Below are 72,089 nucleotides of genomic sequence, written 5' to 3'. Positions count from 1 at the left end.
GTGTTCATACAACCTCACACACAAGACCTTCGCATGACCAAGGAGCTCATGTGAGACAGCAGTTGAACTTACCAACAGAAAGTATTCAGTTTCTGTTGGCAAAGTCCCATCTTTCCTTATGAGGCACACATTACGGCACTCTCTAAAACAGAAAAGAATTGCTGTCCTATCTTGCAATCAACCCACAAAGATTTTGGAAAAAATTTCCTACCTTTCATATTTCAAGCACACACACATATCCATCCATATCCTCCCAGGCTCCTTCCACTACTACCTCTGCCTGCTTACCCTGTCTTTTTATACATATAAATACCCTACCTGAGCAAGAGTTTTAATAACACTAACCTGACAGGATTGGAGTATTTGCTGACCCTTCTCACAGACAAGCACCTGACATGGATACCCTTCTCTCAAAGTCTCTGCTACCTGGACATTATTGAATTATATTGGCTTATGTCTGCTTTGCAGACAGTTACAAATTCTGGAAGGTATTAGAAGGAATTCAGCATTACACAAGATGGATGAAATAGTGCCATGTTTAATAAATACAATGATTTTTTTTCCTGACAGCTAATTATTATGTGACAACTGTATTCACCAGAGAACAAAACTTTATTCCCTTGATAACAGGACTGAAAAAATAAGAAGGCAATACAAGTTATTTGTCTTCGTGGACTCTTATAACTGAAAGCTGTCATTCAAGACTGCATCTGTTCTGCAAGTAGACTGAAAATAAAAGTGCACTGGTGCGGTCCATTTAATAATATACCTATGTCCTCAAAGTATTAATGTTAGGAGGTACCTATAGTAACACACACTTATTACACAAAAAGCAATTTAAGAGAAGTACACTAACTCTCCTACCAATGAAAACAGTGCTTCTTGTAATACAGTTTACACTAAAATTAAGGCTTGAAGATTCTTCTTAAGCATTGTAGGACATACTGCGTAAATTCTTTCACTTTTGAGTGGAATTTGAGGGGAGCTAACACACACAAAAATACTGACGTTCCTTCCTTTCCCCATCTCTTCTATTACCTATTTCAGACAGTGTGTGTTATGTGTTCTTTTTTTTCTCCCCATCAGACTGGAAATACATATTATCCTCCTCATTATAAGTTTTGTTTCCACTACTCTGAAGCTCACCTTTTGCTTCAATGACAACATATTTTCTGGGCTGCTTCCTCCAACTTGTCTCTGAAATAAATCAATTGTGCAAGTAAAGAACACACTGCATGCTCATTAAAGGCAGTAGCACACACATACTCAACATGGCCATGCAAACACAGGTTAATCTGAACTAAGTTATGGAGTGCAGAGGTGTTAAATAGGTAGCGACTCAGTGAGTAAAACTGACTTTTTTTCATGTTTGTAGTTTCACCAAGAAGCATGAGAACTTGCCCAACACTTCTGAAAAAAATACGTTTACAGCATCCCAAAGCTGTCATCTTAATCTAGGTTGTCTCCTGCACAGACTAAAAATAAAGAACAGTTAATCTCTGGGCTCATCCCTGATGGGTCAGTGTACAAGCAAGATGTACCAGTTTTGCCCTGACTATCCTCCAAGCTTTTTCCATACGGCCTTTTTATGCTGCATAGCAAGAGTGCTTCTTATGTACAGCAATTGCCACATCTGCAAAAACCATATGAGTAAGAAGGTGATGGAAGAAAAGGTTTAAACTATCTTCAGTATGTGCCACTTGTTTTAGTCCCAGTTCCAGGGCACAGTGATTCCATCAAGCATTGGCATTGTGTACAGAATTAACTAGATTGGAAGCAAGAATTATACTTAATGAGGGCTTTTAAATTCCAGAATAAATGAGTAAATATATATTTTCCCTCCCACTACTGCATATCACAGAATCACAGAATTGTAGGGGTTGGAAGGGACCTCCAGGGATCATCGAGTCCAACCCCCCTGCCAAAGCAGGTTCCTTACACCAGGTCGCACAGGTAGGTATCCAGGCAGGTCTTGAACATCTCCGGAGAAGGAGACTCCACCACCTCCCTGGGCAGCCTGTTCCAGTGCTCCGTCACCCTCACTGTAAAGAAGTTCTTGCGCACATTTGTGCAGAACTTCCTATGCTGCAGTTTCCAGCCGTTTCCCCTTGTCCTGTCTCCACTCACCACTGAAAAGAGTCCGGCCTCGCCATTCTGCCCCCCACACCTTAGATATTTATAGACCTGGATCAGGTCCCCTCTCAGTCTTCTTTTCTCAAGGCTGAGCAGACCCAGTTCACTCAGCCTTTCCTCATAGGAGAGATGCTCCAGGCCCTTCACCATCTTCGTGGCCCTCCGCTGGACTCTTTCCAAGAGACCCCTGTCTTTTTCGTACTGGGGAGCCCAGAACTGGACACAGTACTCCAGATGAGGCCTCACCAGGGCAGAGTAGAGGGGGAGGATCACCTCCCTCGACCTGCTGGCCACGCTCTTTTTAATGCACCCCAGGATGCCATTGGCCCTCTTGGCCACAAGGGCACACTGCTGGCTCATGGCCAACCTGTCGTCCACCAGGACACCCAGGTCCCTCTCCGCAGAGCTCCCCTCCAGCAGGTCATCCCCCAACCTGCAAGATATTCCTCCCCAGATGCAAGACTCTACACTTGCTTTCGTTAAACCTCACCCAGTTTTTTTCAATATATATTTCTATATTTCATATAGACATGTTAACTGTCTTCAAGTAAAAAAATGATAATGGGAGAACTGAAAATCATTCCAGTAATCACTGAAAGGGTAACAATAAAATTTGGAAAGGAATTTTCATATTAGCAAATCACATCACGGATTAAAAAGGCCAAGTGTAAGCAAAACTAATAAATACCATGGCATCGACTGTACTTAATTTTCTGCAACTCTCAATATACTGCAACCATTTAAAGTATATGCATCAACCAAGTATGAGTGTTTGTAGTGGTGCGAAAGTATCTTATGAATCAGTCATTCAAAATACTACTCCCACTTAGGTTGTTTCCATGTTTCTCCCCTTTACAGTTCCTAAATATTGCTAACTGTCATGTTCCCCTAGTCCCTAGAAAAAGGAACTCAGTGCTACATAATGAGCTTTCATAGTAAGTCCTGACACAGAAGCAGTGTTGACAAACAGATTACTAACAGTGTAGAAGACTAACGTGGAATGAACTAAGCCTCGTACTTGTTTTGTGTGGATTATGCTGCAGAGATACATCAAATTAAGGATTAGGATATTAGTAAACAATAGCAAAACCTTAGCTCCTGATTCAGTGAACATTTTTGTTAGTAAAAACAGACATGGAAAAAATGGGTACTAATTTATTTCAAAGAGAAAATCAATCAGTAAAAGGGAAAAAAAAGCTATTGATCTTTCTATCACTTTTCTCTGTACTGACATTCTCAAGATAAATCATAAAAAATTCAGTACTTTTGACCAAAAGCAGAAAATAAAACTAAGCAAAACTTGTAAAAAAAAAAAAATTATATGCTCAATTTATTCTACATCATTTGAAGAGTGAAAAACATCAGGATTTCAGATTTATTTTCCCATAAAATCACAATTGCTTAGTAATAACAAAGTGAGACAGCTAAATCTGCTGTCCTTTCAAGTGATATTATGCCTACTTTCTTTATTAGACAGATAGCTGTTCACCAGAGACTATCTAAGGTGGATTCAGTGCACAAACAAATTCTTGGTCAGTGGGGATATAGAACAAAATCTCTCTATAGAAGAATTAAGAAGTAGTAATAACTCCACCATTCAGATATGCTAGCTGTAACCCTGAATTACACCCTTAAAGATGAAGGGACAAGCTACTTTATGCCTCTATTACTTTCTTATCATGTCAGCAGAATTTGTTACAAAATCCTAATAAAAAGGGCTTTTTTTTCTTCAAACACTGCTTTGTTCCATTAACTAGATGAGAAGCACTAATTTATTGCATACAAAATGCTGAACATTGAATAGTTATCAATGGCTCAGATTGAATAAGCATAAGCAAAATGAGCCTTTTTAAGGGATGATATGTGGATACAATGCCATAGCTACTGCAGTTTATAATAAGCTCCTGTGTTTAATACCACAGAGATGTCATTATGTATTTTCCCCACTTCTTTGATGTTGCTTTATTCAAATATATATAATGTAACTTTGGAAATGCCATTCCTTGCTAATTGCTCTATATAGTTTCCTCATCTCTTACAGAAATAATACATATAACTTGAAATGATTAGTATTGACTTCTTACAATGTTATACTGTAGTTCAGTTGCTCAGGTATAAATAGGAGGATGCCATAGGAATCAGAGTCAAATGTTGGCTCTCCACTTGCATTAATGAAATTGCAAGTTTGTTCAAAAAATAAACACAAAGAATCTGTGAAGCCAAGAAATGACAGTTAAATATTGCTAAATGCTGCTATGAAATTGAACACAAAAGTTTTGTCAGTACTAGTTCAGGTAAGTTCCATAAGTTCAGCGTATGTCATGTGAGCTATCCACAGTGTCTAGTCAATGTCTTAGACTACACGAAAAGTGTAAGACAATTTTATATGATGGTTTATTGTCCTTACGTATGCAAATAAAACTAAAAGCAATACGTCTGTTCATAAACATAATCAAGGTTGTATGGGAAATTGCACAAATCATATCCATGGAGTAGAATCTCAACTTTAGAGAACAATGTATCTTCAGTGGACCTTGTAGCAAATCACCACTAAAATTAATCAATTACGTCAGCCATAGATATAATCAACATAATTGAAATTGACAGTGATAGAAATTGCTACCTATTATGATCCAGCACAGATGTCTTATGAATAAAAGCCCTTAATTTTCACATTTAGGTTATTGCTGGATATGTTGTCATAACTGAAAGTCAGAAAATCAAAACTTAGGTATGATGAAATGGATATTACAATGCTGGCAAAATGCTTAATTCAAATATTGCTAGTAAAAACTCTTACAGTAGTCTTAAGTTTTTAAGCTATAGCAGTTTCCTTGAGATAGATGATGATTACTAACAATAAGTCAGTCTTATTTATAAGTTTTTTTAGTGGTCATATAAAAAGATAGATATTACAATTAGATTACTTCTAATGAAGTTTTTAATGCACATCATGGTTGCTGAGACAGGAAGTGGGATGTATTAGCTACCTTTTTTTGGTGGTTTTATAGACTTGGGAAACCTGCCTACCAAGACAGAACTCAGCTTTGAATAATTTAGACTAATGAGCAAAGCAGGCATATATTCTTATCATCAGCTAACCAACTGGTTCTAAGTCTTAACAAAATGAGCTAGAAATAACGACGGGATGGAAAACTTAAATGACCTGTCAGTAATCACTTCAAACTGCTCTCCATGTAAATGAGAAGATAGTGTTGGTAATGATGCTAGTAAGGAAAATTTCTGATTAACTCACTCTCAACATGTGATAATAGAAGCAGAAAAAAAGACCAGAAAATACTGTCTTTTTCCTTTAAGTAGGAATTGCCATGCAGTGAACAAGGGGATTTGCCACAAATATATGTTAATTTCTGCCCTTTGAAATGTCATAGAAGCTGAATTCATAGCTCCATCTTGTCCACGCATGCTAAAGTACATATGCTAAGTAAGTTAACGGTTGCAAAAGGGGAATTACTGAAAAGGAAAATAAATTAGAAATAGGGTTAGAGTTAGCAAGAGAGCTTTATTGGCAGATCCTTACTGCTATTTCCATTGGAGTTGCAAAGGGTTAACTGAGAATCTGCATCTGTAACAAATCCTGCTAAGGCAGTTACGGATTCATTTGTCAAAACAGGCTTGCCAAGAAGCTTGCCCTAAAAATGAAGCTTCTATGGGACTGACTCATATTCTGGGTGTAAGAAATCCAGATGAATTTGCTGATAAATGTCTCCTTGTACAAGATTAAAGTGCAGGACTTTTCCCTTTAGTGGTCATATAATTGTACTACAGGTTTCACTCTTGCCATTATCTTCTTAAATAATTTGAATGTATTAGTTTTGCTTTTCCCCTCTTCAGAACAATGAACAGGATTAATCCTTCTGTATCAGGTTAAATTCTAATAAAAGATAATGTGGCAGCAATACAAATTCCTTTTACAAAACAAACAACTCAGAAATCATGATAACTTTCTCTGACTGCATAGCTTAGCAGCCTGTCCCAATACTGCTGTATTGTGATAATATTAAAACAAACAAACAAACAAACAAACAAAAAAAAAAAAAACCCTCATTTCATACATCAGGAACAAGAGCTAAAATCTGATTCTAGTATAAATTGATATCCATAGACTGATTATATTCTCCTTAAGGACTTTAACTTTCAAAGGTACTTGGCATTCTAATTACATAGTGAACATGCAAATTAATTATGTAAAAGAATTATTGTGTCCAGCTCTGTTATCTTAAAAATTACTCATTCCAATTAAAAAGAAGTTCAAACATGTAAAGTTCATCTATTGTTAGCTTCAAACAGACAAAAAATTCTAGCTTCAAATTAGCTTGCAACAGATGTCATTTTTTCTAGCTTCTTACTAAACAGATCAGCACTCAATAGAACAAACATACCCAGAATGTTCTAAGAGGTGTATTTTTTAAGTGTTGACATATGAAGTAGTTGGCACCTTCTGTCCGTTATGAGATTACAAGCAGAAGAAAAAAATACAGCTTTTCACAGTTTGTGATCCATATCAGCTAAGCATTCATGATGAGTTTTCATTATTTCACCCCAGATGCATGTGCAAGGTGCACATTCAAGCCCATAGCAAGCTCCAGTCTGGGATATGATCAGTTCAGCAGTTTGAGAGAAAAAGATGTTAGAAGTCACTCAGCACATTTGAAAAGCAGCTATCTAGAGCAATAACATAAACACAATGAGATATGTAGGATTGATTTTTGGAGACTAAAATGAAACTGTGAATGTGGCCAGCTATTGCTCATATAATGAACTTGCACTCAACAGGACTTACAGCACCTGCTAACCTGCACAATCTAGGCCCTTGAAGAGCTGGTGTTTTGGCAGCCAGTACAGCCAGTACACACTTTAGCCTCTTTTAGTACATCTTTATGATGCTGTAAGTAATGCTAATTGAGCTGTGCCTGCATTTGTTAATACTAAACCTTCATTTGTTGATTAGCTATTCTAAGCACACTGTTCTATTTTCCAGATGCATCTCTTCTCTTTTTTTGCCTTGCTCAGTATACATCAGTAATCTAAAATTAAAATACTTCTTAAACTTTTACTGCTAGGCAGGTGCACAGCATCTAAGTATAATATTAAAAAATTGTTAAGAAACCATACAGGTACTCTTGAGATGAAACAGACTCCCCTTAGAAACATGAGTAAAATACACCAAATAGTTGAGCTTCCAGTAGTGCCAGCTGTGATCACCTATGATTGTTCTCGCTGCAAGCTAAAACCAATTCTCTGAACAAAATAAGTAGTTTATCTTTACTTTGGGTCTCTATATTTTTGACCTGATTATTATTCTTTTCATTCTTACTTTGTGTTCTCAGAGAAAGCACAGTCTTGCTCTACAAGGAGTAAGATCAAATGAGAAATCAGTCCAAGAAACTATGCCTCACAGAGCATAGATGTGTTCTGCTCAATCACAAAGAAGCAAAATTACTTCTGGCAGATTCTTAGCAATACCAGGCTAAGTATTCACAGGTACACCAATAGTCACATACAAAAAGAAAAGCTGAATCCACCCAACTGGTGAAGAGGCTTTCTAGCTGTACAGCACTCCTCCCTAAAAAACAACCTAGGTTCAAGAGACATTTCCCCTTCTGTTGAAGGTAGGTTGTATTTCTTCAGTATAACAATGGAATAACTGAAAACCAAAGCATTTTCTGGTTTGGTCTTCTTTGTATCAAATATGAAGTTCTATAAATGAGAGTATAATTATTTCAATTTTACAGAAGGAGGACTAATCTATACAGAGATCAAGTGACATAGTGTTAGGCTAAAATATGACCTAAGTTTTTTTCTGTCCTTAGTATAAAGCTGTAGCCTCTTTGATACCAGCATATTCAAACACATATCAAGCACCAATATGAGATATGTTGAACTTAGCAGTTTGCCAAAATTAAATACTAGTTACAGACCGTTAGTACATTTGAGAAACAGGTCTTGAGAGCAATACAGCAAACCAAATGGGATATGTAAGACTAAGAGTATGGAGGGGGAGTTTTAAAAGGATATTCTTAGAAAAAAAAAATTATGCAATCATACATGACATCTCTCCCACATCTTGCTTCTTTTACCAGTTTCAATTAAAAAGACTTTCTTTGGGTTTTAAGCAACATAAAAATTAGCAAGACAACAGAAATAGAGGTAAACAACTTGACTGTAACATATCTGGTTTTACTGCAGTTTTATGTGTAACTTCCAGTTAGCCACAGCAATCCATTTGAAATGTCATGGAGTACAGATGATGAGAATGGCTTACTAGAAAGTCTCAGAAATCTGTGCAAAACCAAGCTTCATTAGTTTTGATGCTCATGCAATAGCTTGAATTGCATTCAATATTATTTCTGAATAGCATCTGCATTTAAATTCAAACAAAATTTTGTTTTCGATAATCTTCACAGCTATAGGGACAGTTGAGTATTGTAATCAGTGCCCTGTGGATACTATATGTAAGGCATCCATCCGTAGGTGGACAAATAAATGGGAGAATAAGTCAGAAATCAGTTAGGTTGGTTCTATCACAGAATAATTAAATACCTTAGATAATTTCATAGTGATTCTTCTAAGCCAGTTCTCTTCAATGAAAAAAAGAACTTTCCATTATAAAATTATGAGCTTTATGCACAATTATTTCCATGAAAACAACCACAACTTTGATGGAATTATTTTCACTGAGTTGTTTTTATTCAAGACTACTTCTGTGACTCCACAATCAATGACAAGGGACTACTTGTCAAGAGGACTTCTACTTCTAAAATAATTTCCATTCAATACTTCTCTTGCAACAGAGCAAAATGTTCTCCATTTATCCTTTTCTCTTTCTTCAGATGTTACAAAAAAAAATAAATCTAATTGTAGCATTGTTTTTCTTTTTATATTTAGATAGCCCTAAGTTTGTATCTTTTCCTTGAACTAATTTTCTCTCAGTCCTTCCCATAAGCCTGTTTATTCTCCTCAATGACATAATGAGTAGCCAGAATCTACTGTAATCCTGCATAATTTACATGTTGGTTGTGTATTATTCACACTTCATTTGATCTGCTGTCATTCTTTCTTAAAATGGCATAAAACCAAGTTTCCCCTCTTCTTCAAGAAACTAAAAGTATTTGAAAATATCATAATTAAAAACAATAACTGAAAACTAATTACTATTCATTTGTAGTAATTGCTATTGGTAAAAACTGATAACTATATATAATAGAATGCCAAATAAGCAAAAATTAGCAAAGATTAATTTTAAAAAGTGCCGCCACACAAAATGGGCTTACTACTACTTAGCTAAATCAGTCAAGTCACAATTAATCAAGCAAATGCTCAATCCTGGAAGAATACTAGATTTGAAGAAAAATGCCAAGCATTAAACAAAAAGCAGACATTAATTGCCAGATTTGGGTTTTGGTTTAATTATTAATTCCCACATTGCCATTCTTAATGATGTTAACTTCCCACTGGCATTGTTTCCACCTCCTTGGTTTGTGAAAGTGACAAAGACCTGGAATTTTCACATTACAAAATGCAGATAAGCTCTTGTTCTCTATCTACTATTTGTGGCACAATATGCCCATTGTCCCTCTGAAATCAGTGGCTTCAGAAGGAACACAATCAGCCTGGAACTGGAACTTGAGAGTTAAGAAGCTTGCTGCTTTGTTCATTATTCGCTCCAACAAAATCTAAAAAGATCCAGTAGGATGCTGAATGCAAATCAGTGCAAAACTTGATCCTTTGGGCACTAAAAACCTTGAGAAAACAGGATGATTTCTGCTTCACTCACTTCAGTAAGTTGTCTTGGGGCTGCTTCCAGTTGTTTATCGGAGTGTACAAGTGAGAGTGGCTTTCTGGGTGTGTCATCTTTTATTTATGACTATAATAACCTCAAAAAAAAATAAGCATATATCTCTTTCTAGAAAGAAAAAAAGATGTCTTATAATCCTAGGCTGAAGCTTCAGGATTGGAACTGAAATGAGCTACTGGGAATGCAGAAATTACATTGAGATTGATTCAAAAGAGGAGACGATTTCTGTGAGTAAGCACGAAGAACAAAAGTGGAAAAGCTGGAAAAGCTATTTTTCCAAATTCAATAAAATATGGAGTGAAAAGCTTTGAAAAATGGTGATGTTACAAAGAAAATGAAGTTAAGCAATTTTTTTTCTCTACAGCTACAAGTAATGGCAAGAAAGTTATGGCAATAAAAGTTATAGAAAGAAAAATGTAATGAGTCTGGTAACAAGTACTGTAGTGTAAACATTAGAATCCCAGTTTATGACACCATACTTATTATTTGCATACCCTGAACACTCAAGAGGGATTAAAAAAAAAAAAAAAAAAAGTGTGCTGTGAATTGCATAAAGATTTTGTGAGCTTATTCTGAATGTTTCTTTTCCATTATAATATTATGCAGCAAAGTAACGGCATGAGCAGAGTGAAACTCCTAAATTTGAGAAAACCTCACGTATTGTTTTCAGGTTCAAAAAGTTCAGTATGTTCTGTGGAGGCTAAAGACAACTAATAAAATATCAATTAACAATTTGGTAACACTTATCCCCTAAACAAGTAATTCCTTAAGTTTCTGTACAACTTAGTTTCAATAGCTCTGATGTAATTCCCTGGCAGTAAAACAAATCATGCTATTTCATCCGATTATTAAGTTTTGTATCACAGATTGAGCTATAAATACTACAAATTCTTATATGAAATAGAACCTTTTACAGGATTTTAGTCTGGAAACACTGTGCATATAATTACACTCATGTGAACTGTCTTTAACATTTTTCTGAGTACAGACTCAATGCGTAACTTCCAGATTTTCAGATTACTGTCTTTCATTACCATACACGCTGTCTTTGTAGGGCACTTTTACTTTGCAAATTATCTTTTGTTTGTTTTAGAATGCAAAACAGTTTCAAAGGAACCAGAAATATTTTTAAAACATGAATTACTGATGTCACACTTCTAAGCCAATACATTAAAATGGTATCCCCTTAGCAACTGTGTGTACTGAGTGATGTTTATTGTTGGATTAATTAGCAGGACTTTTTGTTTTGTTTTCCATTTATTTGTTTTATCATTTATCTTCATCTTTTCTGTACAGATGTTAGAGGTTTCTTTTTTTTACAGAAGATAGTAGTAACTACCATGAATCAGCATCCTCTCAAGAAGCAGAGATCACATGTCAATAAATACCTCTGTCTTATCATACCAGGCTGAGGCTTCAGGAATGGAAGTGAAATGAACTACAGGGAATGCAGAAATTACATTGAGACTGGTTCAAAAGTGGAGAGGATTTCTCTGGGTAAGCATGAAGAACAGAACAAAGCTGGACAAACAAACTGGATTTCTCTGCAAGAAGAGAGGGATGTGTGGAGAAAGAGAACATCAATCCTAAATAAAGCTGCAAGATGTTACCTGTTAGATAAGCAGTCACCCATGCATACATCTTGCCATGAGGATGTATAAGCTGGCAGATCAAATGAACACAATCAACCCTGAATAGGATGAATGAGCAGGCACAAGATGTAGATAATGTTAGCTGAATTTTGGAGCAGGCAAGACCGAGTTTAGCAGTCCTGCTCACCACTGACTTCAGTAATGTCTCATGATCTTCCATCACCTCTCCAGCATTTTTCTCAAAACACAAATTAAGTGAAACAAGTCCCTTTTTACATGTCCAGAATAATATTAACTACAATATAGATGTCATCACACTGGATATCTTCACTGGCAGTTTCAGAAAAGATTTCAGGCTCCATTTGTGAAGGCAGAATTGCTCTCTCACACATCATTGTCCCTGAAGTACACAGGTACATAGAGGCAGAGTAGTATTTCTCTTCCTTGCATGTATTGCATTTTTTCCAAATACAAGAGAAAATTTCAGAACAATTACTTGTCTCTTTGAAAAGCGCTGTGTTTGCTTGAAAAAGTAGTTGACTAATGAGCAATACTAAAGGTGTTGAATCTTTCCTGAAGGACCTCTGATTAATCTGTTTAGTTATCTGATAAAACCATCACATTTGTTGTCTTTGATATCACCTATCAGTCTGTGTCACTTTTGCTGATCTTGTGGTTTCCTCTGGCTAGGTTTTGTACTCACACTTGTCTCCTAACTTGCTAAGGATTGCTAATACTGACAAGGATGTAGTCTGATGGAACATATTGGTAGGAAATTTCTTATTTCCCACAATTATGAGTATATTCCCAGAATAATATTTCTAGTTATGCCAGAAATTTTCATGGAACCTCTTTTTGTGAAAGAAACACCAAGTTTCCAAACATACATTTTCCCCTGTTGGTGCTTGTGTCATCCTTAGCTTCTGCAGGGTTTTCTTGTGGGACCTTCTTAATTCCCTTTTCAGAGATCATTAAGGTTGGAAAAGACCAGGAAGGTCATTTAATTCAATTATCAGTCCATCCCCACCAAACCATATCCTCAGTGCCACATTTACATGTTTCTGGAAAACCACTAGGGGTGGTGACTGCAGCCTGTTCCAGTACTTCACCACTCTTCCTGAGAAGAAACTTCCTAACATCCAACCTGAAACTCCCCTAGCAGAACTTGAGGATATTATCTCTCACTCTATTGTTACCTGAGAGAAGAGGCTGATTCCCACCTCACTACAATCTCCTTTCATGTAGCTGTAGAGGTGCAGCCTTCCCTCAGCACTACTTTCACCAGCAAAAGCGGACTTTGTGGCCAGTGTGTACTCTTGTCACAAGCCAAAGAGGAGGTGAGGTTCTGAACCCTTCTGAGTCTAAATTGCAAATATGTGACTGAACATCCCAGCAGTGAGAAAAATGTCAGCAGCCCCCTCATGGTGCAGATGCCCTTTCTTTGCATCTAAACTCTGGGCTGATCCTCATCTCCACTCTGCCTTCTGATTAAAAATATCTGACCTTGTGAAACTTCACATGTCTTTCTGGGCTGCCCCTCCCTGTCCAGTGAAACACCCGTGGAGGTCTGCTGAGGACCAGGCAGCTGTCTGTTTCCACGTGTCCGACCTGGATCTGATGGCCCCCTGCTGCCAGCTCTCCCTAATTTTAATCTTCTCCCACAGCTTGATAACCTATTTTCATGCACCTACAAGGACACAGAGTTGTTTTCTTTCGATGTACCAACATCTGTAAAGGGGTGGGGGGCCAATGTATGCTCAATCCCCAGCCCAGAGGCTGCAGTGCCGCGGCACCTATGACAATCTTCCCTCTACTTCGAGCTTTGCTCTGCAGAGAGCAACCGGAGGGACTGTCTGTGGTGCCCGTGCATCTCTCTGCGTCTTTCGTTCACTAAGGGTGAGGGGATGTCGAAATCGAGCAAACCAGCGCTCCTCGCGAGAACAAACAGCCTTCTGCAGAAGCTGCAGAGCTCCGGGCTCTGCAGGAAGGGGCAGCCCTTGGGGAAGTGCTGCCACTGCAGCCTCGGAGGTACGAGTTGCCGACAGTGCTATTTTTATCGAGGTCTCCTGAGCAGGGCCGATAAGTGAAAAACCCGCAATAAATGTTTTTAAATGCTCCTGACGATGGCTTCAATTATTCATCACCACGGACTGCCGTTGTAGCTATAACATTTCCACCACCGAACGGTTTATGGCAGGTCTGATCTAGCTGCGGAGGCAGAGCCCTATGGAGCCCCGAGGTTTCGGATATCCCTCCCGCCACAGCCTGATAAAAAGCTGAGGGTGGGGGAACTAGGGGGGAGGGGGGAAATGCCCGGTGTTCTCCCGCACATCAGTGCTTTGTGAAGCGCGGCGCGGAGCCAGTTCCTTTCTCAGCCCCTGCTGCCTTCAGTGGGAGAGTTTCTCCGCCTGATATGCTCAGAATACTGTAAGCCTCAGAATCCTTGTTTACAGTCTGCCCATTTTCTTCTGCAGCGCGCACTCAACGAGGAGCACAAAGTGACTCCCCATTTCCTCTGCGCTGCTTTTAGGGAGTGGCGATCACAGCCCACGCGAGCTCTCCCTGCGCTGCGGGTTGGGGGGGAAAGGGGGGGAAGGGCGGGAAAGGGGGGGGAAAGGGGGGGGGGGAGGGTGGGAAAGGGGGGGGGGAGGGGGGACGCGGGGGCTGCAGGCAGCGTCGTCGTCCCCGTGCAGCGGAACACGTGCCGTCCCCGGCCCGCCTGCAGCGAGGAGCTTTTTATAGCAACGGGAGCAGCTCTGAGACCTCGCCTCACTCGCGCTACTCTGCTAGTGCAGTGTTAACTACATATGGGGGAGAAGGGGAGGAGAATTCAGCCCGCACCTAATTAGGAGATGCGTTAACCACGAGAACTAAAAAAATCCCAAGTGCTATACAGCACGAACAGCGAACCCATCGATCCCTCTCCCCGCCGCTGAATGAAACAGCCGACACTGAATGGGCGGCGGGGCCGGATGAATGAATGGGGAGCGGGGTGCGCATGAATGGGGGAGCCCAGCGCGATGAATGAACGGGGAGCGGCGGGGACGGATGGGACCGCGGGAGGTCGCTGTGGCGCCGCCGCCGCCGCCCGGCAGCTGGAATCCCCCGGCCGCGCACGTGTTGGCGCGGGGGCGGCTCGGTGTCACCTGGCGGCAGCGGTGGCGGCGGGCGGGGCGGGGGAGACTATAAAAGTGTCCCGCCGCTCTGCGTGCACACTTCGGGAAAACTTCTTAGGCGGAGCAGAATGGCTGGCTCCGTGCCGTTCTAGGGCGGGCAGCCCTGCGGCGGAGGGTGGCGGCCCCTGTCCCGGCACCGACAGACAGGAGGGAGCACGGCTGGCTCTCTCCCGCCCGGGGAAGCGGCGGCGGGATGCGAGCGAACGGCAGCGAGTTGAACGGCACCGTTCTTCCGCGGGACCCGCCGGCCGAGGGCTCCCCGCGCCGACAGCCCTGGGTCACCTCCACGCTAGCCACCATCCTCATCTTCACCATCGTAGTGGATTTGCTGGGTAACTTGCTGGTCATCCTCTCGGTGTACCGCAACAAGAAACTGCGGAACGCGGGTAAGGGTCGCCGGGGGTTGGGATGGGAGGGAGCGGGGGCCGCTTTGTTCGGTGGGAATAACTTTGCCCCGACTCACAGGACGGAGCCGGGCTTTCCTCGGGCTCCTCCCGAGCCCCAGCGGTGCCGGGTGCTGGGACGGCGCGCCTTGCTCCCTGGCTGCTGCAGCTATTTTTAGCGCCAGCCACCGAATCGCGGTGCTATTTTTAGCTGTTGGCGGCTCCCACCTCGCAAGCAGAAGGGAAAGGCATGGAAGCCTCTAAGAACGAAACTGAGCACGGTGCTGGGGATGCTGCTCTGACACTCGCTGTTAGTCTTCATGCTATTCTGATTGCGTTGCTTCGAGTTAGAGAAAGTGTCCGCTTGCAGTAGTAAGGTTGTTGCTTCAAGCCGAATGTTGAATTACAGACGCTGCAGGATTCAGAAGAAAAACAGACACGTGTTTCAGGTTCTTTGGTCACCTCCTACTTGCTATGATAGCAAGTCTTTTTGGAATCGGAGACGTCTGACAGAAAACAGGTTTAAGCATGTTCTGAAAAAAAAACTGTAGTTTTGACAGGATAGATTCTATGATGTGTACTGCTTAAATCCCTCTTAGTTTGTGGATTATTGGTCTGACAGGCAGAAACTTCCTCAGATTCATTCTGCTTTATCACGTCAGGCCAGCTGCTGTGCACGTGTACCAGCTCTGTGCACTCAAAACCCCACGTATCTTTCACTGAAAGAATATGGGAGTGCATGAAGGGAGCTGTGCTGTTAATGAAGGCGGGATTTCACTCCATGACAACTGAGATACTGGTTTTACTTTTTTCTAGTCATGACTGGCTGCCAAGTTATTTGGTAGCCGGTGGTTTAAAATTCATCTGAGGGGGAACTTGATGCCTGGCTTAGCTACAAGCTGTGACAATGAAGCTGGCACGCAACTTTCTATGGCTAAGCCTGGTAATTCAAGTAGATTGTACTCTTCTTTCATTCAGCTGAAAAACAGGAGCACTAAAATACAATATCAGAATGAAGGCAAGCTGAGTTCCCCCCCCGTGGTTGCCATTGATCTACATTCCAAAAGCTGTATCTTCTTGCTTTCATTGACAGAAACTGCTCTCACTGAAGCTGATAGGGCTATGAGATGAGAATCAGACTCAAGCAGGTCAAGTCAGCATTTGACAACCTTTGTTTCTTGAGATTTTCTGATGAAGAGAGAAAGGGTAGAGTTACCCACATCACTGGGGTTATTCCAGGGGAAAAAAAAAGTGTTATTCTACTCCCCCTTAATAAGTATGAACTTCTCCACTTTTGTGGGGAGTTTATGGCAGACATTTCTGGTAACAAGTCTGAAATAAATGTGGTGCCTGTTCTCTGGAAACATAACTGAATCATGGGGTCTTCTGTGTGTGCATATTCACTACCGTAGTTTTTGTATAATCCCTCTTGAATCTTGACACATGCTCACTTGCTGATTCTTACTGCATCTCTCATTCTTGCCTTTTCTGTCACAGTGGCTGTCATGAACTGCAGCAAACTGGAAACAGTTTTCTCCTACAGCTAGGAGAAGAGCATTCTTCTGAATACAAATTATTTTAGACTGGAATATGAACTAGATACTTTTCTATGCTCTGAAATAAACAATTATACTAAGTATTTATTTGTTTTCAATATGATGGGAAATTTGTCTGTGTTAGAGTGGGGAAAAAAACAAACAAACAAACAACAACAACAACAAAAACAGTAAAAGTAACTTTGAAGTACCTGATCAGGTAGGTTACAAGTCCTTTTCCTCGAGGGAAAGATTCTTAATATGTGGATTAACTGACACTTTGCAAAGACAATAATAAGCCTCAATAATATGTGCAAACTATTTTTGTCTAATCTGGCAAAAATCTGTTACCTGCAACTTCATTTATGTGAATGCTGCTGTTAATCTTGGCATTGAATTCATAAGTGTTTACTCAGGTGAGTCAATCTAAACACAACACTTTAGAGAACCCTGTGAGTAGGAAGGAGTGTCCTGATTTTAATAACACTAATTCAGGTTATTCAAGAAGAGATAACATTGAAAAAATATAATCTAATTTACATATACAATTAATTTTTAACTTGCAAATTATAAAGACAGATACAACTTTTTACAGAGCTATAACAATAAAGAAACTTTTGACTTTACGAACTTTATAACATCCTGTGTTAATAAGTCTTGCTGGCACATTTATTGAGGATAAAGGACTCAGGATGAAAATTCCACTGGAGAAAGGTCAGGGAGGAACAGAAGATACCTCCTGAAGAAAATATCTCATTGAAGACACTCTTCTTTTTTTGCAAGAAAGGACTAACAGAAATGAGGATTATTTAATACTTTGGCAAAAAGATTGGATTTGGTGGGGGATTCATCTTTGCGTATAAAAATATATTTGGAAGATTTCTGCAAATTGAACCTGTGGATGTATGTTTAAAAAAAATGCACTGGGAAGTAGTAGACTAGAAAAAACCTTCTCAACAAGTGGTATAACCTTCTTGTCAGTCAGAAGGTTAGTAAAAGACACTGATCAAAGCAGAGGAGTCAGTATCTCAAAGAAGTTTGTCTCAGCAAGCGAGGAGTTTCTGATACTACAAACTCCTTCATAGTCACAAGCATGGCTTCAGTAGATGCTCTTCTAGACAAAGAAGCTGATGATGCAACTGGTAGGATTCTCTTTTATTTAATGTATTTGACTTGTAATAAGTTTCATAATTCTGGTCTGGTTTTTTTTTTTTAATGGTGGCTTTCTAATCTTAACAGGCACCTGACACCAATTCAGTTCTTAAGGGAACACCTGCAATTTAATGCTGGTCTACAAAGACTGAATTTGGTTTATGATGTCTGATCTTTCAGCTTTGAAAGAAATTTTGAGGGGAACATTCAAGGCATAAGGATTCTAATACCCACGTTTTGACAGTATGTCCATGCCGCTTGAACTTCAAATTGATGTGCTTTCTTTAATTCATTTCAAGAAGAATGAGAATAGCTCATCTTAAAAGGAAATTTGCTGTAAATTATCTTAATATGTTTCATTTCCCATTGCTAACATTCATAAATCTGGAATAGGGTCATTCAGCAGAAGTTCCACCCTGAAATATGAAATAAGTGGATTTAGGAGAAGGTAGATCAGAGAAATACTAGTAGTTTTTCCTGTCAGTGACTGCTAGTATCCTTATGCCTTTGCTGTTACCCGCATCAAGAAAAACAATGCATCAAGAACAAAGTGAGGGAGCAGCTGTAGGTCTTTAACTATGAAGTTTAGTTTAAAGCTCAGTGCATTAAAATATCAGTTAATGCACACCTACAATTTTGGTGATGGAGGGGCTGGATACTCAATGATTGTAGGAGTGGACTATTAAGGCCAATGAATAAAGCTCTCTTAAGAGCTGTTGTCCCTCTTGTTCTTTTCCTTTTGACGCTGTTTTATTGTCCAGTGGTTTGCCACTTCTGGATATTTTTTGTACTGATGTCTAAATGTGCCCTGATTATCCCTCCAGAAAACTTCTGTGACAGCTGGCAAGATAATAGCTCCACTAGCCTCATTCTGGCTCTTTTGTTTCTTGTCTCAGTAGCAACAGGGGGCTAGTGGCCAAGCTTGTAAACAACTCTTAATGCATCAGGGCAGAAAGATGCATTCATACCCTTCTCTCCCAGCTCTCTTCTGTACCAGATGTATCTACCTTCTCCTGGTTTCCCATGTCCTTGGCCTAAATGTTTTGATAATAGATCTGTAGCTTTTAGTTCTACTGAAGAAGGTGAAGAGGAAATCTGAAATTTGTCAGGCCACACAGTCCTAGAGAAGCAAGATGTATTTAATTCTGTTCATGCTTAAAGTTAAGTGTATGTTAACTACTTTTCCAGATGAGATGGAAATGAAAAAGGAGAAACTTGAATGTGAAGTCTGCTATATCCACATTATGTCCAAACAGTTCAGTAAAGAAAGTGCACAAAAGAATGAGTTGGAGAATAATCCCCAATCAAAATTTGTTAAGATCAGTGAAGTCTGCAAGAACTAAGGAACATAGCTGCCTAATACTATACTATCTTAAATCTGGTATTTGTTAAATAGCATGATCACTGCAAAATTAGGGGTATTAACTGTTAGAAATAAACTTGGAAGGTTTCCAAATTGTCCTTGTCTTCTACAAAATCATATACTCTGAGCAGTGTAAGAACACGCTTGAAGAATGTTCCTCTCAGTGTGTTTTGCAGAGTATGAATTTTCTATTTAATCTGGGAACCAGCTTTTGATAATCAGATGGGAGATCTCACTAGCCTTATCAGAATATGATTGTTCTTGATGATGTTTTCTTAGTTTTTAAGATAATTTTTAATAGCATATCTAATGCTGTCATTTAATCTAATAAATGAAACTCCTGTTGTGAACTCAAACTAATGGAATTATTGGTTTTGTTTCAGGTGATCCTTGGACTTATTTTTGTGTCCTGAGAGAAAATGGGTAGCCTGACAAGTATTTGACTCAAGAGATAACTTACAGAAGATCAAGTTGTAGCACAAATTCAGGGTTCTGATGAAAACTGAGGTGCTGATGGCATTATTTCAGACATGAATAACTTCAGGTATTAAAAATGGTAAGCTGACTGGGAGGGGAGAAAATGTCTAGAGGAGACACCAAACCCTGGCAACTGTTAAACAGAATAAAGTATAAAAATGCAGTTTAAATAAAGCTGTTTCTCACAGTGGTTTTGATGAATGATTTACTGAATCAAGGGTTTTCCAGAAAACTGCTTAAATGGCACCATCCTGTCAGTGACCAAAGATAGAGATGAATATTTCAAATAATTAATATTCCATTCTTACTAAAATATCTGTCAAAGTCAGCCATGTATGCCTTCTGCAAGTTTCTGCATTTGTAAGTTTTTCACGGTAGTGCTTCTTCTGGTTTGCTGCTGCCAGTGCTTACTTACATACTATACTGTTTTCTGGCCATTTTTAGTTGTTTTTGAAAGGGTTCTCCTTCTTCTTAATTAAGATGGTTTTACATCTTTAATCTCTTAATTATCCGTTTTGTATCTGCTTCTATTATTCCTTTTTTATTTGTTGCTTTCCTATCCTGTTACTGATATTTCAAGTGTTTCTAGCCAAAGTCGTAAGCAGCAGGTCTAGTTTGTTGATAGTAGTGCTACTGATGGTGGGCTTCCAATGCTAATAGGACAGTGTCCAGCCTGTTTGTATGATAAGGTTGGTAGGATGATAACAATTGCTGTAGTAGTGTTATGCATTACAGTCTAATTCTGCAGCCTGAGTAAAAATGTTGGCAGCCTTGCTGTTGATAGTTTTTCTTCTAATAATGGTGAGCTGCCTCAAATTCCACATTAACTTTGCACTCCTGAATAATAATTCTCAATTTCTGTTTCAGGAAGGTGAATGTTACTAAGAATTCTTCAGGATAACAGAACACAACTTTAATATTTACTTTATTAAAAAAAAAAAAAAAAAAAAAAAACCCACAAACATATATTTAACGTATAGCTAAAAATGCTTGACATAATAATACAAATATTGCTACTTGAAGCTCTCTTTCAAAATCTTCTGAAGTCACAAAGGCAGCATTACAGCTGAGTAGGACGAGTAGGGTTCTTTCCTTACTATAATTCTTATTATTCTCTTTCCTCCATTAGTTTTAAAGATGGATATGACATACCAAACCAATGTGTGCCTTAAAACCTTCAATTCATGTGGTAAACGAGCTGCACACTTCAACCTATTCTACAAGTAGATCCGAAACTGAGATGTAAACAGCAAGTCTGTTTATAGCTTTGTTAAATAGTGACTTCTGTTGTTTCTAAATGGTTTTGTAGCAATAAATGACCAATAAATGTACGAAGCTTCATGTCCTATAGATTTTTATTTTTAACATTCATTACCCTTAAAGAGAAGGCAGACTTTCCTTGAAGAAACACCTTGCACCAGAAATAAAATATTCCAAACTCATTCTTTTTTTTTTTTTTTTTTTTTTTTTTTTCAAATAAATGACCTAGCAAGGTACAAGGTCATGCAGTATGCTAATTATAGAAGAATAGTTATTAAGTTATTGACTTTGTTCTAGTTGGACAGGATATGTAACTTTTCCATTTAGTTTAATGGATATGCCATTCTACGTGAGCTACTTCCATTTCAGCAAAAACATAGGAGCGAAATAGAAGCTCTAGTTATCAGAATGACTTTGTTTTCTGAGGCGCAGATGCAAGGTTAAGAAAACCAACTGCTTCTCAGTTAGCCCTTGAGCTGACAAAGGTAATCTCCTCTTGTTGCTTGGTAATGTATGAGATCAGTAACATTGCTTTTGCTAGTAGCCCACTCCTACTGAATTTGAGTATCAGTTTCATGTTACAGTGCAGCAGTAAGTACTATCACATAATCTAGATGAGACAGCAGTAGCCACTGGCCAAAGTAATGAATGGGTATGAATACAAGAACCAGTTTTGAAAACTGATATACAGTTACATGATGAAGTTTCATTAGCTGTGTCTTGTATGCTTTTGGGAGGGAAAAGTCATGGATGTTCTTCCAACAGCACCTCCACCTCCTTCCAATGGTAGTAGCTATGGATTTCATTTGATGTATACCTCTTCTTTAGCTTAAGCAATGAGAATTTTTTTAACTTCTTAGTCTTACCTGATGCTTAAGGACATGTTCCTCTCCTTGTCTGTGTTGGGAAGCAAAGAAGGGTTTTCATTCTCAGCTGTGAGAGAGTATTCATAGCCTAATAGAGCTATAGTATGGACAACTTCATTTTAGAAATACTGAAAGAGAGATAACATTTGGTGTGAGTTTCCCCTCTCTGTTTGCCACTTCTGTCAAGTATGAGCCATTTGTGAAATGAAGAACGCCCGAGTTCTTGAGTAACAAATCCACATACTTATTTTCAAAGATGATTTTACTGAAAATTTTGGAGCTATGTATTATGGAATATTGATGTCTGCATAAATGTGAATGAAGTGGTAACTTGTATTTTTATTTTATTTTGGATGAAGAATTAATTACCTATAAATAAAAAAAAAATCCTGTTTTTATTAACAGCTTATGTGTATTTTGCATTCATATGTGCTATCTTAATTTTACTGTAAATAATGACTAATAAGTATTTCTCCAGATCATCTCTGGATACATAATTCTAGTGTCTGCCTTCTAAAGAGAACTTATTTAATTTTCAGGTTCACATCATTTTAATTTATTTTATGAAACTGGAGTTCTTTTCCATTATGGGATATTAAATCTTCCAACCTTTCCTGAGTCTGGGTTACTGAATCAGTTCCCACTTGCAGTAAAGGATTGAAAGGGACCTTCTGGATGGAGTCCAATTTCCAGGGGTACTAAACATTCACACAAATCCTTTCAGAATCAGTCTTCGCCTTAAGTTACAGTTATTTCATAATTATATTGTATGGCTTCTGATTATCTAAATGTATTTTTTTATTTTGTATAACTGTCTTACTAAATATATTATGTATAACATTGCTTAGCATCTCTCTATTCTTGTAATAAAGAGGGAGAATTAAAAATGTACTATCTTGGCTCTTGTTTGGGCTTTCTAACCCAAGTAAAATATCAAATTCTTAGTCCTTTGGCAAAATAACATTTTCTGTGACTGGACTGCCTGAGGAGTGTGCCTCGTCTTTAGAATATACCTTTCCTAAGAGCAAAATCCTGGTTTACTGTTATCAGTTAGCAAATTACCTCTTACCAAGGTCAGCGCTAGTCTCCTTTCTCTTGTTTAGATGCAACACTAGCCCAAGGGTAATTAGGCTGCTATACTGTTAACACTCTTAAACCTGAAGAGCAGTAAGCACTTTAACGTAAGAGTTGTCATTAACTTTCCTTTCTGTAGCTAACTTCAGGCCAAAATCCAAAGATGTAGGCTATGTTTACTTCTGTCTTTCTTTGAAGCTGAATAAGTTTTAAAATTCTACCTGTTACTCTGGATGTTGCCTTTAGCCAAGGTCTCTAGTGAAGTCTTTTATACAGAGAAATTCATTAAATGTTTCAAACACTATGGAGTCAGAATAGGATTGCTGGATCACCAAATTCCTTGAAATAAAGTTTATTACTGATCCGGGTCATTGTATCATAAGTGCCTGAACAACATTTTCATGTCTTTCCTTCACCGAGATAGAGGTATAAAGTAGAACAGCTTCAACGTTTTTGTAATTTATGCTCACTGAAATGATTCCCACAGCATTTTTGTATTGGTGAGTGTCATCTGAACGCAGCTTTCACTGACAAGCTCATTCTGTCTATTCCTCATTAAGGCGTTAAAGACTATCTGGTAGTGGTTTCTGGCGAGTACTCTAGCTTTTCATCTCCTCTGTATACAGGTAAGTACTGAGAAGACAGCAGAATCAACTTTCTTTCTGAAATACAAATGTGTTTTAATTTTTGTTAAATAAGTAGATTCAAAATGCAGTGAGATTTTCTTCCTCCTTGCAGGAATGGTTTTCAAACATTGTTTTTAGCAAATAACTGGGTGTTTATTTTTGCAGTTTCTCTTAGAAATCTGTCATTATCTTATCCCTGTTTTTTTGGGTTTTTTTTTTTTTTTTCAGATCTTTTCCCGATTTTTTTTTTTTTTCCTCTTTCCTATTCAGCATACCCCACTACTTGAAATTTCTATGGTGCCTGATATGTTTGTCAGCTATGAAAATTTTGTTGATTGCTGGAAACTTGCCTCAATTCTCATAGCTTTTATGGCATAGTACTTGTCTTGTACGCCAACACTCTCTTCCAGCAGCATTTTGTGTCTGCCTAGCATACATACTTTTGTCCAACTATTTTGGATGCTCCAAGGAATTTGTGCTCTTTTTGTTCATCCTATATTTACACTTAAGAATACTGGCATTTCAAAAGTGAGTGCTGCTTTTGAAATTACTCCTTGTAATCCAGGAAAAATTAGACAGTCAAGTTGCACATTCATCCTGTTAATATTGTTTGCAATTATCAATATCTACCCTATGCCCTGAAAATACAGCTAAATCTGTCATGCATAAATGCAGGGATGTGAGTGCAAAAAAAAAAAAAAAAAAAAAAAAAAAGCAAATAAATTATGTCTAATTATCCCAGTAGATACAGAATTTGAAGTCTATTGTTGGTGTTTGTTTTGTACAGGGGTATTCTGTTTGTCATAAAAAAAAAAAAAAAAAGTTTTTCTAGTTGGTTTTCCCTTTTACTTTTCTCAATCAATAGTGACAGGACTTTGTTACCAGAATGCTGACTGGCGTTAGTGTACTTGAGCACATGCTTCTTGTGTACAGATAATGTCGTAGACTGCCATCAAAACAGTGAATTGATTCTAAGATCTGCTTATATTCGGAGTTTCATAGTAACTTCTGCACTCGTGTTTATTTGGACAGCTTTCTTAATCAGATTCAGACTTCACAAAATTGGTCTTACCTGTTTCTGTATTTTGTATTGCTTGTGACTAATCCTTGTGACAGCTGGACAGAATGTTATTTTTGCTCAAAAACATAAAATTTGCTTGCCTTGCAAACAGATTTCCAGATAATGAATTTTCTCATGTCATTTTTTTTGTCTATTTTCTTAAAAAGGTTTTCTAATAAAATAAATTGAATTTTCAATAGTAACACTGGGTGGCAGCTCCACCATATGTTTAATTTAAGCTTAAGCCCACTCTGAAGATGTATTTGTTAAAGTTATAAATTAAGCATTTATTCTGTGGTAGCAGTTCTGCATATTCATATGACAAGTACAAATATTGTATGTGACCAATTATTTATTGTGAAAACACAAAAAAATTAAAAACTACAGCATGCTGTAATGTTGCTGGAAGTAAAGAACTATCTAATGATAGCTTTCTAATAATCACCTGTAAATTAAGAGAGTATTATACTTTCTGTAATCAGAAACTCTGAGGTGCTACCAAGGTAGGAAAATCCAGATGATGCAACAAATAAAGTACACGATATGACTGGAAAAATTAGATTAATTCCTCTGACACCAGTGACTTATATAGCCACCTACAGTCTGGATCTAAACTGTCTTCTTGCCTGACACACTGTAAATTCTTTTGAGTAATAATAGTTCTGAAATTTGTATATTTTAAAGGAGGATATGAATCATTACAAAGGTAATTACAAAAGTAATGATTCGTTAGTATGATTCCAAAATTATGCTTTGGAATGCCCCTAGACCTTTAAAGAATTTCAGACACTGCACAGTTTTTTTTTCACTGATAGATGCATTTGTGTAGAGCATGCTTAGTTCAGTATATTTGGGCATAGTATAAAGGAAACTTTTCAGCTTCACTGAATTTGTAGAACTGGGCAAGGAAGAGTCTTAAGAATTTTCCTTACTCTAGATTGTTGCTTCCACTAAGGACATATCACCTCACGTTTTTTGTTGGTTTTTTTTTTTCCTTTTTTTTTTTTTTTTTTTTTGTTTGTTTTTAATTTATTCACATTTTATGAAATATTCACATATATATGATTCCTTCCCATATTATATAATATTCACAATGTTAGAGTACCTGATATGAGGGAGACCTGCTATTTCTGTTAAATGACCATCTAAAATAATGCAGTTCCATCCCTTTATATATTGATAAATATATTCCCTAACTAGAGTTTAGAATACTAAGTTTCTTTGAACTCCAGCCATTACACGTGATTTCTTTTATTCTGTAGTGTTCTAGAGTTGAGGCAGAAATTTGTGAATTTATCTTCTGAGCACATCATCTTTTCTGAATGTGGCAAATTGTGATTCTGTTTTTCATGTTTGTAGCCCATGTGTCTATATAGACTTGGTTGTCTTGATTGTTATATATATTTTATAATATAATTTTATAATATAATTATAATTGCATATTTTCATTTCTTACTTTCTAGTTTGATACTCTCCCTGCTTTTTTGTGAATGGTCTGTGAGCCTGTCAATACACAACTCAGTTTTGATCTTCCTACATATTTTTTAAATTATTTTTGTTTAGCTTATGAAATTCTTATGAAAATGTAGCTTGCATGTTGCAAGAATAATTCAAATACGTGATTTTTCTCCAAAATAGCCTTTCTTATAAAGTGACATTTTTTTCAGAATAGTTATTCAGATAATGTGTCCAATATTCCTTGGAAGAGCTTGAAAGAGTTTGAAATAAAATGAACTGTGTAATTAGATTTTGTCTCATGATCATGTACAGAGGTAATTTCCCTCTTAAGTTTGCACAGCTGTTTTTGAATGAGGTAGTATATTGAAGATAAACATTAGAAAATGTTAGGTTTATTTTTTTCTGGAATTGTTCCGAAACATATCAATTTGAGAAGCATCAACAAGATGGCAAAGCCAATAGAGTTCATAAGACTGTGACTTACCTTATTTGCTGGCTTCCACAGAGCAGTTCTTTCAGTGAAAATGTAACTAACAATTTGTTATTGGATTACAAGTCTCTGAGCTTACTTAAATTTACTTATGTCATCTGCCTTGAAAAATACTGCCACTTCTAATTTTCACATTTTGAAGAAAGTTACTGACAAAATTTGAGAAAAGTAATGGTAAAATAACTCAGGGGACCTTTCAGTTCTTTATAGGTCTTATCACCACTTGCTAATCTTTTAATCTAGGTACACCATGGAGATCATCAAATTTAACAGAACAGATTATCACTAAAGAAGCAAAATTCAAAATTTCATGTGAATTCTTTTAGCTCTACCAGCCCTTTTAACCAAGCCCTTTACTTGACTTTTTTGCCTGTTATTTTCTAGCATCACTGAAAATAGACTTCTTGCATGTTTCCACTGTTTATGTCAAATGTTAGTTGAAATAATGTCTAATAAGCCCCATAATGCATCTTCTCTCATTTCTTGCTCCAGTGTCTGAAGTTTATGAGGTTATTTGCAGAATAAGCCCAAAACTCTCCATTTTACTAGTGAAAGAAATGTTGTCATCTCTTCCACAATGTTTCAATAGCTTTCCATACAGCTGAAATCAGAAACTTCTCTGAAGATGCTGGCTTCTGATGAAAGCAGAAGATGGGCTTGAGTTGCATTTTTCTCTTTGCTACAAGACATCAAGGAACTTAACATTATTTTGAAGTATTTAAAAATCAATGATTAAGCCCCTCAACTTGGTGAAAGAACATGTTGCTGTACTTGATGGTGGGAAAGCCTAGAGTTCCTTCTATTTACAGACTTCTTTGTCTGTTTTGTTGTGTGACCAGCATGTCTGATGATCATGTTCAGAAGACTGGCAGGTTTTATGTGAATATTTTGTGTACATACGTGAGTATAAATGTGTATCATGTATTACCCTATATTACTCCTATATTACCCAGAGCAGCACTCCTTAGAGTAATAACTTCATTTTTTATGAATGCCTGCAGATGTTTAGATTTTCTTGCATCTCAGTATTTGAGATACATCTCTAGATACCAGATTTGAAGACAAATATTTCACATAGACTAAGTTTCTCAGTCTGTTTTTCCATTTCAGTGTCATAGTTTATTTATTGGATGAAAATCCAGAGCTATCTGCCCCACTGAATTCAGCTATGCTGAACTTTTACACTGAATTAATGATTTGAATAGTAATGGCATTGCCCGCTTCTGTTGTTGAGAGTGGGGTGTCTAGGCTACTGCCAAATTTGGTGGTTTCCTCCTTAATTTGTTTTAAATTAAATAAACAGACCTTTAGCTAATGTAAATGTTCTGTTTCTACAGCTGTGACAGTCAGCTGTAGCTGATGTTACACCCTCCCATGTAATCTTTGCCTGTTTTAAAGTGAAGGCAAAAGAAGTTATGGTATTTTCTTAAACAGTCAAGATATTTGCCTACTTAAGCCAAAATGAAATTGATTTGATACTATCAGGTAGATTAAATTGCCTCCCTTTAAAAATCTTTATTCCAAGCATTTGCATATCATGTCATTTAAATCTCTTCACATGCTCTCAGTATGCTTTGCATCATTGCAGAAGCTTCAGAGAAAACAGTGGATTTGGCCAGAAGCTCTCTAGGCATCTTTGTTTAGAGCTGCAAACTCTAAAAAAGAAGACATTTATGTACCAGGAGCTGGAGCTTTGCAGTGTGTTATCCACATGCACACTCTGCATTTCCCTGTGTCCAAGTCCTTGACACATTATGTCCAAGTCTTTGACACATTAGAATCTGCAGTTCAAAAAATCTGAGATGGAAAGCAAGTACCAGCCTCTCTACCCTAACTGCAGAGTAGAGAGAACAGCAAGACAGTTGAACTTTACAGGAATATTCTTGTATTAAACTTTCCAGCTGAAGGGTGTGAAGAGCATGTACTTCTTGCACTGTTATGTGTGTGTACATAGGGGTTCTAAAGACCTCTAATTGATTATTGTTTTCTTCTCCTCTCCATGATATGGAAGGATTTTTGTGTGTTCTGGGCACTCCTGATTGGGAAACAGCTCATTCTGCCTGGTCCAGGAAAACCTGGATAGGTTAGTAAGACTTTACATTTTACTGAAAACTTTCTTGAAGCTGTGATTCTTGCTGTCTTTCAGATATAGTCACTTTGCTGGGGATATGGATGACATTTCCCCAGATGGATTTTTTCTTTCTTTTTTTTTTTTTTTTTTTTTTTTTTTTTGCTTATTTGTTTTTCAAGTAGTGCATTTAATTTTTTTTAATGTTTCTTGTTATGCTGTTCCATTTCAACATGAACATTTTAAGAATGGGAATGCCCTAGTCAGACAATGCTGGCATATGCTTTGCAGGTCTGAGGTCTGGTGCTCAGCTATGTACATCACCATTGTGCTTGGAACTAAAAGCCTTTATATTGATTTTTTTTTTTTTTTTTTTTGTCTCCCTTGTTTTTCTGTGTTTCAACTGAGCTTAGAAGTCAAATGGTTTTAGAGAGTGGAATATATCCAGGAAATTCAAAATGCTGTCAAGTCCCAAGAATACTTCAGATTTTCATCTTATTGCTGCACCTCCAAAAAAGCATAGCGTGATTGATGTATTAAACATCTAGGGAAGAAAATAATTAGCTTCAGTGCCAGTTACACTTGAGACAAAGAGACAAACATTTTATTTTCTATTCAAATGCTCAAGGCACTTTTTGCTCAAGTGACTTGACTCTTCCGATAAGCGAAGTATTCAAAATGAAGTTCCTAAGACACATATTTTTAATAGCGGTAACTGGAAGACTTTTCTTGTCACTGTATCTTCATGCCTAGTATGTCTGTGTGCCAGTCACTCAAATACATAGATTTATCTAAAATAAAAATCAGTTCTAACACACTGCATTCCCCTTTGGCTTGTCACAAAAGTCAAATTAATAGAGGCAGCTGCATTTCATCAAAATAAAATTTGTGGTGATGTTCTTTGAGCACTGACGGGCTCTGCACATCAACTGCAATCCAAAGTTCAGAAAGACCCTTAATTGCTATATTTTCAGGGATGTATTTTGTTGTATTAATTTCCAGGTGATCTTGCTACACAATTTTAGTGCTTCTTTTGCCCTATTTTTGAATAATTTTTACATGAGAGATCTTATTGATGCTATTAAATGAGTTTTTCCAAAGGCAAATGTAAGGTTGGCAGAAGATAAGTTTGACTATTTCCAACAAACAAATTACTTCACTCTTTTGTTCCACTGATTCCTTTCCCTTATTGTGTTATTTAAGCTAAATGGTGCTTTCCTCCTAATTTCCAGGAGTTTGACTTTCAGAAGATAAGATTGTCTCTTGTGAAGATATAGGGTTACTACCTGTTGTATGGTCAAGTCAAATCTACCTGATGTGTATGCTTTGCCAATGATTATCATGAATACTTGTATGAAGCAGAAAGCCTTTTCAGACTCCAGCTCTATTGTTGTTAGACAATGCAAAAACATTTCATATTAGCTGTGGTTTTTTTTCTTCAGCAGTTTGGAAATTACATAACGGCAGTAGCTTGAAAATTATCTCCTGAGTTATGATGGTGCTTGAATTCTGAATGAAACACATGAGCATGACCTTAAAGCTAATAATTTAAGGTGATTAGGAACTTAAAATATATATATATAGACTTCTAGTTGGAAATTTTGATCTGTTCCACCCTTTTCCTTCAACTTCTTAGGCTTTTCTGCCCTCAGAATAAAATCTTAATAGCTCTCGTCATACTAGATGTGTCAGATTCTACTGGAGTAAGAGAAATATCCGTATTAGGAATTTCGAGAAGGTATCTAGTCTGCTTCCTGTCCTATGTAACAGAATTGGCTCCATCAAAGTGAGCCTAAAAATTATCCTCTCAGTCAGTTAATTACTGTATTTCAGAATATGCTTGTTTACTTCTGTGCTTAGAAGTCATGGAGTACAGACTGACTGTGTCTATAAATGCAGTAACTACTTTCTTGTTCTCTACAGGAAGCGTTTCTCGTCTAATGTCAAGGCGTGTAGCTCTGTGAAAGAAAGCTAGCTTTGCAGGCAGAAGGACCTGGGTTTGATCCCTGACAATTCAAGAGTGCTTTTTTAGCTGAGGGAGGTGCTCTGACCTCATTTGGCACCACCTGGAATGATGCATCCAGTTCTGGGGCCCTCAGTACAGCAGACATAGGTCTGGAGGAAGTTAGAGAACTGGAGAACCTCTCTTGTGAAGACAGGCTGAGGGGAGCTAGGCTTGTTCAGCCTGGAGAAGAAAAGGCTTTGGGGAGACCTCATCATTCAGTATTTAAAGGGAGTTTATAAACAAGGAGACTAACTTCTTACATGTTCTGATAGTGACAGACAAGGCTGAATGATTTTAAAATAAAGAGGGGAAATTTAGTAGGTGGAAATTTTTTTACTTGGAAGGTGGGTGAGGCACTGGAACAGGTTGCCCAGAGAAGTTGTGGAGGCCCCATTCCTACTATTCCTTGAGGTGTTCAAGGCCAGGCTGGATGGGGCCCTGGGCAGCCTGATCTTGCGAGTGTAACTCTCCCCATAGCAAGGGGGTTAGAACTAAGTGATCTTTAAGGCTGGAATGCCCTTTCCAACCTTACAAAATATCATCAATCTCTGACAAGCCTCTTTGTCATATATCTATGTCACGTACAAAGATTGAAAACATATTCATTTTCCAAAAAAGAGAATACAGTAATTTGAGAAATATTCACTTGCTCTCTATTCTTCACCTAAGATTTTAAGAAGAGAACTCTCAAAAGACTAGCCAATTTGAAATTGAAATTTAGCTTGGATCTTATGAACCATATTACTGAGCTTTATGACAAAAATATTTGCATGTGTTGGAATGTTTAAAGTTTTGGGAGGCAAAATCTGTAATGTGGAGCTATGTTATATTTTTATGCTTTGTGATTGATAGCATTTCTTAAAAGAGGAAAAAAAAGACCATTTAATGATGTTGCATCTATTTTAAGATGAATACATTTTCTTAATATATAGTTTGAATACAGTAAAATATGGCTTCAGTGCTAAAACTGAAGGTTCCATACCTTCTAGCTGTGCCTTGAAAACAGTCTTCATCTTCTCTTTGAAGTTTTTTGGTTGTTTTTTTTTTTTTAGTTTTTTTCTTTCTGGAAGTTGTCAGTACTGTACTGATGTTAGTGATCCATAAGCACACCAGAATATTCAGAACTTCATTATGAAGTGTCAGGAAGATTGATTCACCTTTTGGGTTCAGAACCTTTCTTCCTTTCTTTTTTGGTTTATGTGTATGAACTTTAATAATATTTGTAATGATGACTAAGAAAAGCTCCTTGGTCTGTTGATACTTGAATAGCATTCACAGGATTTAGACTTGTCTGATTAGACAAATTGCTGCCTAGAACAGTTCAGCTTGTTTATGCAGTTGACATCTAAAAGATAACCAAAAAATAAAAAAGACAAGTAAGCATGTTTTTAGTTGCTTTTCATTCTGCTAATGATCAATAGGGTACATTTTGTTTCTTCCACTGCTGATTTCTCAGACGTTTAATTAATAAGTTCCAAGCATGAGCTAAACGTGAATAATCCTAGAAGGAAAACGTTCTCTTCTACCTAAAAAACCCTACATAATTTTTAATGACTCTAGGACTGATGAAAGTCATCCAGCTTTTTCACATCTGATCATTTTTCTTACTAAAAGTCTAAGTTTTATCAGTCATTATTTTAAAGACACAAGATGATACCTCTGCAAGAAAAATTATTCTTTGGTAGATAACTTTCTGTTAGTCTTACTTAATCCTGAAATCTGATTACAAGCACTCTGTTTTGAAAGTTCTCCATGAAATTATACAATAATAATGCTTAATATCTAATTGAATCCAAAGTTATTTTATATATTGAAAGGAATGAATAGTAATATAACAGTTGATTATGTAGCAGATAATGTTATCAGTGTTAAAGATGTTTGAAGTGGGCTAACACATCAATGTTCAGTAAAGAATCTGAACTTCTGCAATTCAACCCCTAAATCAAATAAATTCTTCATTTTGATCCAGTTTTGCTGGGGTGTTTTCCTAAACTCTTAACCTTAATCAACTTCTGCTTTACAGTCAGTGGACAGCTCAGCCCATTATCTTTGCACCATTCAACCTGTCAGAATTTATTAGCTTGCCATCAACAGAGAACTCCCTGTACAACCAATTGTTTGTTAATTCTTCTTCAGCAAACTGAGGAATTTTGTTAAAGAGCCATTTTAAGCAAAGTATGTGATTTATACTTCCTTTGTCAGCATTTAGGCTAAGGCTCAACAAACATCAGATTTTTACAGATTACCTAAGCTCAGTAAAATTTTATGCTTCTCAAGATTTTGAAAGTAATCCATTAGCAGTGATTTTGGCAGTGGGTAAACACCACGATAAAAATAATACTTTGTGATTATTACATTGAACATTGTTTAGAACCTTTTTCTCCTCAGGGTAATTATCTTCATTAAAATACACTAAAAATAAAATGTTGCAGCATCTTTCAGTTTACAGATTCTGTAACAGCCATTGTTTGATGTACACAGAACATATTTCTCTGAGATTGCTATGGGCATTGAAACCTTCTTCAATTGGAATGTAATTTCTATGTTTTTAAGCCTGAAATACTTTTGCTAGAAGTCTTCAATGGGGTTACCAATATCCTCCTTAACTGAAAATCTGCTATTTGATTTCATTTTTGTACTGCAATGCTATGCATTTTAAACAACAAAAATCTTCAGAATTGTTTTTAAGTTTAGCTCCAAGTCAGCTCTAAAAATTGTGAATCTTTTCTTGTGGCCTTATTAGGAGAGTCACAATAATTTTTTTCAGAGAGCGAGCAGTACCTCTATTTGAAGGTTAATATTGTGATGCTGTGGTTCACAGCCTGTTCGTGGCTAGCTCTGTGAAATAATATGTCGTATATGGGAATTCCTTCTCCTGAATGTATCCTCCTCCACAAACATTTTCAGGCTAGAAGATACAGTTGCCTGAATAGCGAGTTTTGTCAAAGGAATAGGCAGAAAAACTATGGCAGTTACAGATATTTTAAATGCAAGTAATACATTTGGAGATTGAAGAGCAGTGTAGAAATCTTATCTTGCACTCTGTTTACTCGCTTGCTCTGTTTATATTTAATTTCAAACTCTCTAATCAATCTCTGATTTTTTTAACTAAGAATGGGTATTTGGCACTGATTGTCTTTTATCTATGATTTATATCGTAGTTGCTCTCTTTTTTGGAATGTCGTTCATGTCTTCTGCTGTAGGATACCAGCTAAACTACTTCAGTTAGGAGTATACTATCAGAGACCTCTGTATTATCAATGGATGCACCTCAAGAAAGCTTATCAACTGAGACTGAATTTTCCATCATTTTTACAGTGTCTCAGAGGTTCACAAGAGATTCAAAAAGTGATTAACAATAATGGGTACTGTTATGACTTTTCTTAGAGTCTTTTTTATTAAGCTAGCTGAACATGGCACCATTCTACTAGGAGCTGCTTTGATTTTTAATTTTATTACTTAAATAAACATGTTTTTAAAAAACATGGCATGACTGTATCACTGAAAGAAAAATGAAGGCTTATTATAATAGAGAAGGAGCAAGGTAAGAGGTTTCATTAAGAAGGTAGGAAGTTTTGATTTTCTTACTACTGAATGAGACTTCCCTACAAAGTTACCAGAAGCCAGAGTAATGAATGTTAGAGATGTGAGTTGGAGCAGAGGTACAGAGGGACAAAGGAGAGAAAGACAAAATGGTCGTTAGTGTAGAATTAGTAATGATTCTACTCATTAGAAGTATGAATCCTTACCATAGAATCATACCATCTTACCATAGAATTATGGTAAGGATTGGAGCATTTGTGAGCTCTTCTAGTGAAGGCAAGAAAGATAAGCAACTGGAAAATTCCCGAACAGTATAATGATATGAAGAGGGTGTCCTACTAAGGGAACATCTCTGAAACAGGAGAAGAATAAAACTGTCACATATATCTAAATAAATTAAGTTCTCAAATAGAAATGTATCTAGAATTAAAATATGCCAGAATGATCAGATAAATGCTTAAGTGTAGAGATTACTTTGTTTTTTTTTTAAAAGAAGATATTGTTTTCAATGGGCGGGAAGCAATGGAAAGATTTGGAAGCTGGAAAATAAACCTCAGTGATGAATATTAAATTTAGAAGAGCAAAGCTAGATTTGGAAAAAGAAAATAAGGAACTTCTGGGATGTCCTGTGATTTTTTTTCTCCAAGAAATAGTAAGACCTGTAAAAAAAAGTTAATAGGAGGAGAGTAAAGTGCAAAATGAAATAAAATCTTCAAGAAAAACAAATTATTAGGAACAAAAAAATTCAGAAGAGTAATTACTTGTTTCAGAAAGTAGAATGAAGATATGTCAGAAACTTTGGAAAGCCATAAAATTTGCTTCTTTTTACTCTAATCACTGTTTTTTTAAATGATTAAGTGGATAAACAAACAAAAACAACCCACCACTGCTGAAAAAAACCCTACCAATGAACAACCTGAAGCTAGCATTCACTTATTTTTCACCTCTAGAATTGTATGTGCAAACTTTATAGATCAAGGTAAAGGCTTGTCAGAGCTTCAAGCATTTCTAACTCTAGAATAATGTCATAGTTTTATGATTTTTTGATTATTGATGCTTCACATAACATCATGTAATATACTGGGAGTTAAGAGTTAATTCTCCAGTTCCATGTATCATGGATAGTTCTGGGTACCTGGTTCTCAGAAGAGAAGAATTACATTCTATGTACCCCAGAGGACTTTGCGTTGTTCTGTTTCCGTTTTCCGTTCAGAGGGAAAGATAAAACTGTTTGCAGATCACTAGACGTCCCCCTCTCTTCATTCCTTTCTGCTCACCCCAGCAGCATTTGTCTCACTTCAGTGTTAGAGTAAGGCCTTCATTTTTTTGTTTGTTTGTTTTTTGTTTTTGGATGTTCTCTCTCTCATTTATTAGATTCAATTCCAATTACATGGTATTATATTGTGTTATCTTGCATTCTGATTATTTTTTTTTTAAAGTAAATTAGCTTTCCTCCTCAGATCGTTGCTACTGTTCTATTTTTAGGGCCCATCTCTCTACCTTTTTCCCTTTCCCCAAGCATGAGTCCATGGCTCCCCCTACCCCATTAGTCATGGAACCGGGCAGAAATGGCCCGTGACCCATTGATACTTTTAGTGGAGAATGTAAGCATAGGTGTACTTTTAGAACAAATCTCTGGTATTTTAAATACATAATTCTTTTTGACTCTGTTCCTTTCAAATATTATGAAATAAAAGATTACTACTTCATAAATACTATTAAGATATTTGTTTGCTCATTACTGATAGTTCATCATATTTTATATTCTTTTTTTTTCTCTCTCTGTTTAAAAGCAGAAAAGTAAAAGGAAATAAGAAACAACAGAAGAACATATGTTTCTCGGTAATCTAGCTATTTCTTTTTTAGTACTCCTTTGTTTACTCATGTGGAAAGTTGTATCTCGCACTGTTGTTGCTTTAGACTCCATAGAGCTAATGCAAACCATGAAGGAACAAATAGGAATATTTATTTCGTGAATCTTTTCCTTGATGTTTTTTTTCTGTTGCATTTTCACTATATGATACATTTAATCTGAGATTGTAGGATGTCTGAAATAATCCTGCAGTTTTGAACTAATTCCAACAATGTTTTGAATATACTTAGCAGATGTATGATAAAGGTGTCATTATTCCCAATTATAAACAGTCTTCCAAAGATATCTGTTATGTTTGCTTTGGGTTTGTTTAGATAGACAGATATAAAAGGGCTTCAACCAGCCAATGTTTTAGCCATAGACGGTCCCCAGTTTGCTATTGATATGCCTCAGTTTCACAGACATCCCTTTCACAATCCAAAGCACATAATATTTTGAATGGGAAAGGGAATATAGATAATTTTTGAGGTATAAACACACCATTAAGTTTGATTGTTCTGTGGCCAAATATTTAACAGCTGTAACAAAGTTCTTTATTCATCTTATTACACAGTATTGGGAGTAGATGATGTTTGAAACACTAGCTTAAGTTAAATTAACTGTATTTTCTCATAAAATGTATCCAGGAGTTTTACAAGTGGTAAATCATCTTCCTCTGATTTGTGTTCTGTATAAATTCATATTTTCAGCAAACATTTAGTTTACAGTAAATTTAGCTTGCAGAAGTATATGTGGAAAGCCTTTTTCTCTTCCATAGGAAGGTATTAGATTAGTATTGTGCACCTGCTCTTCTCATCAGGTACTAAAAGCTAAATTGACTGAATTATTATGACCCAGTATTAGCTCAACAGAGATTTCAAAGACCCGAAACAAGAATAGACTTCAAAATATAAATATTTAGAAGTGTTTATGATGTGACAAAACTGTAGTCTACTTGTAAAAGAGGGTTGTAGAGCAAACAAAGGCAATGACAGAGTCTTTATTTGAGAAATAGATGCTATAGGAAAAGATATCAAAGAGGAATTAGCTCACCCCTCCTGGTAACAGTTTAGAGAAGGGGCTGAGCTGAGGAATGCGACCCTCCCCTGTTTGTACAGTCGTGCCACAGCAGAGAAGGGTGGGGGGAAAAGGGGGACCCGTGCAGACTCAGATGACATGGGAAGTATCGCAGAGACAGAAGGGGTGGCTCTAAACCCCCCCCCCAACCCTCCCGCCCGCTCCAGGCACTCACGTACTCACATAGATCACCTATTGGTTCAGGCTGTAACCTTGGCATTCCACTACAATGGTGTACTTGCAAGTGAACTCCTCAAAGATGAAAGTAACAAGGGGTTACACAAATGCCAGAATTCCCTCAGTGTTGAGGTCCTATTGTTTTCCATTAATGTGTGAACACAGAGAGCATTTCTGGTAGCTCCTGCATTTTTCAGCAGCTGAATAGAATCAGTAATTTTCACTTTCTCCACCTGTGGTTTTTATTTATTTTTGTCTTAATTTCATTAGAATTATTTTGGGATCTCCATCCAGATACCCCAGCTCTTAGGTAACTGGAGCTGAGAGTAAGAGAGCTGAGAGTAAGAGTTCCTTCCACTCTTACTCTCAGCATCTACAGATGAGGTATCTTCAAACAGACAGAAGATCCTGGAATGTCAGTCTTTTATCAGTTCAATTTTCCATTACTTTAAAAAACTTTAAGTAATTCATTTTCATAAAGCAACCTCATAACTATGCAAAATCTTATTCTATAGTGCAGACAAGAATTTTAAATGGCTGATCACTTTATTTTAAATTACTCACACAACCTTTAAACACGGTTCCAACAGCACGAAAGCCATTTTTTAACTAGGAATAGAAAATTTACCACGTATCAGTTCTCTATAAATTTAAGCATTATTTTCCAGGACTTCTATTTATTTTATAGTGTGTTTCTCTTTCAACACTCTTCTGATTTGATACCAACTGAGAACATAGTAGAATTTCATCACTGTTACTTTCTATCATAGAATTGTAGAATGGCTTTGGTTGGAGGGACCTTAAAAACCATCTAGTTTCAATCAGTGGTTGTCAGCCACTAGATAAGGCTGCCCAGAGCCCCATTCAACCTGCCCTTGAATACCTCCAGGAGTGGAGTATCGACAACTTCTTTGGGTAACCTGTTCCAGTACCTCCCCACCTTCTGAATAAGTTCATTCCCCCTTATCACTGTCAGACCATGTAAAAAGTTAGTCTCCCTACTGATTATAAGCTCCTTTTAATTCCTGGAAGCCTACTCAAAGAGATCTCTTCTCCAAATATGAACCCGTTCTATCATTATTAACTGAAATAGCTTTATGCAGTTTTTTTTCCCCTTATTTTCTGAAAAGGAAAACAAAAAAGCAAAAAACAAAATTAAAAAAAACCCACCTAAAAAAGCCATGAGCTTTGCTTGCTTTTTCTTTCAGATTTTATTTTTCTTTGATGAATACAGACCTGTGTAAACGTGTGTTCGTGTGTACACATTTACTTGCATTTAAAAGTTTATTTTGTTATCAATTATGTTACAAAGAACAAAGGTTTATTAAAGCCTACTTTGATTCACTGAAATGAAAGACATCACTTTGATCATTCATTATTGCTAACTTCGTGTATTTTGTTGGTATTAAAATAAAAAAGCAAATGAAATGTGATTTTTGCTTAATGTAGAAATCTTATTTTTAGTTTAGGATATATTATCTATACTTGTTGAAATGATAATCCAAGTAGAAACATTCAATTCTTTTAAGAAGATAAAAACGACTAATTACAATAAATTACAATGAACATTGATGGTTTAAATAACAACATCTGTAATTAATATTTGATTTACCTTGGGAAAAATTCAGAACTGCAATTGAAACAAGCAGTATGTACAATTAGGATTATGAAATACCTTTGTGTTTAGTTATTTGAGGATTCTGAGCTCCTGTGCACATCTTTAAAAAGCACGCCTTTTTATTATAAAGAACATCTATGTAACTTGTATACAGACTGTATATGAAAGGGGAAGATGCTCTAAAACTGAAAAAGGCAAAACTTTTTCTTCTCTTTCTGCTACTATTCCATGTCATTTTAAAAGTGAAGAATGTAAATTATAGACGGATTTTATTAAGAATTTACGTAAAACAGCAAACATCATGAACTTTGTACTATAGTCTGAGAGGTGCTACCATGAGGAATTGCAAAATCCTGTAATTTGGATTTTCTCAGTACTGCATAGCCAGAAAAGATTGACTTCATCACTATGAGAATGGGAACAGGCAAGAAATGGCGTACGTATATTCCAGTTCTATGAACAAATAGGCAAGCAGTTATTAGGAATAGGAAGAACCATGAATGTTGCCATTAATGCAAGGTTGAAAAATTCACAGAAATTGAGTATTCTGAGCTAAGATTTGTAGAAAGAGTTAATAGTAGTGCTTGGAAAAGACTTTCAAATCTAGACTTCTCTCATCAAATCTCAAGCAGCAAAATCAAATCACAGTTCTAATTACACTCACTAGGTTTTATTTTAATATAATTACATAGTAGACGTTAAATTCTGTGAGAATGTATGTTTCATGTAGAAGATTAGAAACATATTGTTTAATCTGATTTCTTTTTAATAGTATGCACTATTTACTGACTATCCAGAGAGTATTCTCTGAATGCTAAAAACAGGTCACAACAGTAACATTTGAAGCAGCAATTCATGATTCTGATAAACTATTTGCCAAACCGCCCCGCAGAGATGGGAAAACACCATATGCAAACCATGTAAGCTTATAGTTTTCTCTGCTCACTATACAGGACTTAAACATAAGAGTTACATACAGGAGTTGCTCCCAGTTTTTCTTCAGTCTCTCGAATTTAGCTGCTGTAATAAATGCCACTATCAACCTACAGCTCCACTGTATTAAATTTATAGAGCCCACAGAGACAAGCTCAGATGGAGTAATTCAAGCATTGAGTTCAAGTTGACAGATGTTGGCCATCCCCCGAAACCATTTATTTATAGTGATGTTATTGATCCATCTAATTGGATAGAATTTCTCTTACTAAATATTCAGTATTTTCATTTTCAGTGAGTTCCAATCCATATTTGTTGTAATCAGTCTATCTCAGTAATGTGATGTTACTATAGCTCATCTGAAATTTTTGAAAATGTCTTTTGCAATATTTATTTTAATAAATTTTAATTCTTATTTCAATAATTTGACCTCAAGAGGAAATCTATACTTAATTTCAGTGTAAGAATTGGGTCTGATATTCGTTCTTCATTGGGAAATAATTTCAAAATAGCTTTTTAAGTATAACTGAGGCTTCAATGTGTGTTTAAGAAAAGCCTCTATAAATTGATTATTATAGTTGTTCAAAACTCCATTCAATTACTTGCAATTTCTACTACCAGACAGTAGAAGGAAAAAATGTTCCACGTCTTTAGACAATTAAGATGTAAATCAAACTCTAATTTGTTCCATTTTATACATGACTTCTCAGAACCAGAATGCAATTGCTTGTAATAATATTTGTTAGAAATTTTATAGTTCTAGTTCAAAGTGATTAATTGTACAGTTATTGAGTCATTGAATTAAAACTCAAGAAAATGGGATTCCTAACACTATATGATGAGCAGTCGGCTGGTATTGAGGTATTACAAAGCCTTACTTGGTAATCCTTACAGACACTGACAATCTATTAAAATATAGTAACGTTTTGTCCAAGTTATAACAGTGGGTCCTTTTCATTCCTTTCTATGCATGGAATTCTTATGAACCTTGTTGTAAGTACATATTTTTTCACAGAAATTGCAGTTCATCATTGTTAGGAAACATTTTAATTTTCTTGAGTACTATTTTAAGTCTGTGATCATCCTGTTTCCAACTAGTTTCCTGGTTCTTCTTGAATTCCACTCTATGTTCTGCTTTTCAACAACAAAAAGAGTTAAAAAGAAAGGCATAATTAATTAAATGAAAAATTGGTAAACAAACCAAGTTCAGTGGTGGTTTCTCCCAAACAGCTAGCTAATCCAAATGTGTGTAGTCATGGATCACAGGGGATGCAACAAATATATGAAAATGTACTCCTCAAACTATGCCAAAAAACACACTAACCTAGACATTGGAATGTTTACAATACTAAAAGACATACAGTATTATTGGATAGTAGTAAAAACAGTAGGATATTATCTACTCTCTCTACTCCCTATTCTGATATTCACACATATCTTTATCACAGTTGTCTATAGTTTATTTATTGCTGGTGTATTTGTAACAGAGACAACTTGGCATTATGCACCTGTATATATTAATTTATATTTGTACGTAAGCATGACTACATATATGTGTAAAAACTTTGATTTTCCTCTAGCAGGTGCATAATTGCAAATAGGAGTTGTAAGATCATTAACCTAGAAGGGAATAAATGGACGACCCTGTGGGAAAATCTGCACATATCCAGGAAAAACTTCATTCTTTTTCTCTAACTTCTGGTTTTCAGTGTCCTATTCCCCAGACAATTTTAAGTTTTGCAATTAGTTTGTCAATTGCAATTACAGTGTTTTTCCCGTGCTGAAATCAAAACCAATAAAGATTTTGTTATTGAGCTCAAAGCTATGTCAATTCTTAATCTCTACAAACATTTCTGTGTAATCTAGAAGAAACATAAAAATACATTTTGTTAATCTACTAACAAAGATTAAGTGCAATTCAAGCTGGATTAACCTGCATTCTACAAAACTGATTTCTGCTATATTCAGTTAGGCTTTCTCTTTAATAGTACTGCTGATAATCCTTAATGGCACAAAACATTGCTGAGAGAATTAGTACTGCTGTAGCTGAAGATCAGTACAGAAGGAAGAATGAAAGATTTGGCACACTGTTTCTTCATACTGCTACACTGTATTTCCTTTCTGATGCAGAAAAGTGGCACATCTGCTTTCTATTTATATAGAAGTAATTTATTTATCTTTGTCTACTTTAAATGCCTTCAACAAAGAAATATTTCTAAGCAGAAGACTGTTTTTTGGTATTTTTAGAAAGTTTATTGTTGGTCTAGTCAATCTCATCTTGCAAGAATGACTTACTTTTGAATAGATATGGATTCCAATGGATTCCAAGATCCTAGAAGTTTATGCTTATCTTTTTTCTTATTTTTGGGCCATAACTCTTTAAGTCATCTCAGACAAGGTATGAAATTAATTTTCTAACAGTTAAGAACATAATAATTTATAGAAAGGGACTGAATCTTTCTGTGATCCTTTTCCCCAGCTGTCTCACAGCTTTTCTTTGTACATTCATCTTACATTATTAAGATACAAATGTGGTACTTAAACATGGGTGTCTAATGCCATCTGAGGTGCCATGAGGTATTTGAGACAGATGTCTGTAGGAGCTGGGAAACATAAACAGCACATGCATGGCAACCATCTCCTGAAGCTGCATCCAGAGGCAAGGTACAGTACCCTACAGTCTCACAAATGACACTAGATGCTTGTGTTTAAATAACTAAGTCCACTCGCTGCCTGAGTGTTCATTATCAAGGATTTTTAAGTACAAGAAATTTCAAAGAACTGCAGGATCACATAAGGTTGAAGGAATATTTTGGTATCCTCTAGTCTGCTCCCTCTACTTGAGCAAGGTCAGCAAGAGTAGGTTGACCAGGACCATGTGTAGTTAAATTTTGGATATCTATCCCCAAGCATGGATACTCCACATCCTTTATGGACAGCGTGTGCTAGTGATTGATCATCTTCACAGTAATAAAATATTTTCTAATGTTCAACTTTGTGAAGCAACAGAAATCTTCCTTATAGCAAGATTATTTAAATAATTAATGGTGTCTTTAAATTAAATGTTTTTAATGATGGTTCTGACTGGCTCTTTGCAGAATTTTCACTAGTTGTGAAAAAGTAGCCCACAACAAGTAGGCGTAATTCTGCTGTCAAATATGCAAATTCTGTCTGATTTAATCATCTTGTCTCAGAAAAAGTTAAAACCAACTGTGAATTTTGAAGATTCTGTCAGACTTCCTTGGATGTGGTTAATTCTAGAGACACATTTTGCATACAGATATGATCTGGACTTTAACCAGTTTTTATCTATATACTTTGTAGCTTAATGAAGAAGAAAGTGTATAGAAGCCTAATTCCCCCCGACTTCAATTCCTATATAAAATATTTACGCTTATTGTGTCTAATAGAAATGTTTGAGGATGCCAAACAAATTACAATTAGAGAATAGAAGGATATTCTTATGGTGAAACACTGTAACCTCTGAGGTTATATTGGTTGTGATAGGTAGCATCTGTCATTGAGACTTTGTTTCAAGTGAGAATTCTACATGCTTCGTTTTTTGAGTTTTTTGGGTTTTTTTTTGTTTTGTTTTGTTTTGTTTTGTTTTGTTTTTGCATACTGTTAATAAATTGCCAAGAACCAAGAAATATGAGCATCTAGTATAATTATCAATGAGATTATTTAAAGAACATTTTCATCCATGAGAGCACATACGAAGAAAAATACTACTAAAAAGTAGTCCATAGTACAACCAGATTTCTCTGGACAAGTGAATATCCTCTAGTCTTTCTGAAAATGTGACACAGACAGATTTAAGAATGTTTTACCAACTGTTTGATATTTGCACTGTTCTGTTGTTGTTGCTGTTAAATAAAAGTTAAAAAATAAACTAATCAAGGATGTGAACATCAATTTTATTAAGGGTTTCTGTTCTCACCTAGGCATAATACTGAAATAATAAGATAGATTTGAATATAATAGGATTATAGTACATGTATCTGGGTTTTGGAAGTTCTACATGAGCTCAGTAATTATTTATTTTATATGTGGTTAAGGAGACATTTTCAAAAATCCATGACTTAATATTTGAGAAATTGCATAATAGCTTTATTCTTTGGACCTGTAAACCTGTGTGGTTTCCTTATAGTTACTGTGATTATGTTAATTCAAGCAAGTTAAGGACACTGCAAGATTTTCTTCAATACAATTGCAAGAAAAGATACAGAAATATAATGTAACAGAATTGTTTCTGTTTTGCTTGAATGTACCAGAAGTTGAACAATGTATCCCTCAGCAGTACTTCTGCAATGGTCATCAAAGTTAGGATACTTGTCAAGTGTGAAGCTCTTTTTGGAGATTGTGACATCACTGCATATTAGCACAAATACTGGCTTTTTCCTTGCCTCTTCATGGCTGGCCCATGCCATACAAATACAGGACTGTAATTATGGAAGATTCACTCAGGCTATTAAATCCACTGTATTAATTGCATTCATTCTTAAGCACAACTAAGACCAGATAGGTCATACTGTTTACACATTAGTTAACTTCACAGAAGATGTCAGGCTTGAAAAACTAGTTAACTTCAATGACTGCACTAATATTAAATGATGAACAAAGCATTTGGCATTTAGAACAAGAAATTACTTGAATTTGAATGATTGATTGTAAGTAGGTTTAGCGCTAAATTTCAGCTAGAGTACTTAAGACTTTCAAATATTTAACATATAATATCTTTTACAGTAATTCTAGAACAACCTCAATGAAATATTTAAATGTGTTCACAATTCCAAGATTGTCAATTTGGTGTATTTATATTACAGATTTCAAACACTAGTAGCAACTATATAACAAATACAACCAAATTCATTTTAGCTTTGCAGATGTCATTAGCAGATGCACCTAAACATAAAAATATAAGCACAAGAAACTGCCCATGACTAAGTGATATTCTTTGACGTCTCTACTAGACTAGCAAATAAGAAACATTTTCCTTCAGAGGCTGCTTTTCCTCATATACCCCCTACCAACAGTCCTTCGCTAAGAGAAAGAAAGGAAGCAAAAAAATTCATCACAGAAATGCCTCATCCTTCTGTTTTTGGAGCAGACCTCACCTTCTAGAGCTAATGTGTTCTCTTCTTCTTGTCCCTTAAACTGAGCGAATGAGAAGAAATTAAAGAACCAGAAAGGAAGCAAAGGAGTGGAGAAAGCCAGAACCTTACTGAAGGCATTTTTAACACATTAAACTACCATGCTGAACTTTAGTTCCTGGATGAACTTTTGCTAAGATGGAGAAAGACCTGCTCCACTTCCTTTCTGCACCAGTGTTTTAGAAAGACACTCCACAAAAGCAGAGTAAAAGTGATCAGTTCCATAGTGAAAAGACATACTCTAATTTCTAGCATTTCTTGACAGTGAACTGGATATTGAAGAGATGTTCAAGAAATTAAATTAGTATTACACTCTTGACTGTTATTGTAAGTGGCAGAACTGTTATTTCTACATCCTTTAAGGATAATAGAATTTTTTCATTCTCATGTTATTAATAGCTTGTGCATTTTAGTGTACTTTTGTTCACACAGATATAGATTGAATGGAGAAGAGAGCTTGACTGTCAGGAAAAATGTTAATTCTTTTAAATGTTATGTGAAGACAGCAAAGAAAATATAGTAATATATTTTTTTAAAAAGTGTTTTTAGTATCTTTTATTTGACTACATACCTAACAGTAATTGATTACAATAGCATGTGTAATACTGAGAATACAAATTTTGTCCATGAAGTGATACATAATAAATAGATAATGGAAAAGATTAATATGGGGAAAAAAAAAGATAAGAGAAGGGGAAATAGAAATGCTAGGAAGAAAGTTTCATAGGACAAAAAGATATTATGAAGTTGCACAGTTAGGCAAGAGCAAAATCCAATCCTGTGTTTGTCATTTAGTGCTTGACCTACTTGAGATTGTAACTAACAGTTAGCTACACTACCTTCCAGAGAAGTGGTAGGGGGCAGCTGTGGGAGATGTCAGGTTCTCTGATTTGGATTTGGAAAAAATACACTAAAAAAATATTATTATATTTATGTGAAGTTGCTTGCATTTTTTTTTTTTTTTTTTTTTTTTTTTTTTTTTTTTTTGTTCTCCTTTTTGTCTAATTCAGAGAAAATCAAAGAGCTAGGTATGGAACACAGAGCTATGATGTCAATTGCATGAAAATTTATGGCTCTTACATACCTTCAGCCCTAGAACAGATTGAAGAAAGCAAGCAAACCACTTTGTGCAAATTGGCACAAAGAAATGGACTCTGATGTATCCTGTGGAACACAGTCAAATTCTCTTTAACGTACAGGGTACTTCTCTTTAATATACATCCAGTTCCTCTCCTCACAATAGCTGCTTGATTAATAAGAATTGAACTTGATAATAACTGCCTTATGCCACTGAACAACTTGCATCCTCCCAAAAGCTTTCTTATTTCTTTTCCAAATGGATCTTGGAACAAAAATGTATTGAGTCTCAGGATAGGATTTATAAAAAGTGAACAGTAAGTGAGAAATAATACAATATACTTTTCCTGTTAAAAACTCTAATTTAAATTTAATGGATTCCAAAAGTATGTATTCCTCTGTGACAAAATCTTTTATCCCTCCACTAGAGCTGGATTGATGGGCTGAGGCCAATTGTGTGAGCTGCAATAAGACCAGGTCCTGCACTTTGTTCACAACAAGCATGTGAAATGCAACAGGCTTTAGGCTGAAAAACTGTATGGAGGAGAAAGATCTGGGGGTATTAGTCAAAAGCCAGCTGAACATGAGACAGCAGTGTGCTCTGGTGGCCGTGCAGGCCAACATCACCCTGTTTTGTATCATAAATAATGTAGTCAGCAGGATCAGGGACATGATGGTTCTTCGGTACTTGATCTGACGAGGCTGTAGCTGGAGTCCTGAATTCAGTTTTGGGCCCCGCAATACAAGAAAGACATTGAGGCCCTAAAATGTGTCCAGAGAAGGTCATCAAAGCTTGTGAAGGGCCTGGTGGAGCACAAGTTCTATAAGGATTAGCTCAGGAAGCTAGGATTATTTAGTCTGGAGAAGAAGTTAGGGAGACCTTACTGCTATCTCCCTGAAAGAAGGCTTTAGTGAGGTGGTGGTCAGCCTCTTTTCCCTGGTAATTAGCGATAGGACAAGAGGTAATAGCCTTAAGTTATAGCAGGGTAAGATTCAGGTTGGGTATTAGGAAAAATCTCAGAAAGCATCATAATGCGTTGGAACAGCTTTTCCAAGGAAGTGTTAGAGTCACCATTCCTGGAGATTTTCAAGAAAAGGGTAGTAGTAACATATGGTAGTATGATTTAGTGGACAAAGTAGCGATGGGCTGACAGTTGAACCAGATGATTGTAGAGGTATTTTCCAACATTAATGATTCTGGGAATCCATTATTCTAGAACTCTTATTTTCTTCCACTGTTTTTTCACTCATCTCAGCAGCTAGTCACATAAAGGATCTTTGCTGTGTTGTCACATTTCCATCTTTTTTATGCACTGTTCTTCCCACCTTGAAGACTTCAGCAGTGTGGAGCAGATTCTTATTCTTAGCAATGCTTGCTTATCAATGAAATAATCTCCAAGTTGACATGATACTCAGAAAATTCATCATCAGAGAAAAGGCTTGGAGAGCAAGCTGAGTTAGACACTTGGTTAGAATGGCTTATTTACTGACTTTTATACAGATAAATTTCATCCTATTCTAGAAGAAAAGGGTTGCATGTGTTTGTTCATTCACTGGAAATGGAAGTTTGTCACAGGATTTTAATTCAGTGAAGACTTAAAATAGACATTTTTAGGGACTGTCTTGAAGATGAAAAGCTTAGCTAATTGTCTTTTCTTCTCCGACTAAAGCTATTTTCTTCTTTCTTTTTCTCTTTGCGTGCAATATTTTGTTAATAAGGTGTTTCAGTTTCAGCTGGGACTGAGGTTTTTTTCTTTTTTGCTTCATAGTGTCTGGTATGTTGCCATATTTTGGCTTTTGTAGAATAACAATGTTGATAACACATCAATGACTTGGTTATTGCTGAGCAGTGTTGTACAGAATCAAGTATATTTAAACTTTCTGTACTCTCCTGCTAATGCAGGGAGATGTGGGAGCACAAAGATTTGGAATGGGACAGAGGTAGAACAGCTGACCTAAACTGGTCAAACCTATTATAGTGCATAATTAATATATCAATAATATCATATGTATCATGTGATAATATATATATCATAAATATATGTCATATAATAGTATATCTCATTGTAATTTTTGTTATAGTATTATTATTACTATTGGTTTTTTCATTTTCATTTTCTATATTATTAAATAGTTTTTATCTCAACGTACAAGTTCTACTTTGTTGCTGTTTTCTTTCTGGATTCTCTCCACAATGGGAGAAGGAATTGAGAATGACTGAGTGGTGACTTGTCTGCTGGGTTAAACCACAGAATAAGGGCATATCTGGATGAGATTAAGAAACTGGAAGTAAGGAGAGATCACTTTATCTCTCAGAAACAGCTGAGCAGAGTCAAGAAAAGCAAGCACCATCCAAGAAGCACCAGGCACAGGACACTGCTAAGAAGAACTGAAAGCATATCAGGCCTAAGAAATGAGGAAAAAAGGTCCACAATAAACCATAAGTGTGCTTGAGCTGAAGTAAATTAATCCTGGAAGAAGAGATACACATTGAAAGAGAAAGAAAAAAAAAAAAAAAAAAAAAAGAAGCAGAGAGGAGCTGGTTTCTTTTTTCTTCTTCCCTCTCTTAGGTGGTTTTCTTTATTGAGCTTACTGTAAGGAGAAAATAAATACACTTTAAATCTCTGACCATCTCAACATGCTGCCACACCAGGTTTACAGAAAGGTTGATCTAAATACTAAAATATGATTAAAAATATCTTAAAGAACTCATGTTGTATTTCAGATATTGGAAATTCTATTAAAAATCCCCTTGGACTTTTCTAAAATATGAATTCGAGTCTATTATGAAATGAATATAATGACAGCAAATGCTTCTACATCAGAGGCTGAAGTTGAGATGCACAAGTTCAATAAAAGGGTTTGTAGGAGGATTTTTTTACGTTACTGAAATAGTTCCTTCTGCATTGTGAACTGATCAGTTTTACTTCACACAAATGAAGGCTGTTAATCTGGGCGTATATATGTTTTGAAAAAGTGAAGAATCTTTTGGGGAAGCCATTCTGCTGTTATTTTTATAAATAAATTAATCTGTTTATGCTCCTAGATGGAAACGGCTAAAGCAACTCACTGAGGAGTTCAAGCTGACTTTCACTTCCAAAACTGCTGGAGGAATCTTTAATCTTTTCACTTACAAAGCTAAATGCAAATGTTTCTGAAATTAAAGGAAGAAAATCTAGGAGGCTTTAGATGATATGTGGAAGATAGACTTTTTGTTTCTTTTTAATGCTCAGTCTCTTATTTGTTAAGTGACTGCTGATATATTAACAGTTGCTTGTAGAATATTTTACAGGGATAATGCTTGAAAGATGAAGTATTTATTCCTTATTAGGAAAGAAAGAAATGAAAGCGAAAGGGACTATTAAGAGTTGCCTTACCACTTGACCACTATTGTTATTATACTTCTCGCAACCTTCATGTCAAGTTTTGTGATATGATAGAAATACACTCTATCTTTGAGATACAGATTGTACAGACCCTCTTCCTGTTGGCATCCTTTCAGCACTATAAATTCAGATAATTATCCTACCTTTCTTGTTTTGTGCTTTTTTTTAGCTTCCAAACTAGAAGTGTTGTTCTCTGCTTTGTTAAATGTTAATAAATAATGAAGTATGTTGACGCACTAAAAACCTATACCTAAAAAAAGATGGAGAACTCAGGAGTAAGGTTGAGAAATAGAACAAGCTAAGTTTTTACTGAATATTTAAAAGGATACTATCTTTAGCTGCCTATATTTAGCTATTCATCTTGCTTAAAAGATTTTATTGTAAGATTCTCTCTAACATAGGTAGAAAGGCTCTGAAGAGAACAAACAGGCATTTATAAAGGAAAGGAGCTTCAACAGCCAAGGTTTTACATGCATACTATTAAAAGACTAAGATGATATTGGTGGTTTGCTTTTCCAAATCTACTTAATTTTCACAGAGTGAAATTTCACTCATTTTTTACTGTGAAGATATTGAACTTGAGTTTACAAACTCCGTTTGAACTCTCAAGGTAAGCAGTGAAGATATGTCTGAGTCATAATAAAAATTACTGGGTACCAGTATTTCAGATGTATCATAGCACAGGTTTTATATGCTACTACTGAATTTACCATAACAAAAAATCCAATACTTTTGATCAAGTATTGGTGTCAGCCATTTATTTCATTCCTCTTGACAGATGCTACAGGTTAAACAGAACCCTGAGCGATAAGTTTGAAAAACATACGTAGGTCTGGACACCCAACCATATATATGTATTTCTCTCCTATTAGCTAGTTTCACAGCTGTCTTATGACTACAACCATTGATAAACAACAGAAAAATAAAATGCTTTCTGAAAAAATCCACAGTACTATGCATGAGAAAAAAAGCCACCACCACTCAGACAGGATAAAAGTAATTGAATGACCTGGGCAGTCTGTTCTAGCAGTTGGCAACCCTGCACATATCAGGGGGATGGAAACTAGATGATAATTATGGTCCCTTTCAACCCAGGCCATTCTATGACCCTATGACCCATTGACTCATTTGAACTTCTATGCAATTCAGTAAGGGTACCTATTTTAGCCAATAGCACCTAGGCACAAGTGTTTTTCTAAGTACACAATGTTTGGCAAGTTCATCATCATACCCAACTGCTTTTCTCCATTTAAGTGAGCACTTGTTAAAGAACTTAATTTAATGTTCTTAGGATAAATGACATAAACTGTAACTTTTTCATTTCTACAATGCATTAAAGAGAAAGTTCATGTTTTTACTAATTAACTAGACAAGTGGATACTGGGAAATTGAGTTATATGACAGTATTTACTGAAGAGAAGTAAAGTCCCTTGAAGAGTTTGACCTTAATTATAAAATCTCATCGTGGTACATTGTGGAAATACCTGAAGTTTTCTGTGGTAGTTAACTGTCAAGTTCAGTGGACTAATGCTATAAGCATTGGAAATAGCATTAGAAAATTGAAAAAATATTTTCTCTAAAATGCATTTTAATTCTCTTAGAGGACTAGAAATCAGATCTTTTGAAAAAAAGAAAAAAGAAAAAAAAAAAGAAAAAAATTGCTGTGAAATTGTCTATTTCCTCGAATTATTTTTATAAATATAAAAACACTGATTTTACCTCAGATAGTGCAATTCCTTCATTTCCTCTAATATAAATGCCAGCTGTAACTTGAAGTTGTATCAACAAAGTGCATATATATATATAAAATATGTATATAATATAATAAAACAATTATCAAGAATCAAAAGACTCAATTATACTAAACAGATGCTAAAATCTGATAAGTAATTATATGTACGAATCAGGGCAACAGTTAATGAACTACTTGCTGCCTTCAATTTCTCATAAATCTATCCTGCATCATATACTTAAATCCATGTTTTAAATTATACAAAGGGCTAACTATGCTGTTGCTTCTAAGGTTTTTATAAACATAAATTGTCAAGACTACCAATTTAATGGCTTGCTGCAGCAATTCTGCACAGATTTCTCCCACCAATGTGTTCTTTTTATGAAAGCTATCTGAAACCTCAGTTGTTGCCTTGTCATATTTTGAATATGATTGACACTCAGTGTAAATAGTTTAGCTTGAATTTGTGTTTCTCAGCATATTTTCACTTCAGTGTGTCAGGTACAGAGTCCTAAAGCTGGTTAGGTGGCCAACAAATTACAAAGGCACATGCTGTAAGAAAGGGATTATTTTGGCAGGCTATGGACAAACACACAAAGAGGAGGACAGTGTGGGCATTTCAGTGTTGGATTAGAAGAGTCTATTCTGGTCTGCTAACTACAGTATATTTCTTAGAATTTATGAAACTTTACAGAGGAAAGGAACTACTCATCATGGTATCATCACTCTTTCTTAGTCCATAGTTGCAATTTTTTAATTTCAAGCACGAGAGAATACAGTTATTAACATCCTTGACCTGCCACCATGCATATACAGGTTCCAATTCTTCATCATCTTTTAGTTTCAAATGGTAAATGTATTTCCCATGCTTTACAAGTGTTACTCTCTTGCTACCATGAGTTACTTAAACCAACAAAACCGACTAATGTTGCAACTAAAATAGTGTTTATTCTAGTGAATTTCCCCTGATACTTGATTTCTCTTGCTCTGCGTGGCCTGGGTCTTTCCACTTCTGTTTTTTACTGTAACACAGTAGACAATGTAAATATGAAAGGGAGGCGAGAGGAGTTGGAGGCAGCTGTGTCTTTGGTAATGACACAGCTGTGTCTTTGGTAATGACACAATGGAATTAATATTCCACTGATGAAGTGAGGAAGTAATACAGAATATTTCTGTGTCTTTTCACCTTTTTAAGAACCTGAGGGGGGTAAAAAAAAAAAAAAAAAAAAAAAAAAAAAAAAAAAGAGAGAGAGAGAGAGAGAGAGAGAAAGGAAAGAAGGAGAAAGAAGAGATTCAAAAGATTTCTTGGAAATCTACATTTCCAACATGAAGGATAAAAGACATATAGTTGGAATAAATCAAAGAAGAAAGAAAAAGAATGGAAAGAAAGGGAAATAATAGAGAAAGTGAGAGCAAATGCACACATATCTAAGCGACATTTTCTGTACTTCTATTTTCCAGTTTCCTGACAGAGATCTCACTGTTACTGATATTTGGGAAAGAAATAGCAGGACTGTTTTAAGAACTCATTTGATTAGAATTGCTGTCTACTGTGGACTCTCAGTTAAATGTGGGATTGGTTGAATGACCCCCTATATTGTTCTGAGTCATAACAGAAAGAAAATCCATTATTTTGTACTCTTGATAGTTTTGTGGGTTTGTTTTTTTTTTTTTTTTTTTTTAACTTCTTTTTCTTCCCATGAATAATACTATGGACAAAATCAACCATTAAACCCTGTTGCATAAAAATTTGACTTTCAAAAGAGATTTAAGAAAGATTTCATATTTTCAGTTTGGAAGTCCATTGTATCTTTACCTTCATGGTTTTTCCTATTTACTTTCTCATAATACATAGTAGACCTTGGAGGGGAAGAGGCTGTGTCTTTCCATTTTCCAGCACCAATCCTGACTGATCTATGAGATTCTGTACAAATACAAAACTTCATTATATTTCATGTATATCCGTCTCTGCCATTTCCAGCTTTTTCCCTGCCCTTTATTTAAGTCTCTGAAATGCATTATGAGTTTTATTTATCTAAGCTTTGATAGCACCATTTTCTGTCCTTTATTTCCAGTCTCCATAGCAAATGCAACTGAAAGGGGAAGATGTGACCTTATCTTTACGGTACTATGATACTGTTCATCTGTGTGATCCTTTGACATCAGCAGCATTGTTATTCTAATAGTCTATATACAGCCTGCTGAACTGAGATGACAGTCTTAGTGTTCTGTAAGATCTGGGCTGTACTACATACATACTGTTGTGTACATACTGTTGAAAAACAGGCAGTTCCATAGGATTTTTTCCTATCATATTAAATATATATATATATATATATATTTATCATAGGATTCTTTTCCCCCTAAATGAGAGAGAGAAAATATCAAATTGGCAGCAGTAATATAATTCCTTCTGAAAAAGTGGATAAGTTACTCAGGAAAATCTAGTTGGTTTCTGAAATGCATGGGAGAAGAAGTTGATGTCCACGGGAATAGATGCCATGACCGTGAAATCAACCCAAGCCCAATGATCTGCAGGAAGCCAGGCCAGATATTCACACCAAAAAACAGAGTTGCAGACTATGTTTGCCTGCACTGGCTTCTAATTTCCACCTGCAAGACAGAAGGGTTTGTTGATTCTCTTTAGTGTCCATACAAGTCTTTTTGATATTTTATGCTGTTAATCCTCTTTCTTAGGTTGAATAGACAGAATAAAATCAAAGTTAAGAATTATTTAGAGAGAACTAGATTTAATTGGATTACTTGCCATGACTTCTGCATTTTGGTGAAGAATACCCACAGAATTGACAAAATATACATTTATTCACTGAGTGGTGTATAACTATAGCAATACCCATTTCGAGTATCAGGAAATATCCATACAGTGCTTCAAACTTATATCAAACAGCAATTAAACTGTTTCTATTATCATCATATAATGGAGATTTGTCAGTGAATTTTTTAAAAAACTGAGTTGTTCACTTCAATTTAGCAAGTCACTTTCATCTGTTATTCCTAAATTAGAAACCTAAAAAGAAGTATGACAATTCCAGTGTAATTAAATCTTCATACTAAAGTGAACATAAATTAGGTAGATGTTATTCTAATGAAACTGTAGAGGTTTCAGTATAAGAATAGAGAATCACATATAATTTGCTGCTGCTTCTAAAGCAAAGTATCTTGGAAATGAATGTATTGTGTAGATCCTTGAGGCAAAATATTTCATGACACCATATAGTTTAACAGAATGATAAGTGTATCTTTAGATTCAGTATTGACTCAGACTGCTAGTATTTAAAATCCTTTTTCAACCTTCATTTCTTATAAACCCTTAAAAATACTCAGACCCTGACCACCTCAAGATCTTTGAAATCAGACCTCCAAAAGAACTGCAGCCAAGTCTGTTCCTGCATTAGATGCCTAGATGTGCAATGGCAGTCTAGGCCTTTATTTATTACTGCTTTTCTCAGCTGCTTTATATTTCATGGCACATAAATTTGTCCACTGGCTAACACAACGCTTATCAGTATATCCAGAAACACCTGTCTTGCCAGTGCTGAGTTGTTCAGTGTTCCATGCACTTACTACATCTGCTCCATAGTACAAATTAACTACTTCTGCCATGTGAGAGGTCTAATACGAGAGACATTTTCAAAGCAGCCCTGACATATTACACAGAACTGCCAGAGGCAATTTACATTCCCAAGTCTGTAGCACTCATCCATCATATGGGCTCAATACTTTTCTCTGCCTGACAGTAAAACCTTCCTATCATGAGCAAAGAACCAAGAATAGCACTGACAAATACTTCTAGACTGGAAGAAGGAAAGAAATAGCAGCCTCACTCGTCTGTGTGCCACTGGACAACAGAAGACTTTATGTCCTCTGAATACCTGCCAAACCACTAAAATCATGTGTACATATTTTTGCTACAGCCAACTTGGATCTGACACTGGAATCCTCATTTCTTTGCACTGATTATTATATAATCTCTCACTGCCATTTTCTGCCAGTTACTCTGTGTATCTAATTTTCTTGACCAGAAGATGGCATAAGCATTTCAAATTAAATTGCTGCTGTAGCTTCAGTGGAAGATTGTATGATAATTAGCATAATCTGAATACAGTACAACATCTTGTTTTCAGATCTTTCATTCACGCTGTGCTGATTACGTCAAATTTTCTTCAGTTTGCAGCACAATGGAATGAAATATTACAGTATAGGTTACTCTGATGACATAAATTAAAAACAAAATAATAATCTGTTTTTCCTTATCTTTCAAATATACTGTTATGCAGCTCTCTAGCTTTTCAGATCTGTAGCGTTCAGCACCCTGAATTTCCATCAAATAAAGTTAAAAGTTGAGGCTACTTAGATCCTTGCAGTATCCCAATTTCTCTGTGACGCTGTTTTAGCAAGATTATTTTAGCAAGAATATAAATGATTCTGATCTGTTAATATTTAATAGTTTCTCCTTAGTGCTCACGTGCTCCCTGCTCAACATCATTAAGATCTGTAGGCAATTGCCATGTATGTAATTACATAGCTGGCTTCATTAGTATCCCTACTAGATGAAAATGGATGAGAAAATCCCTTCTATTATGACAGATGCACTTTCAAATAAGGCTCTAAGAAAATTTCTAAATCATATAAAGTTTTTTTAGTTTAAAAGGAAAGAGAAAGAGGTTTTCTTACAAACATTAAGAGCTATAATATACATTGTGGCCTTTAAGCTATTTATATTTGCTTGCATTACCACCTGCAAGATGAGGGTTAATTTGCTAATCAGAAGCAAAAACCCACAGGCCCATCACGCTATTTAAATTTAATGTGCATGTGGACTTCTTGATTCAGGCCAAGTTTATAAATAGTATCTTCAGTTTAAATATAGGCTTTTCAGATCTAAGGGAGTTGATATTATGATCTGTAAAGTGAATGAAGCTCCCAGGAGTAACTGGAGCTTATGTAATATTTATTCCTACATTTCTGCTCAGCTGTTTTGTGCCAGTTTGATGCTGAACAGCAAGGATTGTTAGTTTCTTAAACATTTTAAAAACTTCCTTCAGTGAAGGTAGGGCTGTCTGCAATTTCTTGTCTAGATAACCTCATTTGGCTTTGGAATTTTGCTTGAGACACTGACTACTTGCCCCCTATTAAAGTAATTTTTGTTTAATAATTTTTATTACTCATTACCTTTGTGAAATCCCAAACTGTGCTGCCAGGTACAGTAAATTTCTGATATTAAAGTGATTCTAGAAAGATTCTGGACAGTTATGTCTTTTCTTGATCCCATTTGACTAAAGTCATGACTGGTTAAGATCCCAGGCAGAAGAGTTGCTGAGGATGTATAATCCAGCTCTGTCTCCAGATACATGAAAAAGAGTATTTTATTAAATTTGCATTTGATACTCACAAAAACAGCTTTCACTTCTTAATTTTGTAGTTGGTTGTGATGTTTTAAAAAGTGAAACACTGGCACTAATGGAACAACATTTAGGGTAAAACTATACACAATATATGAAACAAATACTAAATTTGTCATCCGTCATTGAGACACCATTTTGTTCATGGAAATGGCTATCCATGGAAGAGAAACAGAGGAAAGACCAGCAGGTATTTTTACCAAAATGTATTTCTAGGGAAGGAAGTCCAGCTCATAGGAACAAAATATGGCAAACTAAATATTATTTTTAGACTTCTAATTCTGTTTTCTTCACAAACTAGCCTGTTGTCTCATTTCCTGTGATGTTTTACATACTTGAATCAGAGGCTTACTCACTGCTACCATCCTGTTGTGGAGTTACAAGTTTTCTGAACTGCATGTTTTGCTATCTCTCAATCACTGCCGTCGCTTTTGCTCGATATAATCATGTCACAATGCTGCACTGCTCAGTTACAACTGCGAGGTATCGCCTTTGAATTTCCTACTTCTCACTGTATGTTTAATACCAGCATGCACCTAATATTAGTCTTGTTTTAAGTTCAGCACATAAAGTCAGCTTCATATTCTGAGCCAGCATTGAATTAATGAGAAACATTTCAAAATGCAGCTAAATCTGTAGCAATCCTTGAAGAAAGTCAGTATTAGAGAGATCAGAACTAGGTTCTTTAAAACATAAATTAAAACTTAGGTAACACTAAATATATAAAAATGATGAAAATGGAACTCTTGCAGCATGATATTTGGATAAAGCACAACTTCTAGAAAGCAAAGATGTTAATTAAGCCTAGTTATGAAACAATCAGAAATGACAGCACATCTGGCAGAATCTGAGAGCTAATAAAAATGGACAATCAATAGGAATGGCATGGAACTTGTAGGTTTGGTCTCATAACTGTTTCAACATTGCAAATGTTTTTACTATCAGAGACACAGAGACTCACTTAACAAGTAAACATCAAAGAGAGAGCTGAGCCAGTGGCCACTGAAACAAAAGCTTTGTACTTGACTTGAATAAAGCTGCATAGACTTTAGTTTTGCCTAAAAGTAAAAGCATCTCTAGTTAGCATAAAGACTTTATGATCCTCTTAGCTAAATTTGGTACAACCTGAAGCATTAATTAAAATTAATTAAAAATGGGAAATGTAACACTTATACTGCAAAATGTAGAACTATGATTAAAACATGATGTCTGGAAAGGATTTGTAATAAGAAGCCAATACATTATTTAAATGATAAAGAATTTGAAATAAATAAACAGAAATAGTGATAGCATCCAATATTAAAAGGTACAGAAATATCTTTACAAAAAAGGAGAAACAGTAGCTTAGCCACTGTTGCCAGCAAAAGGACATCTTCGATAAAATTCATTTTGACTGACTTGGTTCCAAAAAGTTTTGGTTGGAATTTCTAATGGCTTTAGCACTTTGCTATTCATTCCTTAGGTAGGTGTTTCCTTTTTTCACTCTTTTTTTTTTTTTTTTTCCTGGTCCAAGCTAGAAGTTTTGAAATTATCAAAATATTTCACTACACCTGAGGAACTAGATCTGTGGACCCCCACCTCCTTCAGTTTAAGTTTACAAGAGACACAGAGCACCATTTAGACTAAGTAATTGTAATATTTTTCCATGAATATCCTGCACTTAAGTTTCTGGAAATTTCTGCAGACATACTAATTCCCATTAATTTCTGGATTCATTTAATACCTTAGGGAATATCAACACACACAGCAATTTATATGTTATGCAGATGCTAATTACCATTGGTATAACATCATATAGTTCTTATTTGATGCCAAGTTATTAATTTTGACATTGGGGCAATTAATATCCCATATATTTTTATAAGTTGCCAAGGTCACAGTTTTTATATTCAGCTTATATTGTGCTCTTGGAAAAGTTCATTTGCCTGGAAAAGTACTTGTTTGTTTTCAATTGCTTTACTGCAGGGTTTTTTTATTTAGCAGGTAGGTCTGATGTTGCTAAGTGGTTGCAGAGCAGAATAATTCCCTTTTTTTAGAAGCAATGGTGAAAGTATTTAACAGAAATTGCTTTAGATTTCATCTAAAAGAACAGGCCGATAAGTCCACAAAGTGACCACTGTATTGTCTTCTCACATGCATCCATAACACAACAGCTGCTTAAACTCATTTAACTGCGAAGTCAAGAAATTACCCTCCACATTCACTCTACACTGAACATTTGTTCAGCCAACTTGTGGTAATGCTCTGTAACGAGTTCTTCACTTACATAAATCACATTCTTCCCAACAGTCTAATCTTAATCTCTTAGGAGGAAGACTAGTTTTTGTTCACTGAAGAACTACTGAAGATTTTGATGCTGTAGCTGTTCTTTTTAAAGAGCTCAACATGGAACTTCAGACTTCATTTATAGCATTCTGTTCAAACCCAACTCTGAGGATAAAAGCTGATTTATACCAGATCTTTTTTTTTTTTTTATTTATACTCACCACTACAATACCAATGCTCCACACACATAAGAATTTTTATTTTCACAATATGCCATAAATATATGGGAATTCATTGAGTATCTTCCAGTAATAGTGGATGCCTAAATCAAGGCTCCTATTTTTTTAAGCAAGAACTATTCAACATGTGCAACATCAGCACTATTTCAGATCCAACATCAGAATCTGAAACAATGAACTTCAAACATGTAATAAACAAGCTGAATCCAAAAAATTTTTACTTGAAGTTTCTATACTCACAAGGAAAATGCATCAGAACTCAAGTCTGAAGACAACCATTCCTGAACGGCAAGTTAAATGTACTCTTTACAAGCAAGCATCTGGTTTCCAGCAGTCTTCTAGCCAAGGCTATACCTGACATGCAAACCAGGAAAAGACAGATGAAGAGTTTGGTTTCCAAGTTCATGAATTTTAAAAAGATAGGTTCCCAACTTGGCCTGCTTGCCTCCCAGCGCCTTATGAAACAGCTTATCTTTCTAGCCTTTCAGGGTTTTTGGTCTATGGCAGCCCACTGGAAAGAACAGCTGGGATTACCACGGTCCCCAAATTTGTTGAGGCCTGAAATTTATCTGATTCATAGACAGAATGCCTACTTTTCTAGACTGTTTTTTTCCAAAGCATTTCTAAAACAAATCAGGAAGAAAGAAAGAAAGAAAGAAAGAAAGAAAGAAAGAAAGAAAGAAAGAAAGAAAGAAAGAAAGAAAGAAAGAAAGAAAGAAAGAAAGAAAGAAAGAAAGAAAGAAAGAAAGAAAGAAAGAAGGAAGAAAGAAAGGAAGGAAGGAAGGAAGGAAGGAAGGAAGGAAGGAAGGAAGGAAGGAAGGAAGGAAGGAAGGAAGGAAGGAAGGAAGGAAGGAAGGAAGGAAGGAAGGAAGGAAGGAAGGAAGGAAGGAAGGAAGGAAGGAAGGAAGGAAGGAAGGAAGGAAGGAAGGAAGGAAGGAAGGAAGGAAGGAAGGAAGGAAGGAGGAAGGAAGGAAGGAAGGAAGGAAGGAAGGAAGGAAGGAAGGAAGGAAGGAAGGAAGGAAGGAAGGAAGGAAGGAAGGAAGGAAGGAAGGAAGGAAGGAAGGAAGGAAGGAAGGAAGGAAGGAAGGAGAAAGGGAGAAAGGGAGAAAGGGAGAAAGGGAGAAAGGGAGAAAGGGAGAAAGAGAAAAAGAGAAAGAGAGAAAGAGAGAAAGAGAGAAAAGAGAGAAAGAGAGAAAGAGAGAAAGAGAAAGGGAGGAAGGGAGGAAGGGAGGAAGGGAGGAAGGAAGAGGAGGGAGGAAGAGAGAAAGGAAGAGAGAAGGAGAGAAGGAGAGAAAGAGCATTACACCTTTCTTTTACTTGAAAAAGGGGCAAAAAGAAAATCCATTTCAACATTTCTCTTGTTAATAGCTGGTTAATAACTGAACCTTTTATATCAGGAGTGTCAGTACTGGTAATAATGGCAGTATTCATGCAGATCACCAGCAGAAGTTATAGTGAATAGCATAGAGAAAAGTCTGATATGAACAGTCTTAATTGTGAAAAAAATCTATAAGCAAATGAACAGGATTCTTCAAGTATTCTTTAAACAAGGTCCCAGCTCTTCTTCCCAACTAGAATTTATCTGTAGCCATTTCATCAAATATACAGCATTTGAGACAGGGGAGGATGTTTGGTAACCCACTACTACAACTTTTAATCCCATTTCAATTTCTGAATCCCTAAGTTAAACACAGAGCTTCTGCTTAAAAGAGTTCTGATGTTTCTTCTGAAATGATCTGGAATCATGCTAAAGCCTACAGGATAAACAAATTTCAGCCTGGCAATGAATTCACAGGCAAAAAAAAGAAATTATGGAGACCATAGAAAAAAAGACATCTCTAAATCCAGATACAAAATCTATGAAAAGTATTGTAGCATTCTTCTGAGGCCATTTATGCCATTGCTACGAGTATAAATGCCAAACGTAGTATTTCATGTTAAAATCAAAAGTTGAAAAAAGGGGAATAAGTAGAATCCTGAGATAAATAATTGCTGTATTTTTGTCTATATTTGTTTGCATAGTTAATATTTCTACACAACCACGTAAAGCATAGTGAGAGAATATGTATTTAAACTTTTTTCAAGTAAAACACTTTTGAAAATTAAATGTCCTATTAGTCCATAAGTACTTTTACCTTTTTCTTAAAAAAGTTTATGTTTTGTTTATGTTTTTTTTTCTCAAGGTAAATGCATAAAGCAATTTACCAAAGCTGATTTTGATTACTACTGAGCTAGCAATATATTTTCTTAGAGGTTACAATAGTTTATATTTAATCTTCTGTGAACAATCTTACCACGCACTTACACGCAAACACATTTGTATACCTATACATATGAACAAGTATAACATTTATACATTTCTGTTGATATGAACATGAATAACATAACACATATATGTGGTATGCAGTAGTTATTTCTTAAAAAAGAAGAGAAGCTGTATCTTTTCTTATTTTGTGACACTTCTCCTTAGAACCTAGAATTGCTAGAAGGCATTCAGATGAGTTATTACTAAAGTAATCATCTCTTTAAAAAGAAAAAAAAGAGAGAGAGAGAGAACATATCATCTGCACTAAAGGATTAATTCAAAATTAATGTAATTATGACAGATTCCTTTGTCTTTGAGAGTTCTACCAAGAGCTAACACACCCTATAATAATGTCTCTTGTTTTAATTAGAAAACTGACCTGAGAGAATGCTTAATTTTTTCAGTTAATTTCAACCTAGAAACTAGAACTTAATTAAATATAAAGTGTTCCACTAAGTCTGGTCATTAATGTATTAAGAGCAGAAGTAATGGAAGAGAGAATGAGAAACTAATACTTGTATTTTTATGTTTATTTTACAGGAAATATATTTGTGGTAAGCCTGGCAATTGCAGACTTGGTGGTAGCAATCTATCCATATCCTCTGGTCCTCACATCTGTATTTCACAATGGATGGAATCTGGGATACCTTCACTGCCAGATTAGTGGCTTCTTGATGGGCCTAAGTGTCATTGGATCAATTTTCAATATTACAGGCATTGCTATCAATCGATACTGCTATATCTGCCACAGTCTCAAATATGACAAGCTGTACAGCGACAAGAATTCTTTGTGCTATGTTGTTCTTATCTGGGTCCTAACAGTTGTTGCTATTGTGCCCAACCTGTTTGTAGGATCTCTACAGTATGACCCCAGGATTTACTCGTGCACATTTGCACAGTCTGTGAGTTCAGCATATACAATAGCAGTGGTGTTTTTCCACTTCATGCTTCCCATAGCCATCGTTACTTACTGTTACTTGAGAATATGGATCCTTGTTATTCAGGTAAGACGAAGGGTTAAACCAGACAACAACCCCAGACTGAAACCACATGACTTCAGAAACTTTGTAACCATGTTTGTGGTATTTGTACTGTTTGCAGTATGCTGGGCTCCTCTGAATTTCATTGGCCTTGCTGTGGCTGTTGACCCAGAAACTATAATCCCTAGGATTCCAGAGTGGTTGTTCGTGTCTAGCTATTACATGGCGTATTTCAACAGCTGCCTTAATGCCATCATATATGGACTCCTGAATCAGAACTTCAGAAGAGAATACAAGAAAATTGTTGTCAGTTTTTGTACAGCAAAAGCTTTTTTCCAGGACAGTTCTAATGATGCAGCAGACAGGATAAGAAGTAAACCTTCTCCGCTGATTACGAACAACAATCAAGTGAAGGTGGACTCTGTGTGAAAATGGGAACCTTATTACTTTCAATCCACAACATCTAAATAAAAAATCTGTTTCATTAGAACTACTGTTGAATATTATACTGAATTCTCTATTCTACATTGAAGAAACTTTGATCAAAATCTTTGCATGATATTTGGGAATCTGAGTTACACAGCCTTTACGTACAGATATTGTTATACAGTGGTGTATCTTTCATATAACAACACAGTGATATCCTTGAGGGAATTACAATACAAATTATGCATGGATACTTTTTTTTTCCTCCTCTCAAACGGAGTTAACAAATCATAGATAGAATGAAACAGAAATATCCATTTTACCTGTCTTAATGAAAAAAGACACAAAACTACTCCCATTGCTCTCTACCCCATCTTTTGGCCAAGTTATGATCCCGATTCAAAAATCTCTGACAACTTATTTTAAAAGATGAAATCTGGTTGTATTTTGGGGAATAAGCTCTAAGAATTATTTACATTAAACCTTACCAGACTTCCTAGTAGTGGCATTCCCAACTGACTTCTCAAATTCAAAATAGATTTTAGGGGAAAAAAAGCAACTGATTATTATCAAAGCTACAGAGAGGGGAGGATAAACTGGACAGAAAGAAAAGTGATTCGATTCATCTTCTCAAGCCATTTGGGACAGGTGAAGAAAAATACAAAACGTCACTTTTTTTCTGAAGACATAGTAATTCACAAAATTTGAAAGTTTCCCAAAACGTGTTCTGAAGAGACGCCTCCTAGAAATATAAGCAAGGAAGAACCAGTATTTCTCAATTCTGTGTGGTATGGAATTTCTGAGCCTTTGCAAGAAAACTTATGCTTTTAAAAGTGACAGTGGGTAAGGATGGCATTTTGTCTGGTCACTTGAGTCATAATCTCATTACACCCTGGGAAATTACAAATATTTACAGAATGAGCATGTGACACCTTTCTCAACTTAATCTCCTGGGCATAGTATAAGATTTACAGGTTATTTTGTAATCTCTCATAGATAAGCTGTTCAAAATAATCATTGTTTAACACGGTTGTAAAAATAATATTCACCTAGAACAATTAAACACATCTAAATAATAAAGAGAAAATGCTACTAATGATGCTGCTAGAAGGAGAAATGCATGACTCTCTGGACAGGACCTGTTATGTGGACTTTCTACAGACAGCAGGTGCCTTTTCATTGAGAGGAAGCACACTGTGAAATGAGGAAGTATACCTAGACAGCATGTCTCCTGCAACAATGCATCTCTGTTGATAAAATGTCCTCTGATGTCGGAAGACAATAGGATTCACCTTCAAGCTGACCTTACAGAGAAGGAATATTTAACTCTGGAAAGATACTGCAACTGTCATACCTTTTAGTACTCAATTGTTCATACCTGTACCAATATTCAACTAAACTTGAGCTTTTCCAACTATACTTTTTCTGAACAGCCTGTAAAAGTTTTCTGTAGTGAAAAGTAGACTTATCTAAGCAATTAATTTGAATAATTACTTGCTGTACTGGAGATTTTATTCAATTTATATGTCTTAGAAACTAACAGCCACTCTGTATTTATATAATTCCTTAAGCTGTCTAGAAATCTAACAGCATCTCCTCTTTCATGGATCATAGATTAGTGTACATTTGACTTAATATTAGCAATGAACTAAAGAGAGAAAACATTCATGCTTACTTGAAAATCCCACTGACATTTTGTCAATGACCAGCTTCTTACCTTAAACATAGGTGCCTCATGTTCTCACTTGTTTATGTCAAGCTGGAACTAATAAACATATTAAAATCCTGCAGATTAACTAGCCAGTCAAAGCACTGTTGAGGTGCTTGACTCATCTTTGTTTACATTTGCCAGTCAGAACCACTGTGTAAATAACCAGCTCTCTTCTACTGTGGTATCATCATGTGATGCAGTATGGTACAACATGATTAACAACATAAATTATATCACAGTTTTTTTCACTGTGATTTCATCCTCAGAGGATGCTTTGCTCTGTTTTGTTGCTTTGTGTGTATTGATTTCAGAATAGGAGGGAGGCATGACCAGCGTATAAGAAAATAAAATCTTCATGTAAGAAAAAACACTATTCAAATTCTTACAAACCTGCCTTATTTAAAGTGTATTTTCAATGAAAATGATGTCTTACAATGCTTCTAACAAATTAGCATAAAGACAGTTAGCTTAATCATCAGTAAATTTAGAATTCTCAAATATTTTTCACTTGCCATTGACAACAGATAATGTGTATGCCAATCCTGTCTATGTATTTATGAGCTGATTCAAAATTGTTAGTTTTCTGAGGAATTAGTCCCCTGTAATTCACAAGTGCTAAAGTATATTTTTGATGATAATGAAAATGGCTTGCTATATGCAATAAAACATACCAAAGGTATATATTTTATTGAATAAGCCTGTAATTAAAATGGAGAGCATTTTTTTCAGATCGATATTTTGAAATATTTGTATGATATCTAAATCACAGAATTGTGCATGGTGGTGATGTTATGAGCTGATAAATATAGCAATAACTTTAAGAAACTAATCTCTTGTTCTTCTTTGGGGGAGGGAAATGTATTAGACTTTACAATGTAGTGTAAATTAATATGGATGAGAAACATCTGCTGCTCTCTTCACACTGCTTCTACTCTTACTGCCATTCTGAGATACGTTAGTCAGAGTGTTCAAAAAACTCTGCAAAAATGAGAGAATATTGTGGTTTAACTCTGTAGTAGTGATTTTTTTCTATTCAGATTTTGTTCTCTCTAAGAAGAGGTTAAAGTGATGTACATAAGACAGTGAGCAGACCACTGTCTTACATGGCAACGTAAGTCAGCATCTCCAAATATTTATGGTCAATATAAAAATGATCAACAAAAATAATTGTAATTTCCTTTCATTATAGTGAGATGGAGCTAGAAATATATCCAGATTTCATTGCTTCTAGAAAGTGAATGAGCCATGATGTGTTTTTGCAGTTCCAAGTCATGACGTTTTTCCTTGTATGAAAGACATATTTTAAGTTTATATTATTTAGATCTCTGTCTGGCGGATAGCATTTTCTTACCAGCCATAAGGCCTAGATGGATTTAAATCTAAAACTCAAGTCTTAGAAGTCTGCCATGCATGCAAAGACACTTCCCTTCAGTACTTCCTATCCACTTCGGTTTTGAGCTCTAATGAACCCAAATGAACTCTGAGAAGAAACAATGAATTGCCTGTATGCATGACACTGAAAATTCACATTGTAATTGACTCTGGTCTTATCCTAAAAATATTTTTCTTATATCACAATCTTGAATATATTGACATTTTGTAACTGATAATATCACATCTTGAATCCTTACAGACTTTTTTTTTAATTGTTGTCAACATAATTGCAAACTTCCTGTTAACAAGGATATCTGGCATTATTTTAATTTTACCAGCAGAGAGAATTATTAATGAATACATTAATATTATTTAACAAAGCATTTATTGTACTTAAACTGTAATTACATGCAACAAAGTAATTTGGAACAAGTCATGTAAGAGTGCCCTGCACAGTTTCTTCTTCCACTGAGTTAGTGGAAGCACATAGATATGAAGCAAGCATGTTATTTTAGTAAGAATAATATATAGCAATACTTCCTCTATTTTTCTTTCTTATGTATTCCAGAAAGTCTTTAAACCATCCATAATAAATATACTATTCTAATGAAACCGTACTGCACTGTATAATACATCATTCCATAATCAGTTTATATTGACCTTTTTCTTCTTTTGGACCTATTTTTAGAATTTTTTTAAAAATTTTAAAAATTTTAAATTTTTTAAAATTTAGATTTCTAAAAATTCTATTTTTAGAAATGACACAATATTAAATCTGATTATTGCTTACAGGTTGAAGTGAACTGTTACTTCCCTTACACTTGAAAAAAAAGCAATAATAAAAACATACTTAAAATATAATAAAAAAGCACATAAGTACATATGGTTGCTAAATTTAAAATAGAATCTCAGAAGAACATTTTGTTCACAAACTGTAGTATAATACAGATGGAGTGTAATTCTTTAATTATTTTTTATTAAATACTTTCTGCGTATCATTACTATGGTTTACAAATAATTAAGAAATACATATGTTTGTCATCTTGTCACTGAAGCTTGAGAAATCATATGTGCTAAAGACAAATTTCTTGGAAAAAAGAAGAAATGCAAACAGTGGACTAGCTTAGACCCATGTACTGTATCTAATTTTTTTTGCCCATAACTAAGAATGTCACTATGTGCTTTTATGAATTTACTAATTGAGGATACTATTCTTACCTCAAATATTTGTCTGACATATTTGAAGAATAAAGTAGAAAAGACTCAAAACATTTAATTGTGTTGACATTAGCCTTTAGAAATCCACTATTCAGCTTCCATAAACATCCAGCAAGCATTGATGAATGTCAAGGGGTGCCATTTTTTCCACATGGTGGAATTGAATTCCCCACCACTGCTTCATGTGCACTTCGGTGTCAGATTGTTCCTCTGCTTCCATCTGTCACATGACAACAAAACGTAACAGAATAACTGGTATTCCACCTCTACTGCCACACTGCCAACATCCACTTCTGATGTTGTGGATCAACATGATAAAATAGGAGGCATTACCTTCTGAGCAGCCCTTATATTAATGGTGGTAACCAACTTTATTTTCCGAATACAGTAAAATACTAGTAACCCAAACCATCCCTATTACCAAACGCTGACTGAAGTACACAACATTAATAACTTAATAATCCTCTCCATCTTTTAACATATCCACTCTGTCATTCCTTACATCTAGTATTTGAAAATAATCCTAGGAAAAATTAAGCCAAGATGACTGAACCACAAAGAACTACAATCTGCCCACCAGATCCACTGAGAATTTTATTGCTATCCAATTCAAGTGCAATTTGAATAATAAAATATCATAAGAAAAGCAACAAAATAAATCATTATTACTTAAATTTTCACCTAGGAGTAGTTTTATTAGATATTTAAATACATTTTTCTCAAAAACAAACAAAAAACCTAGGATGTTATTCCTCCAACTATTTAGGTGGGATTTTTTTCTTTTCAATCATTTTAAGTCCTGATAGTTTTTGTTTTTGTTTTTTGTTTTTTCCACCTAGGATATCTGTAATATTAAAATGGAGAGGTCTGTACAACAGAATTTACTGGCTTGATCATGGATACACAGGACATGAGGACATAATGTCCAACCCGGACATTCTGTGATTTTGTGAAATAAGTGTCACAAAGTACTCGTCTTCTAATCTACAGAATTACCTTTTTGAGACTACAGAGTCCCTTGCATCATTTTACTTAATCACATACTCATACATTCTGATTTTGAATTAGTTGAATGCAAGGATGGCTACAACGTCCTAAAGATATGTCTGTAATTTCTGTAACACTTTTCATATTGTATTGTTCATTATACTTATTTTACTATGATTTCTCAAAAAGTAAGAGAAGCATTGAAGCGAACTAAATTTAATTACAGTATTCATTTGTATCTGCAAAGAATTTTAACTGAAGATTTTTTAAAAAACTTTTTTCCTAAACTTTCTGAACAGTCACAGAGCGAACATATGATACTGGTGATAAGTGAATGTTTGGACTGGATGATCTTAGATACTTTTTTTTTAACCTTGATGATTCTATGATTGTATAATTCTATACAATTTCCTCTAGTTTTATTGTTCAAATTTTACACTGATTTTTTTCTGCTGCTTAAGGAAGTTTTGCATATCAAATAGAATATTAAAAATACTACATGGTACCCAAAATTTTTTTTTAGGTTGACACTTAAAATTGATCTGTGTATGGGAACTGTTGAATCATGGCCTGAACCTCTGATTGATCACCTGAGGCAAGCAATGAGTCAGCTGTAGGAGTACTGGTGAAGGCAATTCACCTGTGTGACTGGAAGGGGTGGAGCCTGGCTCCACCTTTCCTAGACCCCATTTAAGGGCTCACTGACGTTAAGGGAGTCTCTCTCTTTGGTGATTGCTCTTCTTGGAGTCTTTTTCTGCAAGTTCAGGACATGGGTAATCTTTTCCATTCATTTCCAATTATCTGTCTCTAATGTGATAATCTTTCCAGCTATACACTCTCTGAAGACCAGCCTAACTTCTCTGTATAGTTGTCAATTATACATCTGTGTATTTGTTGATTTTGCAATCTGTTTTGTCATATATTGGTGATGCTGATCCTGGATTGTGGAAACAGGCATTTCTAATTTAGATGCTCCCTGTTTATGTATTTTATATATATATATATATATATATATTTTCAAGAAGTTTAGACTTGCATTTTTCCTTCTTGCAAAAGTTCCTACTAATAGAGCCCTATCAGAGAGGACTTGAAGAAAATAAATAAATACAAACTATGACAACAACTGCTCAGAATTTGCTTAAGTATTCAGGAAACTATTAATAAGAAGTCTTTCTAAAGTCTGTTCAGCTCTAATATCTGGATCACTTAAGTTAGAATAAAATTAGATCCTAGTCTGAAATGAAATTTTATTAATGTTACCACAGTGCACTGGGATTTTAATTCAATCATTCTAGAAATCCAATTTATTGCAGATATGTTAGTGATTCATTGAAGAGGTAAACAGTTGCTTTTGTGAAAAGTACTGTGTGAGTAGCTAGATAGAGAATAGAAAAGTTATTTGTTCATGTATTTGCTTTAGGATATTAATTTCATGCCCAAATTAAAGCCAAGCAATGCTATTTGCACTAGCTATGCTGTAGTGCAAAAACAAATCACTTTGTTATTATGAGCTAGCAGTTTCTCTTATTAGAGGATATAATGAAAAGCTCTATTTCTTGGACATATAAGCCATCACCATAGCAACTGAAGGACGTATCCATTGCGTCATTCTGTCAAACAGCTGTACATGTGACTCCAAGCTCATACTCCTTACCTCCGTCTGAAAGAAGGTTTTAGTTCTGCTTTCCAATAACATCAATATTCAGTTGGTTGCTTTCTGCTTGCAGCAGTTGAGAAATATAAAGCTACTTACTGTACCTTCTTGTCTTAAAGGAACAGCAATCACCTGTCAATATACTGAAAGTGAATGAAAAGCAGAATTACTGGGAAAAAATCCACTTGTTTACAGGAATGCTGCTTCATCTTATTCTCTTCTTTCTCTTGCTCTTTGCTGTGTTTAGTGATTCAGTCTTGTCTTTGTTACAGAGCACTGTCATAGCTTCTTTGGACAGCTTCCAGCAGAGAGTATTACTTACTTACATGCGATATATCCTTCTGGAGTTTTGGAAAGTGCTTTGTATTCTCCACAAATAGGAGGAGAATCATAATACAAATGCCTTATAAATCAGAAAGCAGGAACAAAATACATACAAGTTATACAGTGTTAAATGTTTGTAAATTTCCTGTAAAGCCCCCGTAGCAGAACTTATTTACATGTTCTCCTCATCTTAAAAAGAGTTACAAGTCCAGCGTTTCTCTCAGACTCCAAAGAGTCATTTTCATCTTGCTGCTCTTTTCCTCTTCACTGCCATCATACTCTAACCTTCTCCAAGCCTACCCTGTAATATGAATTAAGTCACTTGGCCTCTGACTTCCTGATCCACTTCTCCAAACACAGACTGACCTTTCCCAAATATTATAAAAACAATGGCTGCTTGTGCTTCTGCAGGTTCTGCATTTTGCCTCCATAGAGGCAACAGGGTTCAGTTTCTGGAAGTCAAATGGCTGCTGCACTAGGAGAAAGACAAACTATTGCCTCTTTAGGTAGATCTGGAGATAATCTTGTTATTTATGTTATGAGGCAAATGTTTGCTGAATGGTTAGTGACATTATCAGTGATGCCTAAAAATAACACAATCTTCATTGAAATTCAAAATCTTTGTTTAATTACGGTCGTCAAAGTCCAGAATTACTTATGTCTGCTTACCAGTATGATAGCTACCAACAATTTGGAGCATAACAGATGGAGAAAATTACGATAGGGAAAAAGCACCATCTCTCTATCACACTACAAAAATCATGGAATGGCATACCCGCCATTTTGATGCTGTGGCTCCAGAATTTTTTTCCCCACTAGCACTATCTTTTGTCTTTTCTGACTAAGAATAAAAGTGTTTCAAACCTATATTCAGTCAGTCAGGCTCATAAAGACTCAGTACATGTTTGTTTTGTAAAATATAGTTATGAAAAATGTCACAAGCCTCCACTCAAGTGAATTAACAGCTATGGGCGTAAATTATTTGTAAAATATCAGTTTCCCATACTGGAGAAGTGTTTCTGAAACACTATCTAGACAATATTTGACTATCAGCTTCATTCAAGCTAAGTGGACTTAGAGTTTTAATAAATACAGTACACTAAATCACAGAATCATGCCAGTGGATCTATTTTCTGTAAATAAGGTTAGTGAGTCTGGCAGACTGCTGTAAAAGAAATCAGACAAACATTGGTGTGTACCCTTGAATCAGTTCATGTATGGGCTGCAACGTTTTTTTCAGCTAAAACAAAATGCTTGTTTTTTAATTGTGGCCCAGAAGCTTTCAGGTAGAAACTTCAACTCTGATCCAAAGAACAGATGTCTTCAAGTCACTTTCAGTCTTCTTAGTAGTTCCTGGGAAAATGAAGATTTCATTCAGGAGTGGGACATAAATTACAGTACTCGTTAAAAGAAATCAGCAAGGCTAACAAATAAAGAAATAAATGACAGCTTGACTAACTTTGGCCCTGTTACTTCACAGTAGTGTTGAAGCAGCTTTCACACACACAGATATTTAAACAACTTTTAGTCCTAGGAGAATACTTTCAAATCTGATTCCTACTAATGCTATTATGCTAGGCCAGGTCAGTCTAGTTCAAATTTTGTGCCAATAGATACGCCACTTTTCCTTCCAGTCTTGAAAAAAGTAAGCACTCTTAGTTTTGCTTTTGGCTGGTCATTAATCAGAGATCACCTAGTCTGTCCTTTTCAATCTAAAAGTATGAAGAGAATAACAGTTTTCTTATTAATCACCTTATAAATGCACATACTCTTGAAACTGCTATCTTGACAAAAAATAGTAAATATTATATAACCGTCAATCCCTTCGAGAAAGGACTTTAAAGTCTTTTTAAACCAAACCCTTTCTATTTAGTGGGAACAAAATTTGATAATTGGAAAGATTATTGACTTTTTGAAGGCTACACAGTACTTTTCCAAAATGTTTTCTGCAAGATGTTTTTATTATGGATAGTATAAAAAATAAACTTTAAATGTAAGTGTCATGTCTTTATCTGATGTCACACTTAGAAAATAGATGTGTGGTTGTGTTCAGAAAAATCAATATTGCAATTTGATTCAGATATGCTGTTGCTTCTCT

The 72,089-nt window shown here is 35.7% G+C and overlaps 1 protein-coding gene across 1 annotated transcript; it reads left to right on the top strand.

Moving 5' to 3' along the window:
- Positions 1–14,913: 14,913 nt before the first annotated feature.
- MTNR1A (melatonin receptor 1A) lies at positions 14,914–62,726 on the top strand (the record flags this gene model as incomplete). Its single annotated transcript, XM_079534485.1, has 2 exons — positions 14,914–15,106; positions 61,858–62,726. The coding sequence occupies 2 exons, from the start codon at positions 14,914–14,916 to the stop codon at positions 62,724–62,726; spliced, it is 1,062 nt and encodes a 353-aa protein (XP_079390611.1).
- Between the last annotated feature and the right edge of the window lie 9,363 nt (positions 62,727–72,089).

The sequence above is a fragment of the Tetrao urogallus genome (assembly GCF_951394365.1).
Source record: "Tetrao urogallus genome assembly, chromosome: 4".
In the NCBI taxonomy this organism is placed as follows: Eukaryota; Metazoa; Chordata; class Aves; order Galliformes; family Phasianidae; genus Tetrao; species Tetrao urogallus.
This window is presented reverse-complemented; position numbering and strand designations above follow the sequence as displayed.